Raw genomic sequence first — 71421 nt, forward strand, 5'->3', positions numbered from 1 at the left:
TTTCCAGTTTTAAACTCAGAAAAGAACATTTCAGTTAAATCTAGGGGCAATTGTCCTTTTTGTCACTTGTACGCATAGTTCCATTCTCAAGACCACTTTCCAAATTCAAGTGTGGTAAATTTACGTTTCGATTTAACACAGTTAAAGTGTCATTTTTCTGCATTAACATCTCGTTTCTTCTCTGGTCAAAATCTCTTTTAGCCGTTTCAAGAATGCTCTTGAGATGCTTCTTATGTTCACTCGATAGTATCGTACTCTCGCTTTGTTTGCTCTTTGAACTTTTTGTGATCTTGTTGCTTCTCCCAGTCCCATTTCGAACAAGCACTTTTCAGTCCTGTTTGAGACTCTGAAGTTTCATAATTCGTTCTGATCCTTCAACGTTTTTTGCACAATTTCTGAACTATCTCAGTCCAGTTCTCTGTAGAGTTTGATTGGTCTTTGGCAAACTGTTCACTTGCCTTTCTTCCAACTGCTACCCCTTGTGTCACATCACCGACAGGTATTTTAAAATCAGAGTCTCTGGTCTTTGACTTTGCTGACTTTGCAATGTCAGCACTTTGAATTGATAATTCGTACTTTCCAATGAAGCAAATTTCAGTTACTTTATTGTCCATTACTGTATTGACTTTGATACACCTGTAATGTTACCTATATCGGTTCTTTGCTCAACTTGATCACTGTTCAACAGTGAGTTTTTATTCACAGGAACAAATTTGAATTGCGACACTCCATACCGTTCATCTTCGCCTTCATTTTCCCCAGTTTGCTTTGTGTGGTGAATGTATAATGCTTAATTCACACTATATATCATTATGTCCTTGTGGGCTCTGTCTGTGAGCCGTTGCGCGGCTCTGCCCACAGGGGGAGATGAGGAGCTTGTACAGGGCTCCACCCGTGGTTCTGCCCATGGCTCCGCCCATGGCCCCTCCCACTACCGGAAGTATAAAGTGCTGCGGTCTTGTGAGTCTACCCTCAGTTCTTCTGGTCGCAGGCAGGCTCAGTTGTAAGTCTATTAAAGCCACAGTTTACTTCCTCTCGTATCTCGAGTGAATTGATGGTCACATCAATTTAATAGACTTATAAAAACACACCATAGAATCAGCCCTCAAACCTGATCGACTAGAACTCGACCCGCAGGCTGCAGAAGTGAAGGAAATCTTTTTACACTGGCTTCGGTGCTTCAAGGCCTATCTGGCTGCGTCGACTACCTCTGCTACTACTGAAGAGCAGAAACTCAGTCTCCTGCACGCACAGGTGAGCCATCGCATCTCTACGCAACTCGATAGTACCGACTCATACACCGAGGCCCTCGCTATACTCGACCGACTATACATGCGGCCTGTAAATGAAGTCTACGCGCGGCATATTTTTACTACCCGCCTCCAGCGCCCCACAGAGTCGCTAGGGGACTACCTGCGCGACCTAAAAGCTCTTGCACGGGAATGTAACTTTCAGGCTGTAACTGCCTCCCAGCATATGGAACTCGCTCTCCGTGATGTGTATGTTGCAGGGGTCCGGTCTAACTACGTGCGCCAGTGTCTCCTCAAAAAAGAGGCCCAGAACTTGGAGGACACTGTAACGCTAGCAACCTCACTGGAGGTCGCATTTCAAAGTTTGAACTCGTTCCCCGCAGACCACACGACCCCATCGTGGACCATCCGACCAGAGACTGCCCCAGGCCTGCGCCGCGCGGCCATCCACCCACTATGGAGCGCCAGCGTGCCATTTTTGCTGTCAGCCCCAACACCCACGGCAGCACTGTCCGGCCCGCAACGCGACCTGCAGCAGCTGCGGTCGAAAAGGACATTTTGCTAAGGTATGCCGGTCTAAATCTAAACCCTCTAACTCTCCCGCTATCCAGAGCAATCGCTCCCCCAACTCGCAGGCCCGTGCGATCCACAGGGGCGGCCATCTTGGACACCATCTTCTTCATCGTCCACCACATGCGATCAACGGGGGCCGCCATCTTGGCCATCACCCGATGCTCATCTCGACGACTACAACCTCAGCGGACAGTCATCACGGGGCCACTGTTCATCAAGCCACCGACTACCCGCAACTCAACGCAGTCACTTTGGACCAGTCGCGGCCAAAGCACCTCAGAAGCTCCATGATGTCCGTTCAGGTCAATGGATACAAGACACCGTGCCTCTTCGACTCCGGGAGCACCGAGAGCTTTGTGCATCCAGACCTGGTAAGACGCTGTTCGCTCCCTATCTTCCCTGCACGGCAAACTATCTCCCTTGCCTCGGGTTCGCACTCGGTCCAAATACAAGGACGCACCGTTGCGACATTAACAATACAGGGTGCCAGCTACTCTAATTTCCAGCTGTACGTACTCCCAGACCTCTGCGCCCCCCTCCTATTTGGGCTCGATTTTCAATGCAATCTTAGAAGCCTCACACTCAGCTTCGGTGGACCCCCTACCCCCTCTCACTATATGCAGCTTAGCGACTCTAAAAATCGACCCCTCTCCACTAATCTCACTGGTAACTGCAAACCCGTAGCCACTCACAGCAGGCGGTATAGCCTGAAGGACAGGGTATTTATTAGAGCCGAAGTCCAGCGGCTCCTACGTGAGGGAGTCATAGAGGCCAGTAACAGCCCCTGGAGAGCTCAGGTGGTGGTCGTCAAGACCGGGGAAAAGTTCCGGACGGTGGTTGATTACAGCCAGACCATTAACCGATTCACGCACCTCGATGCATACCCCCTCCCCCGAATTGCAGACATGGTCAACCAGATTGCCCAGTACCGCATATTCTCCACGGTGCATCTGAAGTCTACATACCACCAGCTCCCAATCTGCCCGGAGGACCACCACTACACGACGTTCGAGGCAGATGGCTGCCTCTTCCATTTCCTCCGGGTTCCCTTAGGCATCATGAATGGGGTCTCGGTGTTCCAATGAGCAATGGACCGAATGGTGGACCAGTACGGACTGCGGGCCACGTTTCCGTATCTGGATAAAGTCACCATCTGCGGCCATGACCAGCAGGACCACGACGCCAACCTCCACCGATTTCTCCAAACCGCCCTGAAACTCAATCTCACATACAATAAGGAGAAATGCGTTTTCCGCACAACCAGACTAGCCATCCTCGGCTATGTCGTGGAAAACGGAGTCCTGGGGCCTGACCCGGACCGTATGCTTACAACTCCCTCTCCCTCATTGTCCCAGGGGCCTTGTAGCCACCAAAGTTGGCCATTCCCTCAATACAAAATGGAGGAACGCAAAGCTTGCAGGTTAAAATGGACAAAGTTTGCAGCACAAGCAGGCTGCACCAAGCCAATGTGTATTCTGTCTGCTAAGAGAGCAGACAGCACCGAAACGAACATTCCGCATACTAATGAGGCAATCTCCGGGATAGTTAACATAGTAATGGAACGATCCCAGGGACAATGGACACAAATAGGGAAGAGATTGCAACAGTGTATGAGAAACCAGACACCCCGGCACCAGCGGGGTTCGAAAACAAAGCACCTGAAGGCCCGCCCAGTAGCCGAGGGACAGCCTCAGTATTGGGGGGATTCAAACAAATCGATTGGGAAGAGACCCAATCGATTCCCAGCAGGTAGAGGTTCCGCCCAAAAGGGCGTGAAGTCCTGGGACCTATAAAAGACAGGGTCCCACACTTAGTTTGTTCTTCTTGACCAGCCCTCCTCTCTGGACCAGCCTCTCGACCAGCCTTTTACCGAAGAAGACTTTGACCGAGAGAGAGGAGAAGTTTGGGACAGCAGTCGCCAGCAAGTATGTGTCTCACAACGGTCGCTACCAGAGATAGACACTCCTGACCCCTTTTTAACCCGTACCAACCTGAAGTCTGCGGACCAGAGCAGAGAAAGAGGCCTTGTCCCCTGATCCGGCAGTTCCCTTTAAGATAAGTATTGGTTTATTTAGTGGTAGGAATAGTTTAGTCCTCTTAGCGTGTGCATGAGTAGATTAATATTGTATTATAATAAACTCATTTGTTTGAACTTACTAATTGGTGTATGGTTTTATTGCTTTGAACTTGACCTTGAAACTTGTGGCGGTATCTTGAACGATACCTGATGACTCCAGAGCTAAGTAACGAAACAGAGCCAAATTGAGTGTTAAACACACTCACCCAGAACGAGCAACACCCTCAAGAGGTGCCTTGGATTTTTCTTCTATTACACCCAGTGGGTCCCCCAGTATGCGAACAAAGCCCGCCCACTATTTAAGACCACACTACCCACTGTCAGCCGAGGCCCGCCAGGCCTTCAACTGCATCAAGGAGGACATCGCCAAAGCCGCCATGCAGGCGGTGGATGAATCTGTCCCCTTTCAGGTGGAGAGCGACGCCTCAGAGGTCGCTCTCGCTGCCAATCTGAACCAGGCAGGGAGACCAGTAGCCTTCTTCTCCCGAATCCTCTCCGCTTCGGAACTTTGACACTCCTCAGTCGAGAAAGAAGCTCAAGCCATTGTGGGAGCCGTACGGCACTGGAGGCACTACCTTGCATGATTTACCCTCATCACCGACCAGAGATCGGTTGCCTTCATGTTCGACAACTCGCAACGGGGCAAAATAAAAAACGATAAAATCTTGAGGTGGAGGATCGAACTCTCCACCTATAATTATGACATCATATATCGGCCGGGGAAGCTCAACGAGCCCCTAGATGCCCTGTCCCGCGGCACATGTGCCAGCATGCAAGATGACCGATTACAGGCTATCCACAATGACCTCTGCCACCCGGGGGTCACCCGGCTCGCCCACTACATCAAAGCCCGAAATCTGCCTTTCTCCACCGACGAGGTAAAAGCCATCACCAGGGATTGCCCGATCTGTGCAGAGTGCAAACCGCACTTCTTTAGACCAGACAAGGCCCACCTGGTAAAGGCACCCCGGCCCTTTGAACGCCTGAGCATCGATTTCAAAGGGCCCCTCCCCTCGATCAACCGAAATGTGTACTTCCTCAACGTCATAGACGAATTCTCCTGTTTTCCGTTTGCTATCCCATGCCCCGATATGACCTCCCACACAGTCATCAGAGTCCTGCACAGTGTCTTCACCCTGTTTGGCTTCCCCAGCTACGTACACAGCGACAGGGGTTCGTCCTTCATGAGCGACGAGCTGCGTCAGTACCTGCTCGACAAGGGCATCGCCTCGAGCAGGACTACCAGCTATAACCCCTGGGGGAACGGGCAGGTGGAGAGGGAGAACGCGACGGACCAGGAACCTCCCGACCTCCCACTGGCAGGAGGTCCTCCCCGATGCGCTCCATGCAATTAGGTCCCTCCTGTGCACGGCCACTAATCAGACCCCTCACGAGCGATTATTTGTCTTCCCTAGGGGCACTACCACGGGGGCTTCGCTCCCATCTTGGTTGAGGACACCGGGCCCGGTTCTCCGGAAGCACGTCCGGACACATAGAACGGACCCACTAGTGGAGAGGGTGCTACTGCTACACTCAAACCCACACTACGCCTTTATAGAACACCCCGACGGCCGTCAGGACACCGTTTCCCTCCAGGACCTGGCGCCTGCAGGATCCACCACCACCGCCGAGGTACCCCTCACACTACACCCCACCCGACCCCCCACACCCTGCGCCCCCACACCTACAGGTTTCCTGCGCCCCCCCTTCGCCCATCGCACCGGTCAGGAACGAAGCTCTGAACGAACCACCCCCGGAGTCCACCCTCAGATCCACACCGCCCGTCAGCACACAGCCATCCGAAGTGGCTGCAACCCCAGTGCTCCGCCGATCCCAGCGGACGACTTGGTCACCGGACCGGCTCAATCTTTAGACCCGTCACCCCCGCCGGACTTGATTTTTTTTACAGGGGGTGAATGTGGTGAATGTATAATGCTTAATTCACACTATATATCATTGTGTCCTTGTGAGCTCTGTCTGTGAGCCGTTGTGCGGCTCTGCCCACAGGGGGAGATGAGGAGCTTGTACAGGGCTCCACCCTTGGCTCTGCCCATGGCCCCTCCCACTACCGGAAGTATAAAGTGCTGCGGTCTTGTGAGTCTGCCCTCAGTTCTTCTGGTCGCAGGCAGGCTCAGTTGTAAATCGATTAAAGCCACAGTTTACTTCCTCTCGTGTCTCGAGTGAATTGATGGTCACATCAATTTGAAGTTCACAAATCTCATTGTTCTTCTCATGACCAAGTTCTAACAGTTTGTTAATTTTGCTTTTTAATTCTGCATTATTCTGATTTACAAGAACCCCCCCTTCTTGTTCAAGGTGCTTCCCTGGGGTGGAGGAATCCCTGAATCCCTTCCCGGACTCTGAGCAGGTGAACGACCTCTACCTGGCGTGAACCCGCTGGTGCGCCAGCAGTTGGGACATCTGAGTGAATCTCTTCCCGCACTCAGAGCAGATGAATGGCCTCTCGCCGGTGTGAATTCGCTGGTGTGTCAGCAGGTTGAATGACTTAGTGAATCCCTTCCCGCACGTGACGCAGATGAACCGCCTCTCGCCGGTGTGAACTCGCTGGTGCATCCGCAGATCCTGTGACTGCTTGAATCCTTTCCCACGCTCCGAGCAGGTGAACGACCTCTCCCCATGATGAACTGGCTGGTGAGTCTGCAGGCTGGATGCGTCACTGAATGGCTTCCCACACTGAGAGCAGTTGAATGGCTTCTCCCCAGTGTGAATTTGCCGGTGCGTCCGCAGGTCTTGAGACTGCTTGAATCCCTTCCCACACTTGGGGCAGATGAACGGCCTCTCCCCGGTGTGAATTTGCATGTACGTCAACCGATTGTAAGGCTGAGCGAATCCCTTCCCACACCCGGGGCAGATAAATGGCCTCTCGCCGGTGTGAACTCGCTAGTGTGCCAAGAGATGCAATGACTGCATGAATCCCTTCCCGCACTCAGGGCAGGTGAACGGCCTCTCCCCAGTGTGAAGTCGCTGGTGTGTCTGTAAGCTGGATGCGTCGCTGAAACCCCTCCCACACTTGGAGCAGGTGAACGGTCTCTCCCCGATGTGTAGTCGCTGATGGTGTTTCCGCAGGATGGATGGATTGCTAAATCCCTTCCCACACTCGGAGCAGACATATGGCTTTCCCCGGTGTGAACCAGCTGGTGAGTCTGCCGGTTGGCTGTACAAGTGAATCCCTTCCCACACATGGGACAGATGAATGGTCGTTCCCCGGTGTGAGTGCGGTGGTGTCCTCAGCTGGCATGGGTAACTGAATCCCTTCCCGCAATCAGAGCATGTGTGTGGCTTCTCCCCGGTGTGGGTTCGCCAATGCCTCTGCAAGGTAGATGAATCAATGAATGCCCTCCCACACTCGGAGCAGGTGAACGGCCTCTCCCCAGTGTGAGTACGGTGATGAATTTCCAGTTTGGACGGGTAATTGAATTCCTTCCCACAGTCTCCACATTTCCACGGTTTCTCCATGTTTGGTGTCTCTCCAGGTTTAACAGTTGCAGTCTCGTCCACACGCAGAACACTGGTACGGTCTCTCCCCACTGTGAATGGAGCGAGGTGTTGCCAGGCTGTGTAACTGGTTAAAGTTCTTTCCACAGTCAGTGTTCTGGAACACTCTCACTCGGGCGGATGTGTGTCTCGGTGCTTTTCCAGTCACACTAATTTTTGAAATCTTTTCCCAGACAAAACTGACAAACATTTCACCCTCCACATTCAGAGGCTGAAGATTTTCATGTCCTGATGAATTGAGTGACTCTGTCAAAATCTTGGCCTGACCTTCGATTTGAGATTCCCGTCTGCAAATGCTGCCTTTCCGATCATCTGAGTTTACATAGATCATCAATGTAAGTGTAGGATAGATCACAGACTACTTTCCATGCAATATTCCACCAATCCTTCCCGTTTTCGGGAACAAAACCCTTCCCTCAAATTTGAGACTCGTCCTCCGATGGCCCGTACCCTCCTCCTCATTGAGGTCCCGCCTCATACTCTCAGGACCCTACACAACTCTGACCTCCTTGCTGGGTGGTCTTTCTTCCCCCTCAGTGGAAGCCTGCACTACCCCAACGACACTCCATCTATTCTTTACTCTCCTACTCTGCCAATACCTGAGACACTGAATGGTCTGCCCATTCTCTACCATCACCACGCCTTGGCTCAGACATCTACATGTTACAACAATAATGACATCCCCCCTCTTTAACCCTCCATTTCACAGACACAAAAATTTTATTGTTCAGTTCAATTCGCAAATAATTCATTTCCCCCACAAATTCTACAAATAATTTATCTTTTTTGTTGGAAATGTTATTAATGAAATGTTGCCCACATCCCCACCAACAAGGTCATAGATTTTTACATAGAATTTACAGTGCAGAAGGAGGCCATTTGGCCCATCGAGTCTGCACCGGCTCTTGGAAAGAGCACCCCACCCAAGGTTAACACCTCCACCCTATCTCCATAACCCAGTAACCCCACCCAACACGAAGGGCAATTTTGGACACTAAGGGCAATTTACCATGGTCAATCCACCTTACTTGCACATCTTTGGACTGTGGGAGGAAACCGGAGCACCCGGAGGAAACCCACGCACACAAGGGGAGGATGTGCAGACTCCGCACAGTGACCCAAGCCGGAATCGAACCTGGGACCCTGGAGCTGTGAAGCGATTGTGCTATCCACAATGCTACCGTGCTGCCCCCATGTCATGTGGCTCAGTAAAGGAGGTTGGGGGAGGGGTCAGGGAGAGGGTCTGAGTGCGAGGTTTGGGTTCAAGCCCCCGCCTCTAGGCCTGAAGCTCCAGGTCCGATTCCCGCTTCGGGACCGGGCGACCGCGGAGGGTACGTTCATCGCCATGGAGAAGGACAGTAATAGAGCTTCACAGCACAAAAGGAGGCTCTTCGGCCCAGTGTCTGCACCGGCCATCAAGCACCTGTCTAATCTGTTCTAATTCCATTTGCCAGCACTTGGTCTGCAACCTTGGAATGCTGTGGCGTTCCAACTGTTCATCTAAATGTTTCAAGGGGAAACCGCCTGCCCACGAATCCTTCCCTTACGCCGGACGGACAGCGAAGTGTGGTGAGGTTCCTGCGCAGTTCGCCATGCCGGGCAAGGCGCTGGCAGACCGCCGGACCTTGATCGTGGACTGAACCAACAGATGTCCATGGTCGCCGCTGCCCTCTAAGGGGCAGTGGTACCTGTCAGGGGGTTTGCTCCCACCCCGGGGAGCCCATTGCATCTCCTCTGGAACATGAGCTTCACCACACACACAAAACTGGCATAAAATCCATCATATTTCTACCTCTCCTCAGCTCTGAGGAGGGGGCACATTAAACTCCAAACTTTAACTCTTGTTTCACTTTGCACAGTGCTGGGAGGGACATGCAGAGTTTTCTTTCTGGGAATCTCTGTTTATCCAACCTGTTTTGGAGAGTCTCACTGGAAAAGGGGGCGGGAACTCGTCTCTCTGCGATTGATTGGAGGACCGTCCGGTCCCCCCGGCCAAACCCCGATGGTTATTGGTCGGACTCCCCGTCAATCACCCCCGCGGGGGTTTGCCGTCATCCTCCAATCACTTTGCGTCATCCTATCACTTTGCCAGCCCGCTACCTGGGAGGCGGGGCCGTGCATCCCTCCGCTCTCTGTGATTGGTCCAACGAGCCGTCAATCAACACCTCCCATTTGTGAGGGGCTCCTCGGCGGAGAGAAAGTGAGAGGACAATCAGTTTCGGCCACCGTTTCCACGGCAACCGACCGCCATTTTAGGACAGAAAAACGGGCTTGGTGGATCAGGGCGCATGCGCGGGCGTCGCCATTTTGTGGCGGAGCAATAAGTGGGCGGGGTTCCTGTTCCCAACTTCGGTCCCAGTGCCCGGGAGGGACAATCATTGACTCCAATTGAGTTCATTCACACTCTGCGGAAAACATACACAGGGCCTGTTTTCTCAACATTCCCTGTTTCCTGAGGAAAAGTCCTGAGATTACCATCTGACATTTGTGCACCACGTTTGAATGCCCAATCAACACATGGCACCCAGAAACATGAGAAGGTCATTCAGCCCCTCGTCTTCGATCAATTGTGTGGCGGCTGACCTCTGCAGCATGAAAAAGCACCTTACTTAGGCACACTGCCACCTCCTATCCTTGTAACCCCACCTAACCTGCACATCCTTCAGCACTTTAGGGTGCAGAGGAGATTTATTAGGATGCTGCCTGGATTGGAGGGCATGTCTTGTTAAGAAAGGTTGAGGGAGCTAGGGTTATTCTCACTGGAGCGAAGAAGGAAGAGAGGTGACATGATAGAGGTGTACAAGGTAATGAGAGGCATGGGTAGAGTGGATAGCCAGAGACTTTTCCCCAGGGTGGAAATGGCTGTCACGAGGGGTCATAATTTTAAGGTGATTGGAGGAAGGTGTAGGGGAGATATCAGAGGTAGGTTCTTTACACAGAGAGTGGTGGGTGTGTGGAATGCACTGCCAGCAGAGGTGGTGGAGTCAGAGTCATTAAGGACATTTAAGTGACTCTTAGGCACATGGACAGCAGTAAATTGAAGGGGTGTAGGTTAGGTTGATCTTAGATTAGGATAAATGGTCGGCACAACATTGTGCTGTACTGGTCTATGTTCTAAGGGGCAACTTGGCATGGCCAATCCACCTAACGTGCACTTCTTTGGATGCGGGAGGAAACTGGAGTACCCTGAGGAAACCTACAAGGGCCAGGGAGAATGTGCAAACACCACACAATTACCCATGTCCCTGGCTCTGTAAGGCAGCAGTGCTAACCACCGTGCCACCTATGATGGAAGGAAGACCATTGATAAAGGAGCTGAAGACGCTTGGACTTGTGACAGTAGCCTGAGGAACTCCTGCATCGATGTCCCAGGACTGAGATGACTCCAACAATCACAATACTTTGTGCTGGGTGAGTTGTTTTAAGTGTCACGGCTGGATGTGGCAGGACTACAGAGCATAGATCTGTTCCATTGGTTGTAGTATCACTTAGCTCTGTCTATTACTTTCTGCTTATGTTGTTTGCCATACAAGTAGTCTTGTGTTGTAGCTTCACCAGGTTGACACCTTATTTTTCTGCATACTTGGTTCTGCTCAAGGCATGCTCTCCTGCACTCTTGATTGAACCAGGGTTGATCCCCTGGCTTGGTGGTAATGATACAGTGGGACAGCATGGTAGCACAGTGGCTAGGACTGTTGCCTCATAGCGTCAGCGTCCCAGGTTCGATTCTCGCTTGGGTCACTGTCTGTGCGGAGTCTGCACATTCTCCCCTGCGTGGGTTTCTTCTGGGTGATCCCACAAATCCCGAAAGACGTGCTTGTTAGGTGAATTGGACGTTCTGAATTTTCCCTCTGCCTATCCGAACAGGCGCCAGAATGTGGCGACAAGGGGATTTTCACAGCAACTTCATTGCAGTGTTAATGTACATAGATACACAGAAGATAGGAGCAGGAGGAGACCCTTTGGCCCTTCGAGCCTGCTCCTCCATGCATCACGATCATGGCTGATCATCCAACTCAATAGCCCAATCCTGCTTTCTCCCCCATTTGATCCCATTCTCCCCAAGTGCTATATCCAGCCGTCTCTTGAATAGATTCAAAGTTTTAGCACCAACTACTTCCTATGGGAATGAATTCCACAGGCTCACAACTATTTGTGTGAAGAGGTGTCTCCTTATCTCTGTCCGAAATGTTTCACCCTGAATCATCAGGCTGTGACCCCTGGTTCTGGACACATCTATCATTGGTAATATCTTCCCTGCATCTACCCTGTCTATTCGTGTTAGAAATTTATATGTCTCGATGAGACACCCCCTCATTCTTCTGAACTCCAGCGAGAACAATCTAGTCAATCTCTCCTCCATATAACAATCCCGCCATCCCTGGAATCAGTCTGGTAAACCTTCGCTGCACTCCCTCGAGAGCAAGAACATCCTTCCTCAGAGAAGGAGACCAAAACTGCACACAATACTCCAAGGCCTCACCAAGGCACTGTACTATTGCAGCAACACATCCCTGCTTCTATACTCGAAACCTCTTGCAATGAAGACCAACATACCATTAGCCTTCTTTACCACCTGCTGCACCTGCATGCTTACCTTCAGCGAATAGTGCACAAGGACACCCAGGTTCCGCTGCACACGCCCCTCTCCCAATTTACAACCATTCAGGTAGTAATCTGTCCTCCTGTTTTTGCTTCCAAAATGATTAACCTCACAGTTATCCAAATTATACTGCATCTGCCATTGGTTTGCCCACTCGCCCAACCGGTCCAGATCTTAGCCTACTGGTGATAATAATGATTATTATTATGCCAGGCCAAGAGGTTGCAGAATTGCGGTTGACTATAATTCTGCTGTTGCTGATGGCCCACAGCGCCTGAGGGTTAAAGATGGGGATATCATTGTTGTTGTAACGTGTAGATGTCTAATCCAAAGCATGGTGGTAGAGAATGAGACCCTTCAGAGTAGGACTGTTTCCAGATCTGTTCTGAATCTATCCCATTTAGCTCGGTGGTAGTGCCACACAACATGATGGAAGATATCTTCAGTGTGAAGACGGGACTTTGTCTCCACAAGGAATATGTGCTGGTCACTCCTAATGATACTGTCATGGACAGATGCATTTGCAGCAAGCAGGTTGGTGAGTATAGAACATAGAACATACAGTGCAGAAGGAGGCCATTCGGCCCATCGAGTTTGCACCGACCCACTTAAGCCCTCACTTCCACCCTATCCCCGTAACCCAGTAACCGCCACTTAACATTTTTTGGTCACTAAGGGCAATTTAGCATGGCCAATCCACCTAACCTGCACATCTTTGGACTGTGGGAGGAAACCGGAGCACCCGGAGGAAACACACACAGACGCGGGGAGAACGTGCAGACTCTGCACAGACAGTGACCCAGCAGGGAATCGAACCTAGGACCCTGGCGCTGTGAAGCCACAGTGCTATCCACTTGTGCTACCGTGCTGCCATGAGGATGAGACCTTATAATTTTTCCCCACTTTCTCATTCACCTGCCACAGTTCCAGTTTCGCAACTGTGTCCTATTATCATATGAGGAGAGACTAAGTTGCTTAGGATTATATTAATTGGACTTTAGAAGAGTGAGAGATCTCATAAAAACTTACAAAATTCTGACAGGATTAGGCAGGGTAGATTCAGACAGAATGTTCCCGATGGTGAAGGAGTCAAGAGGGGATTTAACAGGCAACCACGTTGCTGTGGGTCTGGAGGTGAGGTGAGAGCGACTGCCCTCGACTGAAAGGCAGCATTTGACCGAGAATTGCATCAAGGAGCCCTAGCTAAACAGGAGTCAAGGGGACCAAAAAGAAAATGCTGGAAAATCTCAGAAGGTCTGGCAGCATCTGTAGGGGTAGAAAAAGAGCTAACATTTCGAGTCCAGGTGGCCCTTTGTCATCTCAACTCAAAACGTTAGCTCTTTTCTCTCCCTACAGATGCTGCCAGACCTGCTGAGATTTTCCAGCATTTTCTTTTTGGTTTCAGATTCCACTGTAAACACCGTTTGCATATCACCAACCCGGTATTGTCCAGGGCCTCCGCAATTCTCCTCCTCCCATGGGCCGAGTTCCCGACAGCGCGGTTCATTTGTGCTTTAAAAAAATCGGGAAACCGGCGTCGTGGCTGATGAAAGAGAGACAGAAAGTAGGACAGGGTGGAGCGACTGTGGGCTGCTGGGCTGGACACTGGCTGGGGTGGGGGAGGCCCTGCCAGGGGGCTGTTGGGGGAACAGGCCGAGGTGACCCCCCCGCCCCACGGGACTGGGGTGGTATCCAGCACGAGCCACCATTACCGCGGCCACTTTGCTGTGGACCCACTGACCACCCATGGTACCCCTGGCATCAGAGATGGGCGCCAGGGCAGGAGCCCCCCACGGTGTCGGCCACCAATCGGGCCAGGGGTACGGGGGTGGGGGGGACAAGCGGTGCCAACCGGTGGACCTAGTTGGGTACGGAGGGGGGTACGCACCACACTTACATGTCTAAGGACTTTTCACCCCCTGCTGACAATGGACATTGGAATTCAACCGGCAATGGTGACCTTTCTGCTAGTTAGGAAAGGTTGGAGGTGGGGGGGGGGGGGGGGGGGGGGGGGGGTACTGACCAAGGGTACGGACACCAAATCCCAATCCCACACCCCCTCACTCTCTCCCTGGCAACCCCCACCTGCAATTCTCCCCGTGAAACATACCTGCCGCACGACGAGATGGAGGCCCTGGGTTGGCAGTAACCGCGGGTCTGGTGCATGAGATGGAGGATGATGACAACCCGCTCTGTGATGCGCTCTGCTGCTCCTCCATATTGTGCGACGATGCCCGACTCCTGCTCATGGCAGCACTTTCCACCGTCCACCTGGGTGATCCCTGCATGTGTGCTGGCCATTCCATCACACGGTCCCATCGGATCCCTGGAGTGGTAGTGGAGGAGATGGTCGGGGCGGGGGTGGGGGGAGTCCAGCCCCCGCACAATGTCCCCCCCAATCCCGCACTCTCTCTCTGGCCAGTCCAGACCAGTCCACCCCTCACATCCATCAGACAGAGCACTGAGACATGTTGTAACAGTGGTAGCAGGTATTTAACATGAACAAATATGTACAGATTTGTGCCCTAGCCCCTGTAACTAAACTGTGCCCTGCACCAATGCCAACTCAATTGGTGTCTAACTTTCTTGCCTTTAGGGCCCTAAATCTATGTCCAGGTGGTTCTCCAGACGGTACAGCAGGAGTAGAGGCGGCCTGCTGTATTCCTGCCCTGCAACCTGGGTCCCCGTTGGCGAGCATCTTTTGGGGCGATCAGGCCTGGTTGGGCCCGGCTGCTGCTCGGGTGTCCCAGGTGGCGTGGTGCCGCCCCACTGGACTATCCAACCATCCACCCCCTTGGGTGTTCCTAAATCCATCTGCTGGACTGAATCAGCTGTGTGGTGCGCACCAGAAAATGTCCCAGGAGCCTCTTCACTAAAGTGCCCAACCGAGGTGAGTGGCTCTGAGATGGTGTAGGGTGTTGGAGACAGCTGTGACGGGAAATCCGTGTCATCCTCCGACTCAACTTCCGGGGTCTTCTGGGTCTTGGGCGGAGGGATGGTGTCCGAGCTGCTTTCCCCGACACTGCTCACAGGGGGGCTCCGAATGTGGCACTGGCTGGGGGCAGGGGGACGCCCGATGGACCCGCCCCATCTCCAGCAGGTCCTGAAAGACACAAGACAAGAGGCGCGATTAGACTCCGGGCTGGGGGGAGGTGAGAGTGGGCATGTGGGTGTGGGTGGTGTGGGGGTGAGGGGGTGGGATTGGTGTTGGGGGGGGGGGGTTGATACGTGTCATGGGGAATCGCAACCAACAGGGCTGTCACTTCCTCGCCCGCAGCCGACCTCCACCTCGGTGACTTCCCTTTCCTCTGGGCTGCCGACCACGTCCAGGGCCCTCTGCTCAGGGACTGCAGGTCCGGCGGTCCTCCTCCTGTGTTCTCCCACTCCCGGCCATTGAGCGTCTCCTTCTCCTGGGGGCGGGGGGGGGGGGGGGGGGGGTGTTGGGGCAAATAGAAAACAACAGCATTAGACAGTCCAATGCATGCAGCCCAGAGGGTGGGTAGGTGGTGGCCTCAGTAGCCAGGGCACCAGGCCATGGCAGCCAGTATGGGTGCCGGCATGTGGTGCAGGGTGGGGATTCGGCCGCCCTCTGGGTTGAGGGTTGTGTGGGACGGGGCTGGTGCCAAGGGCACAGTGCTGCCCACTCATCCCAGCCGCTCTCAGGAGGTTGTACAGTTTTTTACTGCTGGCCGGTCCGGACGGTGTTGCCCACTGTGCTGACAGCCTGTGCCACCTGGGCCCAGATACCGTGAACGGCGGCGGCTGGCAGCCTCCTTCCTGTATCTGGCCTCTCCTCCACCGCGTCCAAGAGGGTCTCCAGCTCGGCAGCGGTAAAACCTCGGGGCTGTTCTCCTCACTGCCATCTTGTGTGTGGGGAGTGAAGTGTGTATATGCGGCCGCAGCTTCTCCTGAGTGTCAATCGTGGAACCAGCGAAACTGGCATCTTTTCGCATCAGAATCGATTGTGTTCCACGTCGCCCCGCCGCTAGCCCCTCAACAATAGAATAGGTCCCGGTACGGCACCAGTTTTGCTGTCGTGAAAGTCCATGAATTCCGCACTTCGTCTCAGATACGGCGAATTCCGCTGGAAGTTTCGAAGTTGTGTTCACTGTTTCTTGTTCAGTATATGTGAAATCTTGCTAATCAGTTCTACTTAATTCACAAATACTAGTTATTCATACCTTATAGGTCAAGCACAACGGAGGACCCTAGTGTGAGAAATTAAAACTTCAAACCTTAAAAGTTTATTGTAAGTAGAAGGGTTTTGAACATCAAAACCCTAAACCGTACAAATGCCCTGTGCAATTGAAGCATAGGCTGATACCGAGGTAAATATTTGTGGCAGTGATGTTATTAAAAGCCTGGGTTAAGGTATATATTTGTTGCAGCAATATTATTAAACAACCTGGGTTAAAGTGTACAGACTGTGTGGCTGCTAAAGCAGTAATTAAGGAGTAGCAAAGGCGAAGTGATAATTCATTCCAACCACTTACTTGGTTACAGATAAAGGGCTAATGGAATCGTGTTTTGATTGATGGAGATTCCCTGGAGAGTAGATGATTTATGAAGGGTTGTATTTAGTCCTAGCTAAGCAGGTCATTTATCATCATAGTGGGACACAAGGGCAGCACGGTGGCCTAGTGGTTAGCACAGCTGCCTCATGGCGCCGAGGTCCCAGGTTCAATCCCGGCTCTGGGTCACTGTCCGTGTGGAGTTTGCACATTCTTCCCGTGTCTGTGTGAGTTTCACCCCACAACCCAAAAATGTGCCGAGTAGGTGGATTGGCCACACTAAATTGCCCCTTAATTGGAAAAAATAATTGGGTAATCTAAATTTTTTAAAAAATCTTCCTGGGACACAGAAGATTTAATTAATGGGAGGAGCACGGAGTGTCACCTACAGGTGAAAACATCCTTTCCATGTCCACCTTGCCAATAACTTTCAGGATCTCACATACTTCAATCAAGTCACCCCCTCACTCTTCTAAATGCCAATGGAAACAAGCCCAGTCTGTCTAAACTTTCCTCACAAAACAACCCTCTCTTTCAAGGCATCAATCCAGTAAACCTCCTCTGAACTGCCTCCAATGCATTTATGTGTGCATTGTTGTGTTCAATGCTTCCATTAATAAAGTCAAGGATTGCATAGTCTTTTATTACAGCCTCATAAAGATAGTGACCATGTATCATATATAAGGTCTCATCTAATCTTGGAGACAACAACGGCTTGACACACTGATTGTTCAAACATAACTGATTTATTTAACATATTCAGAATGTTAATCTCCAGCCCAGTTGCAGGGATCATCAATATCAGCAGAAACAGACTCCCAAGTGTCAGAATGAACATGGTTCAGTCCTGGATGTGATCAACAGCAGCAATGACAGCAGAATCCAACCCCCTGGAGGTCACTTGTGAACTCGCTGGTGTGTCAGTAGGCTCGATGACTGAGTGAATCCCTTCCCACACACGGAGCAGGGGAACGGCTTCTCCCCGGTGTGAACTCGCTGGTGCCTCAGTACGTGTTGCGACTGAGCGAATCCCTTCCCGCACACAGAACAGGTGAACGGCCTCTCCCCGGTGTGAACGCGCTGGTGTGTCAGCAGGTTGAAGGACGTTCTGAATCGCTTTGCGCAGCGAGAGCAGCTGAAAGGTCTCTCCGCGGTGTGACCACGCTGATGGACCATCAGCCCCTCAGGGCTTTGAAAGCCATCGCCACAGTCAGAGCACTGAAAAGATCTCTCGCTGGTGTGACTGCCATAGTGTTTCAACAGGCTGGATAACTGAGCGAATCCCTTCCCACACTCGGAGCAGATGAATGGCCTTTCCCCGGTGTGAAGTCGCTGGTGCGTCAGCAAATTGGAGGACTGAGTGAATCCCTTCCCACATGCGGAACAGATGAACGGTTTCTCCCCAGTGTGAACGCGCCCGTGCTTCCGGAGGGTGGCTGTCTCGGTAAATCCTTTCCCACACTCGGAGCAGGTGAATGGTCTCTCCACGGTGTGAACTCGCTGGTGGGTCCGCAGAGTGGATGAATCACAGAATCCCTTTCCGCATACAGAGCAGGCAAACGGTCTCTCCCCGGTGTGAGTCCGGTGGTGGATTTCCAGCTGGGACGGGTAGCTGAATCCCTTCCCACAGTCCCCACATTTCCACGGTTTCTCCATGGTGCGGATATCCTGGCGTCTCTCCAGGACGGCCAATCAGTTGAAACCTCGTCCACACACAGAACACGTGTAGTCTCTCCCCGCTGTGAATGGTGCGATGTTTTTTCAGGCCTGCAACGTGTTAAAGCTCTTTCCATAATCAGTGCATTGGAACACTCACTCGTGTGTGTGTGTGTGTGTCTCTGTGCTTTTCCAGTCACACTGATGTTAGAGATCTTTTCCCACATACAGAACAGACACGGATTTCTCCTCCCACAGTTAAAAAAGCGATGGTATTCAGGTCCTGATGAATCAAGTGGCTCAGTCAGTTCCTGGCTTGATCTTTGGTTTGAGTTTCCAGCTACAGTTCCTCCTCTTCTGACACCCTGCAATAGGAATTTACACAAGTGATCACTGTTGTCACGACCCCCTGCAGTGGTGCATGGTCAGTTCCAGCCTCAATTGACCCAGAGTTACAATACAGGTGAAACTAGAATTTATATTAATACCCGTGGCTTTGGCTGAAATAAAACTGACTACAGTCACCGTAAATTTAAACATAAACCTTTTCTTATTAACACTAATTACAATTAAACAGGCAAAAGATAAAACTGGCTATTTACTCTGATTCCCAACTCTTCTCCCTTTCTAACTACTCTCAATACACACACACAAACAAAGCAGAGGGAAAGGGGTGGTTCAAAAGGAAATAAAATAAAAGTATAAGGATCTTTGATTTAGTTAATTTATTTCTCAAGATTAGTTCTTTAGTTGGGCACTTTTCTTTTCCTTTGGCTTGTAATGATCTTCATTGCAGACTCACGGAGACAGCAGGCAACTGGCAACAGAGGGGGAGAAAACACACTTCTCTTTCGAAATGAAATGAAATTAAAATTGCTTATTGTCACAAGTAGGCTTCAAATTAAGTTACCGTGAAAAGCCCCTAGTTGGCACATTCCGGTGCCTGTTCGGGGAGGCTGGTACGGAAATTGAACCGTGCTGCTGGCCTGCCTTGGTCTGCTTTAAAAGCCAGTGATTTAGCCCTGTGTTAAACCAGCCCCTAGCCGAGGAGTTAGAGGCTTCTGGCAGGTTTTCTTCAACAAAAAACCCCCACCCAGCAGGAACCAATCGCTGACTGTTGTCAGGCAGAACACTGTCCTTGGCCGACTCATTGGTTGCCAGTCAACCAGTTGAGCCAACTCCCTCCGGTCAGTTGGGTACCGAGAAGCCTGACCTCTTCTGTCCCAAATACAAAGCTTGAGAACTGTGTTTCAGTCAGCACACCGTTTGAAACCTTTCAGTCCTCTGCTTCCTCCGCTCGACTAAAATCTCAATTGTCGATCCACGGACCAAAAATAATGAAGATAAAAGAAATGGGAACAAAGGAAATAAACAGGAAGGGCTATCACACATGCAAGTTCAGACAGAAGCTCAGAGCAGGCAATTTCAGTTTTCATGCAAACTTCTTTCTAGTCCGCTCCCCCAACCAACTCTTTCCCCACCTCCAATTTGGGGACATTCATCACAATCCTGCCCTTTCACTACCCCAGAACCTTTAGCTGTTTGCCCACCTTCACTTAAACATCTGGAAATATCAATGATGATATTTCCATCCATGAACCCTTGTCATGTCACTTGCAAAGCCCAAAATGTTTGCTCTGGATTACAATTCATTTTCTCCACAAATTCTAAAATAAGAAATTTCTAAATCGAGCTGCAATTTGTTAATTTGCGCATGCATATTGTCTAGATCCCATTTGCACCTCCTGAGTGTCTGGGACTCATCTAGACAAAGGAAGACAAGACACACTCTAACCTTGGGAAGAGGGAACAACAGACAGGGGGGCGGGGAATTCCAGGCACCACCCTCTCTGATTAGTTGGATGACCGCCGGGTCCTCCGGGCAGTAACCCCAATCGCCATTGGTCCAGTCTGACGTCAATCATTTGCGCGTCGACGTCGGGGCCACGTTCGCTCCCCTCCACCCATTGGAAGTGGGCCCGCCCCCTTGGCCAGGCCCTCGGTGATTGGCTGGAGGACCGTTTGCTCGTAAGTCCCAAGCCCCTATTGCTCCAAATTCCCATCAATCATTCTCACTCCCCGTCACACCGACATGTTTCACCGGACGCGGGAGGCAAGGCGGCAGGATGGGTTAGAGCGCATGCGCGCCACCGAGTTGGCCAGAGGCAAGGCGGCCAGGGTTGCCATGGGAACCAACTCACTCAGCATTCACCCTGCCAAACATTTCTCTCAATAAAATCATACTGCCAAACCCCCAATATTCATGGATTCAAAGACTTTTTATAATACCAAGGGCGGCCATTCAGTCCATTGAATCCACGCCAGTGAACAGAGATGCTCAGAGTCCCTGCACTGCAGGAGGCCATTCGGCCCATCGAGTCTGCACCGACCCTCCGAAAAAGCACCCTCAGCGCATTCCCCCGCCCATTCTCCACTACACAACCTAACCTGCACATCTCTGGATACCAAGGGGCACTTTAGCACGGCCAATCCATCTGCACATTTTTGGACTACACTACACTAATCCCACTGTCCTGCACTTTGGCCGTGTTACGAGAAGGAGATAATAGGAAATTGGGTTCAGAAATGGGATCAAAGATGTCGCAGGCAATCTAGGGGTTAAACAGACTGTGGGAAAAACTGCTAATATGGAGTCAGGTGGCGCAGTGGGTAGCACTGGGACTATGGTGCTGAGGACCCGGGTTCGAATCCAGGCCCTGGGTCACTGTCCATGTGGAGTTTGCACATTCTCCCTGTGTCTGCGTCGGTTTCACCCCCTCAACTCAAAGATGGGTTGGTGAGGTGGATTGGCGACACTAAATTGCCCCTTTTGGGAAAAAAAATAATTGGGTACTCTAAATTTTTTTTAAAAATATGGAGTCAGAGGGACCCTACTATGGGAGGGTCCCCAGCTTTCCCCGTATTTTCCCCAACATCCACACAGGGCACCCCCAGCCCAATCGCACCTGCACAAAGGATGGCAGTTGACACTTTGGCTGTTCCAACTTGGAACTCTGTACCAAGGTGCCACCCTGCCCAAAAGGCATGCACCTGGGGGCCTCCGTTCCCCTGGAAGACCCTCACGAGTGCCCTGCGGTTTGGTCCCCGCTTGTGGAGACCAATACTGAACGGCGCTTGCCCTCTGTGCCGGTCTCCAAGGCAAGGGACACCGAACCCCCTTGCTTTTCAGGCGCAGCCGAACCACTAAATCGCGCCCAGAATCTTAACAATGCAGAAGGAGGCCGCATTTGGCCCATCTGAGTTCTGGGTGCGGCCCACAAGATATTTTGTTGACCGTTACCCGTGCACAAGGTTGCCACATTCTACTGATTTCTATCAGCGTGGTTTTCCTGCTGGTGTGACTGAAGTGATGCGCATGTAAAGCAAGGCGAGTAACAGGAGATTCATGCTGATTACACACAACATTGTCTGTGGAAGCCATGCACTCCCTCTGCAATCAAAGTATAAATATTTCTGCTCTTTTCACCATTTGGAGCTAATGACAGTTATATGAATGATTCAGCATTTTCTATAACTCTTTCTGAAATATTCGGTGTGTATTAAATCTATTTAATCTTATTCATGGGGTCGTGGTCAGTGAATCAGTCCCATTTCAACCTTGCAGATGAGGGGGTGGAAGGCACTGATGTAGTCCACTTGTCAACCGAGGTTGTCCATCACCGAGGGTCCATCGAGTCAGTGGTGCGAGGGAGTTCCAGTATTCTGAACTCTGCAACAGTGAAGGAACAGCCACAGAATTCCAAGTGGGGTACGGATCACGGTTTGGTGCCGATCTCTCGTTGCGAAGGAGCCCTTCTGCTCTGTGTCAAGGAGAGATCTGAACCATGGACGAGAGCGGACTGGACACATTTTCTGATGTGTCAAGGTCAGCTCTCATGGGGAGGCTGGGGGTGGCTTTGTTGTGAGCGCGCAGAGAGACACACAAGTGCTCTTTGGGCCTTTTCATTGTGGCCCTGAAGGATTGGGTCTAGGCTGAAATTCTGTTCTGCTCTCACGATCCTCTCAACCACCGCACCCCACACACAACGAATGCCCCCGACCCCCACACCGCCTCCCCGTCACCCACCCAGATTGTCCTTTCTCAACTCCAGCCAGATGACGGTAAACAGAATCATAGAGTTTTACAGCACAGAGAGAGGCCCATTGTGTCTGCACCGGCATTAAGCATCTATCTATTCTAATTCCCATTTGCCAGCATTTGCTCTGTAACCTTGTATGCTGTTGTGTTTCATATGCCCACCCACTGCAGCAATGTTGTAATAATAATCTTTATTAGTGTCACGAGTAGGCTTACATTAACACTGCAATGAAGTTACTGTGAAAATCCCCGACTTGACACACTCCGGCACCTGTTCGGGTTGACAGAGGGAGAATTCAGAATGTCCAATTCACCAAACAAGCACGACTTTCGGGGCTTGTGGGAAGAAACCAGAGCACCCGGAGGAAACCCACGCAGATAAAAGATCTAATTTCACTTCTTGGCTGATGCTTTTGCTTTCTTTAAAACAGCAGGCTCGACATCGTTGACTCATGTTTAAAAATGGCTCCAAGTGATTGCCCTAATTCACAGGCCTGAATCAAGAGACTTTAAAATGGCTCCTCGGCCTCACCTGCCGCGAATGGCTCTCTCACTGGCTTTAAAATGGGTCTTGCCCCTCCCACGCTGCAGCCTTGAATAAGGGCCAGGCGTGGGATGGCTCTAAACTTAATCAGACGATTGCAAAGTCAGCCTCACGAAGGACAAGTTCAGCCACTTGTATTTTCCAACTGAAAAAGTCCCAGGACAAGGAATCTTCCCCTGTGTACGGCAGCAAATGTCTCTCTCTGATGTAGGAATTTCAGATATATTGTATTGTATGTATTTGGTGCAGTAAGAGTTAAAAGCCTGGGTTAGTGTGTGTATGAGTGCTGCAGTCATGGTGCAGTAAGGGTTAAAAGCCTGGGTTAGTGTGTGTATGAGTGCTGCAGTCATGGTGCAGTAAGGGTTAAAAACCTGCGTTAGTGTGTGTATGAGTGCTGCAGTCATGGTGCAGTAAGGGTTAAAAGCCTGGGTTAGTGTGTGTATGAGTGCTGCAGTCGTGGTGCAGTAAGGGTTAAAAGCCTGGGTTAGTGTGTGTATGAGTGCTGCAGTCGTGGTGCAGTAAGGGTTAAAAACCTGGGTTAGTGTGTGTATGAGTGCTGCAGTAGTGCTTTAAAAAATCCAGGTTTGCAAGGCAGCCAGGCTCTATGGAGTCAGAGGTACAATTAAAGCATCGTAAAAGTTTGGGATACTGGAGTTTTGTTTATGTTAAGAGGGTTCCCTAAGGAGTAGATAATTAGAGACATGGGTGGATTCTTCCGCCCCGCCTGCCGCATGAAGGCCACGGGCAAGAGGCGGACAATGGAGAAATCCATTGACCTTGGGCGGGATTCTGCAGTCACTGGGTGGGCGTGGCCGAAGAATCCTGCCCATTGTGTTCAGATTAGTAAGATGATGCAGTTAATGAGAGGATTCAGGACCCGAAGCAGTTCAGATATTGAGGTTTCAGTTTTTTTTTAGATTGGACATTGTTCTCAATATAGTGAGGTTAGATCCGTCTGCGGACAGACTAGCAGTTTCTTTCAAAACAGTTCAATTAAAGATTTGACTGAGGACAGACCAGAAGCTGCTGATCTCAAGGCAGTGAGTTAAGGATTTGCCTGTGAACAGGATCGGAACAATTTCAAAGGCTGGCAGTTTAAACAGTAAGTTGAGACAAACAAGGTTCTGCAAGCCGAGTCCTGAATGGTCTCTCTTTCTCAAATTGGCTTGTCCAAGATCTCTGTTTGCAACAAGTATTCCTGAGTCTGCTAACTGTATATAAAAGTGGATTATGACCTGAGAGGGATTTTATATGAGTGGAGATAAAGATAGCAGCTTGAAGTTAGTGTTTCATGTCATTGTTACACATTATTTAACTGGTAGTTGAAAGCTGTCTGTATTTATGCTACATTGATACTGTGTAAGTAGTTTGTTTTAATATATCATATCCCTATTTTTCCTGAAATCACCCCCGGTGCGATGTAGCCTTTCCTCACAGTCTTACAAAATTCAAATAAAATATTGGGGTTTCTGTCCAGTATCCCAACAAGTGTTGGGGTCTGGTCTGGGATTGGAATAACTCTCTCACACAGACTTCAAAATGGACTCTGTGCCTCACCCACCACAGGCACTCCCGGGCTCCACAATTGAGCCAAGAAATGAGTTGTTGTTCACAGAAATGAGTAGCTCAGGTTGCAAGAACAAAACGTTTAGTTTGGATATTCTCTCCTCAGAACACTGCCTCAGTGCCATTTTTAAAATAGTCAAAGTTCCCTCGATTGCAGACAAATGCCTCACTTTCTTCAGAACTGTGCCTGTCGGGTGACGGGATCAAATGTCAGACTAACATCGAACAACGGGCTGACATGTGAGGCGACAACGGCACGGTAGTACAGTGATTAGCACTGTGGCTTCACAGCGCCAGGGTCCCAGGTTCGATTCCCGGCTTGGGTCACTGTATGTGCGGAGTCTGCATGTTGAAAAAAAAAAATGAAAATCGCTTATTGTCACAAGTAGGCTTCAATGAAGTTACTGGCCTGCTTGGTCTGCTTTAAAAGCCAGCGATTTAACCCAGTGAGCTAAACCAGCCCCTGTTCTTGAGAATGTGAAGCAAGGGTTAATAGCTAGAACAAGCCAGAATGGATATGGGATATGTTAGTGGAAAATTACAAGTGTAAAAGCTTGTTATTGAAGGAGAACGAACTTGCTGAAATAAGGGAGTTGAATTACTGCCGAATTTATCTGGATGGCTTGAAACGATCTGAAGTTATTCTCGACATGTATTCATTCTTAAGTTTCTAACCGTAATCTTGTATTGATTTTCCTCTCCATTTTTTCGTTTTGGGAGGTGGTGATTAGTCATCCTCAGATATTCCTGAACAAAACTAATTGAGTGTTTTAGCCCCTTTCTGATCTTTTGGACTTCACTTAATTTGATTTTTTTTCCTCCTTGAGACATTCCGGGACAGTCATTAGCCGTAATTGTTGGCAGTTTTGTGATGTCTTTTGCTAGATTGCACAATCTGTACTGCAGTATCTTTACCCGCTTTATTGCTATGCTTAAAGGAGTTAGAGCTCAATTCCTTTAAACCAGCCTGTCTTCCAAATGGTGTGAAGGTTTAATTTATGTCATTTGTGCTTCTAACTTTATTTGTCTTATCTTTACTTCTGTGTATCTCACCATTTTTCTCTGTTCCACAAAAATCACACCCATCTTTGATCATTGTTTTTTTTAGAGTATTTTGCTCTTCAAAAACCAAAAAAAAATTTTAAACTGACTTTTTTACTCATTTGCCCTTGATACCAGATTTATTGGATGTTACCTCACCGTCTGTCCGCCTTGCCGAGTGATAATTTTGGCGATCAAAGGTTTGACTACTCGCCTTGTCCACCGGCTCAAGCGGCGTCCAGCTCAGCAAATCCTTCCAGACTTGCACTAAATGTTAGGGGTGAAAATATTCACACGAAGGCCTGAGTATCAGTAACAAAGCAGTTTATTATGTCAGAATTCTGGGAGATAAGATTTGGGAACTCCGCAGTCCCTGACAGCACCTTATCCCACTTAAGCTTAAACTCACATGGATTAATATACAGATTCAAGGCGGATAGCCTAATGACTTGGTTCTTTTCCCATATGCGCATTCCTTTTTTTTTAAGACCTTGGCTGTTTTAACTATTCCTTTCTCTGTCAATTTTATACCCAATTTTAATGCATTAGTTTTCCCCCAGTGGCCAGTTTTCTTTTCCTAAATTTTTATGCAATTCTCCTGACAATTGTCTCAGTTGCTTGGAATATTCCAGATATTGTTCACACAAGATTTGAAGCGCGCTTCCACTATCAGAGGTTGTATCTAACGTATTACCCATCTCTAACACTATTGGGCGTTGATGATCCTTGCGTTTATTGTTTATTTGTCAAAATGGTCCTGGACCACTTTATTCAATCATAAATTTAAACAGAGTTATCCTGCTCCGTTGCCCAATTCAGGCAGGCTCATCCGTGCCTGCAAGCCTATCTAACTACAAGGTTATAACGTCCTTGTTATGTTGTTACCTTAGGGTTGATCACGCACCCTTCTAAAGCCTCTTATCGCGGGGACACTTTTAGACAAAAGCAAGGATCATGATGATGCCAAAACCTCTTCTGTAGCTATAACTGTCGGGGCTACACACCCTCCCTTAAAGCACTAGTCCCTGACTATGCCTAGTGACTATAACTGTAGGGGTCACACTCCCTCCCTTAAACGGGTTCGCCGGACTGACCTGGATTTCGTAGGAGCGTCCCTGAGCACTGGCAGCGGGGCTGAATCGTGGACGGTACAGCGGAGGGGAATACCAAAGTGGCAAAAATTTTACTCACAATGGGGGCCCAATTCCTCCTTCGCTCCCGAACTCAATCAGTCGCTTATGCCACCAGTCTCAGCGGAGACTCTTTGAAATCCCACTGCTACCACCAAATGTGAATGCGTCTCTAATTCACTTGTCTCTCAGTCCGGAGGAAACAGCCTCGAACACGTTCGTACTTCAGAATACTCTTTATTGCGATCGGGGCAGCCCTCTAGGTATTCCGGAGAACCACCTCGGAGAGTGCCAAAGTTTTGCTCGAAACATCCTTTTTTTATATGTATTGTTAGGGGCTGTCCCTTACATTCACTTGAGCTTGCCCCCATTACAAAGCATAAACTTGTTTTTGCCATAGTTTCGATACATGATTTTACAGACTTTGAGGTTATCTATTGGCACATGAGTAAGTAGCAGTCTTAGCATAATTAGCAGGTGCTAGTTATAATTGCAAGCGGCTCCCACATTTCATACCCTGTCACCTGGCCATCTTCCTTGTTTCTCAAGGCTATTCAACTCCCTTATTTCAGCAAGTTCGTTCTCCTTCAATAACAAGCTTTTACACTTGTAATTTTCCACTAACATATCCCATATTCGTTCTGGCTTGTTCTAGCTATTAACCCTTGCTTCACATTCTCATTCTCCCCGTGTCAGCGTGGGTTTTCTCTCACTATTCCCGAAAAACGTGCTCTTAAGGAATTTGGACATTCTGAATTCTCCTCCCTGAATTCACCCGAACAGGCGCCGGAATGTGGCGACGAGGGGCTTTTCACAGTAACTTCATTGCAGTGTTAAGGTCAGCCTACTTGTGACAATAAAGATTAAAAAAAAAAATTTGGGAAAGAAAGACACAAAAATCCACAACAGTCTGCTTTTGAAACAATTTATTGTTGTCAAGGGAGGCTACAAAGGGAGGCTGGAATGTGGCGACTAGGGGCTTTTCACAGCAACTTAATTGAAGCCTACTCGTGACAATAAGCGATTTTCATTTTTTTCATTTCAAAGGGTTAACAAAACCAGAGTAGGTAAATAAGAGAGATGCGGATCCAGGCTTGATGTGGTTGAATGGTGGAACCCTTTTGATGGGCCTCTGCCATTCCGACTTGGTGGACGTCAAGCGGATTAGTTTCCTGCCCAATTGCAGGTGTGATCCTGCAGGGGGGACAGGACTGAAGGTCAGCTGTCAGACCGAATCACGCTCCGAACCCGACAACAGCGGTATCCAATCCCGGGAATCACTTGTGAGCTCGCTGGTGTGTCCGCAGGTTGGATGACTGGGTGAAGCCCTTCCCGCAGACTGGGCAGGTGTAGGGCCGCTCCCCGGTGTGAACCCGCTGATGCGTCAGCAGGGCGGATGAGGCGCGGAACCGCTTGGCGCAGCGGGAGCAGCCGAAGGGCCTCCCGGTGGCGTGGACCCGCCGGTGGACCTTCAGGTGTTTGGCGCTTTTAAAGCCGCCCCCACAGTCGGGGCACTGGAAAGGCCTCAGGTCGGCCTGAAAGCCTCTGTGCTCCAGCAGGCCGGAGGCAGCTCCTTTCCTCCGCACCGGGCAGGCTGGCTTCTCCCTGGTGTGACTCCGCAGATGTCTCTGCAGGTTGGAGGACTGGGCGAACCCCTTCCCGCACTCGGAGCAGGCGAACGGTCTCTCCCCGGTGTGAGTACGCCGGTGCGCCAGCAGGTTGGACGAGCACGTGAACTCCTTGCCGCAGGCGGAGCAGACGAACGGCCTCTCCCCGGTGTGAACCCGCCGGTGCCTCTGAAGGGTGGACGCCTCACTGAACCCCTTCCCACACGCGGCGCAGGTGAACGGCCTCTCCCCTGTGTGAGCGCGGCGGTGAATCTCCAGCTTGGACGGGAAACGGAATCCCTTCCCACAATCCTCACACTTCCAGAGTTTCTCCCCAGTATGACTACACTGATGGTTTTCCAGCTGGGATTGGGAACCGAACCCTTTCCCGCACTTTGAGCAGGTGAACGGCCTCTCCCCGGTGTGAGTGCGCCGGTGAATCTCCAGCTTGGACGGGTAATTGAATCCCTTCCCACAGTCCCCACAATTCCAAATTTTCTCCATGGTGCAAATATCCTTGTGTCTCTCCAGGTTTGACGATGAGTTTAACCCTCGTTCACACACAGAGCACGGGTACAGTCGCTCCCCGCTGTGAACACAATGTTTTTCAGGCTGTGTAACTGGTTAAAGCTCTTTCCACAGTCAGTTCACTGGACCACTCTCACTTGGATGCGTGTGTGTCTCAGTGCTTTTCCAGTCACACTGATGTTTGAAATTGTTTCCCACAGACAGAACAGACAAAACATTTGTCCTTCCACGTTCAAAAGCCGACCGTACCCAAGTCCTAATTAATCGAGTGATCCGCCCAGATAATGTTGCGACGTTTGCTTTGAGCTTCCCAACTGCAAATCTTCTCCTTCCTGCAAGGACAGTAAGAAAATCCATATCAGATGGTTCTAATTCCAATGTGACATTCCCCTATCCTTCCATTATTTGGTCACCAGCAAATCCCCAACCCAATTTGAGATGCTCTCCCACCCTCCTCTACCCCAACACCTCTGGGGTAAAGAATTCCACAGATTCACTACCCTTTGAGAGAAAAGAATCCTCCACATCACAGTCTGAAATGGTGCCGGCCCCCTTACTCAGAGATGATGCCCTCTGTCCTGGACTCTCACAAGAGGAAACATCCTCTCAGTATCTACCTTGTCAAGCCCCCTGAGAAACATCCTCTCAGTATCTACCTTGTCAAGCCCCCTGAGAAACATCCTCTCAGTATCTACCTTGTCAAGCCCCCTGAGAAACATCCTCTCAGTATCTACCTTGTCAAGCCCCCTGAGAAACATCCTCTCAGTATCTACCTTGTCAAGCCCCGGAGAAACAGCCTCTCAGTATCTACCTTGTCAAGCCCCCTGAGAATCATCCTCTCAATATCTACCTTGTCAAGCTCCCGGAGGATCATCCTCTCAGTATCTACCTTGTCAAGCCCCCTGAGAATCATCCTCTCAGTATCTACCTTGTCAAGCTCCCGGAGAATCATCCTCTCAGTATCTACCTTGTCAGGCTCCCGGAGAATCATTCTCTCAGTATCTACCTTGTCAAGCTCCCGGAGAATCATACAGGTCTCAACAAGGTCGCCTCTCAATCTTCTAAACTCCTCTTCATTAAGATGTCTTTCAAATTCCCTCAGGAGCTCATCCCACTCTAACCACCCCCACCCCATTCACCAGGCGAGGGTCGTCAGCTCTCGAGTGCAGATATTCCGGAGATGTCCTCTTCACTCAATGGATTGAGCCGACGGGTACAGCCCTGTGGCCGTTGTTTAACACTGCGTGCTGGTGTGCAAGGGGTGGCCTTATTTTATTTTCACTCGCCAACACTATTAATGAAAAACAGTAAAAATGCTGTGCAAAAGTGGAGGGGCTGGGGCAGAAACAAAGCCGTTTCCACTCACTTTGCGAGCGAGTTATCCAACGCTGAGTTTCAGTCACAGATCCACGCGTGCTGCCCGAGCTTCACTGCTCCTGTTATTGCACTGCCCGGTCTCCTTCGGAAACACCATCGTAGGTAAATACAATTAAGACCGGAAGACATAGGAGCAGAAGTAGGCCATTTGGCCCATCAAGTCTGCACCACTATTCAATGAGATCGTGATTGATCTGATGTGATAATCCTCAACTCCATTTCCCACCTTATCCCTATAACCCTTGATTCCCTTCCCGATTAATAATCTGCCTATCTCAGCCTTGAACATACTCAGCAACCCAGCCTCCACAGCTCTCTGTAGTATGGAATTCCACAGATTCACTGCCCCTCTGAGAGAAGAAATTCCTCCTCATCTCTGCCTTAAATGGGCGACTTCTTACTCTGAGATGATGCCCTCAAGTCCTGGACTCTCCCACAAGGGAAACAACCTCAGCATCTAACCTGTCAAACCCCATGTGAATCATATAGGTCTCAATAAGGTCGCCTCTCATTCTTCTTGAACTCCAATGAGTACAGGCCCCAACCGACTCAACCTCTCCTCATTAGAAAGTCCCTCCCTACCCGGAATCAATCTCATGAACCTTCTCAGGGATGCCTCTAACGCCAGTGTTTATTTCCTTGGGTAAGAGGACAAAAACTGTTCAGTGTTCCAGGATGTATTCGTCTAGCTCTCGTCAAGCAGCAATGCTCCTTTTACCAAGTTACCTCAGCTCGAGTGAGCTCGAGTGGTGTCTCGACAAGGAAATAAAGCTCCTTTCTAGGGCTTTTAGGACTTATCGCGATTGTTTTTCTAGCCCTTGCAGCAGGCCTTACCTCGAGTCTCGGGACTCTCGATGTGTAAAAAAAACAAGCTTTCGAGGCTGGCTTAGGTAGTTGAGCTTACATTTCCCGAGCAGTTGAACGGCGGAACAAAGAACAAAGAACAGTACAGCACAGGAACAGGTTCTTCGGCCCTCCAAGCCTGCGCCGTCCATGCTGCCCGTCTAAACTAAAACCTTCTACACTACCGGGGTCCGTATCCCTCTATTCCCATCCTATTCATGTATTTGTCCAGATGCCCCTTAAACGTCACTAACATCCCTGCTTCCACCACCTCCTCCGGCAGCGAGTTCCAGGCACCCACTACCCTCTGTGTAAAAAACTTGCCTCGTACATCTCCTCTAAACCTTGCCCCTCACACCTTAAACCTATGCCCCCTAGTAATTGACCCCTCCACCCTGGGAAAAAGTCTCTGACCATCCACTCTGTCTGTACCCCTCATAGTTTTGTAGACCTCCGTCGTTCCAGTGAGAACAAACCAAGTTTATTCAACCTCTCCTCATAGCTAATGCCCTCCATACCAGGCAACATCGTGGTAGATCTCTTCTGCACCCTTTCTTAAGCCTCCACATCCTTCTGGTAGTGTGGGGACAGGAATTGAACACTATAGTCCAAGCGTGGCCTAACTAAGGTTCTATACAGCTGCAACATGACTTGCCAATTTTTATACGCAATGCCCCGGCCAATGAAGGCAAGCATGTCAAGGCAAGCAAAGGGATTAAGTGTTCGGGCCGGAAAGTGGAGCTGAGTCCACAAAAGATCAGCCATGATCTAATTGAATAGCGGAGCAGGCTCGAGGGGCCAGATGGCCTACTCCTGCTCCTAGTTCTTATGTTCTTATGTTCTTATGTGCCTTCTTGACTACCTTCGCCACCTGTTTCCCCTTTCAGTGACCTGTGGACCTGTACACCTAGATTACTCTGTTCGACCATTCACTGTATATTCCCTACCTGTACTAGACCTTCCAAAATGCATTACCTCACATTTGTCCGGATTAAACTCCAAGAACTTATACTGCATAAGAGAGGGCTGATTGGTTGGCGAGTGGACTCTGATTGGCAGAGACCTTGCCATGGGAAAGGCAGCAACTTTAGTCCACTGGCCAAGTAATCAGCACTCTTTTCCTATGCAGTATAAATTGTTGTAGCAGATGGCTTGTGCGATCCTGATGAGCACAAGACAAGAAGCTTTGTTAGTAGCCCGCCTTTCTTCAGCAATACTCAGGTACTCTATTACCAACCTCAGAGGTCTTCCCACAAAGGTCAAGGCTCAGGTGCCGATAGCGTGGCAACCATTGTCGCACAGCTGGCGTTTATACCACCACTTTCAATAAGGACTGGCTGCCCAAGAGGTCTTCAATACGGACGAGCATCATTTGCTTGAAATATCGTTTCAAACTCCCCCCCCCCCCCCCGCCCCCGGATTTACTTTTGTTAGCCTTCTGTTCCTTCTTGGGCAGTCCCACCAGGGTTGAGGGTGACTTACTTCCATACAAAATATGAGATCTGAAGCAACTGAGAAGTCCAGTGGGCAACCTGCAGTCCCTGTCACAGGTGGAGCAGATGGTGGTTGGAGGAGCAGGCGGGTGAGGTGCCCAGGTTGCCACACGCTCCTTTTCGCTGTCCATGTTTGGCTTCAGCTTGCTCTTAGCGGTGAGTCCCTCGAGGTGTTCAACGTCTTCCCCAATACTTTTTTCTCCACATCGAGTGAACTTGGCCAGGGACCCCCAGACAATAGCGGGAATGGATGCTGCACCTTTTTATTTTACAAGGAGGCTTTAAGGGTGTCCTTGAGGCGTTTCCTCAGCCATCTCCCGTTAGTCAGCGGGAAATTGATGCAAATCTGGTCGACTCCCCGTCTTTTGGGCACATGTACTCTTCCTCACCACCCACCCCACCCTTCTCCACTAGATTCAGGGCACCACAAGAAGCCCCCCTCCCCCCCCCCCCCCCCCCCCACAACAACAACCCCATTCCTAATCATCCTGTTGCCTTTTGCTCACCCCAGAATCTTTAGGTGTCGGTCCATCATCCAGAACCATCCATTGAATCCCTACAGTGGCAGCCATTTCAACTCATCAAGTCTGCACCAACACTCAGAAAGAGCTCCCTACCGAGGCCCACTCCCGCATCCTATCCCCACAACCCCACCTAACCCGCACATCCTTGGACACTAAGGGGCAATTCGTAGCATGGCCAATCCACCTAACCTGCGCATCTTTGGACTGTGGGAGGAAAATGGAGCACCCGGAGGAAACCCACGCAGACACGGGGAGAACGTGCAGACGCCGCAGTCACCGAAAACTGGAATCGAACCTGGGTCACTGGTGCCGTGGTAACCACTGCACCACTGCGCAGTCCATCATTGCCGAAATAGAGAAATAATTTCTGATATTCCCACCAATTTCAATTACAACCAGATCAACTTGTTCCAAATAACAATTTTACTTCAGTCCACAAATTGTAAAACATAATTTATCTAATTGCACTCTAATTAAAGCAGCATTGTTCATTTCTTTAAAAAAATATATAGATAGATACCAGCCCCGCCCACTCATTCCCCAATTGCGCCTCCTCAGTGACTGGGGGACTTTGTGCACAAAGCAGACACACTTCAACCTTGGGATTGCCCAGCTGGTGGGGGGAGGGGAGGAGAACATCCAGCCCTCGCCTTCTCTGATTGACTGGAGGACCGACAGGGCCTCCGGCCAGATCCCGATGGCCATTGGTCCAGCCATCCGTCAATCATTCGCGTGCTTCTGTGACACCGAGCGGCGGGGAGGGCATTGTACTGCCCGCCCTCTCCTACCCGCTCGGTGATTGGTTGGAGGACCGCCCGGTCGCCTGAGCCGAGTTCCGATGGCCGTTGGTCAAAATGCCCGTCAATCATTCAAACCCCACCCCCCTTACGTCGCAGCTCCGGCTGCGGACAACCCAGGGTTACCATGGAAAGCGGCCGCCATCTTGTGGACCTGGAGCCTCAGAGCACATGCGCCAAATCCACCATTTTGTGGCAGGGGCAAGTGGGCGTGGCTTCCTGTTCCCAACTTTCATCCCTGTCGCCCGGGAGTGACATTGGAGTTCACTCTCTGCACAAAACACAGAGGGACACTTTTCTGATTAAAAACCAGTCTAAATATGTGCAGGTTAGGTGGATTGGCCATGCAAAAATTGCCTTAGTGCCCAAAGGGGGAAGGGTGGGTGGGTGTGTGTGTGTGTTATGGGATTGCAGTTGGGAGGGTGCTCTTTCAAGGGTTGTTGCAGACTTGATGGGCTGAATGGCCTCTCCTGCAGGGATTCTATGAATCTGTTTCTCTTTTGCATTTGCAGCAAAATTTTCTTTTTGTTTTCAGTCTTGATTTCTCGCCATTTTCTCATAGAATCACAGAAAAATTCAGCGCAGAAAAGGCCCTTCGGCCCATTGAGTCTGTACCAACACATGAAAAATACCTGACCTAGCCACCTAATTCCATTTGCCAGCACTTGGCCCATAGCGTCTCATTTTGGACTCCTCTGTGGCCACTAAAGTGGCGATCAGATAAAAGTGGATATTCAGTCGGCGAGCTAACTTTTGGAAGAATAGGTCATCTATTGCATAACCACAATATTTCATTTCATTTTCATTTCAATAACATTTACACTGATTTCAAAATGCCGCTCTCCGGGAGACTTGATGTGTTTGATGCAAGTGTGGAAATTGGATGCAATACGCAGACCGTATGTGATACTTTTTCAGTGCTGATACTATATGCGGTGATGAGCAACAGACAGTCATTCTTTTGACTGCCTGTGGAGCCCCCACCGCTGTGTGATAAAAAGCATCATGTACCCTGCAGCTCTGGACACCCAAGACATTCGAGGAGCTGGTAGAACTAGTAGTGAACCATTCTGACTCCAAGCCATCGGTCAGCGTGCAACGGTACCATTTCAACATGGCTGGGAGGTCTCCAGGGGAATCTGTTACTGAGTTCTTAAACCATTTGAGGAAACAAGCTGAATTTTGAGATTATGGCCCTTCCCTTCACGAGATGCGAGATGTTTGTGGTGTGAACAATATGGCGACCCAACAAAAGTAGGTTGAGCTATTGTAAGACCTTAAGAAGGCATCGAAATTTTGCTTTCAACAGAACGTGCAGAACAGGGATTACAGGAATTCCAAGGGATGGAAGTGAACAGTGTGGGATGTTCCCCCTTCTGGTGTATTGCACCCCACGGAATGGGAACCCCTGGGCCCCTGTCCTGGGGCAAACACTGCCGAGGTCAGGTCCATGGGTCTAGGACTTAGAAGGCCAGGCAGGATATGTCTCCCGAATCCAGAGAAAGAGACCCTGGATAATGCATGGTGTGCGGCCGGAGCATCCGCAGGGAGCGAAAGCCACAAGGTACCCAACGAAACCGCCTCCCCACCTGAGGTAGGCCCCACTGGAGCTTGCAATTTTCATCTGGAACAGCCCGTGGACGCATGCATGGAGCTGAACTGCATTGCGGCAGCCAAAGTTGCCCCCATTCGGATCAATGTTCTGGTAAACGGTCACCCTCTCGAAATGGAATTGGACACGGGAGCCACAGTCTCGGTCATCGGTAAACAAACGTTTCAAAAACTTCAGTCAGCGGTACAATGCAATGAAAATGAAAATCGCTTATTGTCACAAGTCAGCTTCAATGAAGTTACTGTGAAAAGCTCCTAGTCGCCACATTCCGGCACCTGTTCGGGGAGGAATTGAACCGTGCTGCTAGTCTGCCTTGGTCTGCTTTAAAAGCCAGCGATTTAGCCCAGTGTGCTAAACCAGCCCCTGCTGGTCTATGGTTGAGCTTACGCGATACTGAGGCAAGATTAAATTGCTAAATCACTGGCTTTTAAAGCAGACCAAGGCAGGCCAGCAGCACGGTTCAATTCCTGTGCCAGCCTCCCCGAACAGGCGCAGGAATGTGGCGACTAGGGGCTTTTCACAGTAACTTACTTGCAGTGTTAATGTAAGCCTACTTGTGACAATAAAGAATTATTATTAACTGGAATTAGACCCTGCGTCCAGGCAATACATGACCATAAAAACCCACAGGGGCCTTTACGACTACACTAGATTGCCCTTAGGAGTGTCGTCAGCCTGTGCCATTTTTCAACAGGTCATCAAGAACATTCTGTGGGGGCTGCGACGCGTGGCGGTTTATTTGGATGACGTATTGATCACGGGTACGATGGAGCGATAACATCTGAGCAACTTGGATGAGGTGCTCCTTTGCTTTCAGAGCTCCTTTCTGGAGCTCGTGAATCCTTATGGAAAACTCATTTCTGGACTTGCAAGCTTGCTAGCCCCCGGAATGTCCTGATAAAAAAAACAAGCTTGGGTGTGGAGTGCGCCACAGGAAGAGGCATTTGTTCAAGTGAAAAGACAGTTGACTTCATTCGGCCTGTTAACACAAAATCACTAGTAGTCACTTGCAATGCCTCATCGCATGGCATTGGTGCCATGCTGTCACACCGCATGGACAATGGTAGGGAACGGCCAATTGCATTCGCCTCCAGATCACTGCCCGCAGCAGAGAGAAACTACATGATGAACCATCAATTGGACGCGAGACACGATGAAGATCCAAACGGTGGCTTTAATCAGCTAGTTGTTAGCCCGATGGTCGACTGCAGAGAAAGGCCGACCGCTGGGAAACCTGGGTACTTATACCCCACCTCGGAGGCAGGGTCTACTTGCCTCTCGACCAATTGGTGAGCAGTCACATGACTAGTCTCAGCAAATCAGACGAGAGGCACATGACCAGCCAGAGCCAATGGGAAACCAATGCTCTGCACCAATGGCAGTGCTCCCACTCATATCATCACACTACACACAAATCGAAAAACAAGGATTGGCCGTAGTTTTCGTAGTCAAAAAGCTCCATCAGAACGTTTATGGACATCGTGTTACGATACTGACAGACCACAATCCATTGCTCAGATTTTTCAAGAAGGAAAGGGCTATCCCATCTATTTCATCAGCCCCGATCCAGAGATGGGCCCTCTTATTGGCGGTGTATGAATATACGTTCGAGCACCGACTGGACACACAGATTGCAAACGCAGATGCATTGAGTAGACCTCTGCTGCCGACACAACCCCCCAACCTCCCCAAGGGGGGAAATTAATACTCTCCAATTCCGTAGAGACGAAACAAGTCTCTAATCTCTTTGTTCACCAGGTTTTATTCAAACAGGGGAGTTTTACCCACACAAGATGATGTACAAGCTCTCTGATCAACTACAATACATAATTCTTATGCTGCTCGACAGATAACAGTTGATTTGCATTTCCCATCACAAATACCCAATCAATACCCATCCACATTGATAGTGATTATACCATCATGTTTACATTATAGCTGCAACCTTCAACACCAAGTTGCAATGGATCTTGTATCTTTATCAAGATCCGACTCAGATGAGGAGGAATTTCTTCAATCAGAGGGTGGTGAATCTGTGGAACTCTTTGCCGCAGAAGGCTGTGGAGGCCAACTGAGCGTCTTTAATACAGAGATAGATATGTTCTTGAATAATAGGGGAATCAGGGATTATGGGGAGAAGGCAGGAGAATGGGGATGAGAAACCTGGATCAGTTCGCACATGGGGCGGCACTGTAGTTTGCACTGCAGTTTCACAGTGCCAGAGTCCGAGTTGAATCCCGGCCTTGGGTAACTGTCTCTGTGGAGTTCCCCACCTGCCTGCATGTGTTTCCTCCAGGTGCTCTAGTTTCCTCCCACAATCCAAAGATGTGTAGGTTTGGTGGATTCACCGTAATCAATTGCCCTTTAAGTGTCCAAAGATGTGCAGGTTTGGTGAATTGGCCAGAATCAATTGCCCCTTAAATGTCCAAAGATGTGCAGGTTAGATGGATTGCCCATGCTAGAATTGCCCCTCAGTGTCCAAAGATGTGCACGTTACATCAGGTTAGAGGACTGGGCGAGGGAAAAGAATAGGGCGGGGGAGTGAGCCGAGGGAGGGCGCTCCTTCGGAGAGTCGGTGCAGACTCGATGGTCCGAATGGCCTCCTCCTGTACTGTGGGGAATCCTATGGATTCTATAAATTGCTCATTAGGAGGACCCTCGTCCACCCCAATTCTGCCATCATCTCGGTACTTTCTCTTCATTGTGTCTTTCTCCAGACTCACGACATTCCACTACACCTCACGCCCAACTCCCCCGCTGTCCACTGGGCTGGGCACCTCCTCTGATCAGTTTCTGCCCTTTGCGCGGGACTAATGGCGGACCGGACTACCCAGAAGGCTCTGGGACTGGGAAAGTGCCCTATCCCTGGCAGGGGATTTGAGACAGAAATTCAGGGAGCTAGGGTGGAAGCTGAGAGCTGAGAGCTAGAACAAACAGAGTTTTTATCTCTGGGTTGTTAGCCGTGCCACGTGTTAGCAAAGTGAGAAATAAGGAGAGAGAGGAGATGAACACGTGGCTACAGGGATGGTGCAGGAGGGAGGGTTTTGGTTTCCTGGATAATTGGGGCTCATTCTGGGGTAGGTGGGATGGACCAGCACTTGTTGCCCATCCCTAATTGCCCCTTCAACTTGCGATTTCATCGGGCATTCAAGTGGCAACCACACTGCTTTGAGGGTCAGACCAGAGGAAGGACGGCAGATTTCCTTCCTTGGAGGGGATAATAGTGAACCAGATGGGTTTTTACGACAATTGACAATTCTGAATATTCGTCTCGCAGAGATGAGGGACGATGCTACCAATGTAGGAGCTTCAACATGGGAGCCTGAACCAAGTCATCGAGATCAATCACAGTATGTAATGAAGGAAAAAAGCAGCAGCTTGTCTTTTATCTTCAGCAATTTTGTTCTTCATCCACATCAGTAGAGGTACAAATTCGTTATGGATCCCCCTCAACGGTTCCAGCTGTGTCCATTTGTACTGATTTGGAGGTTGAGCCAGTGATCCGCACTTGTCTTTAACAATTGCAATTGGCTGAACATGATGGAACCATCAATTCACTAGACACGTGCTTTAAGATATGAACAGTGGTTTTAATCTACTTACAACAGAGCCAGCCTGTTCCGCGTTGAACTCTCGATGAACTGAACGACTGGCTCTGAGCATTGGTATTTATACAGCAGTCCAGGGGGAAGAGTCGTGGGCGGAGCCAAGGGTGGAGCCCTGTACAAACTCCTAAGCATTCCCAGCGCTACTCCCCCTAGTGGTCAGGCAACGCAACTGCGCTTACAAATGCATGGTCTCATGTACACACAATACAGTGTGAATTACAGAGTTACATTCACCACAGAACAAAGGCCTTACCAAAAGATGCACTTGCTCTGGCAGAGACACAAGTGACTTTGCGATTCCAAACCTGTTCCATAAATATTACTTAGTTAAGTGCACAAGGATTTTAAACTTACGCAGAAAATGGTGGTTTATTCAAAAACCTGGACCAGAATTTTACGTTGCTGGGGCGAGTGGGTGCCCAACCCAGAATCATGTGAAATCTTGCGAGAATGCATCGGGGCCGCACCCTGACGTCGTTGTGCACTCGCATGATATTTCAGTAGCGCCCGCCCACAATTGAGCAGACATTATAGCCCGTTAAGGGGCCAATTACAGTTTTAAGCAGCCTGTCTGTGATTCGGTTGGCGGGTGGGTTGATTGGCCAGGCAGCCTTTACATTTTAGCTTCAATCTCGACACAGGGCCCGGATGAACCTTCAGGGGCTGAAAGAAAATTAAACAAATGTGTCTGCGGACTGTGTTGAATCTGCTACCTCCACATTTGTGGCGAAGTTTTAACATTGATGTTTATTTTTCATGGGTCAGCAGCTCCTGGCGACAGTTCATCAGCTGCAGTTTGACCCACCCCCCCGCCCTGACGAAGCACATAAAAAATGTCCAGCCTTCCCACCCTCCCTGTTCCCAGCGCCCACTTTCTTCCCGATCTCCTCCTGGCGGCACTCAGCCTTTCCCAGAGCACAGTTCAAGCTGGTTGTCCATTGATTGGTCAGCCAGCGTAGAACCACGTTCCGTGACCTGATCGCAGCCGGAAGGGCATTTCGCACCCACTTTCAAGCCCGCCCAGTCCGTGCGCCCAATGGGAAGAAAAATTCAGGCCCTAAAGGGGGCCGATGCTGCACAGACGAAGCCAGGCAGTCCTGACGATCGAGCAGGTCACGGGTCGGAAACTCAGTCCAAACCCAACGCAGGACCCTGCAGCAGGTCTGGTTCTGTTTGACGGTGGTCAGGAGGAGGAATGGGATTGGTAGCTGGGGAGCAACCTTTGTGACATATAATGGCTTGGTTCTTCCCAATATTAACTTGGAGGAAACCGCTGCTCATCCAATGCTGGATACCGGAGAAGGACCTGACAAACCAGCGGTGAAGGTCAGACAGATGAGGAGAATATGCTCTCTCTCGGAGGGTCTTGAGTCTCTTCATCAAAGGGCGGTGGAAGCAGTCTTTGAATATTTTGAAGGCAGAGCTGGATAGATTCTTGATAAGCAAGGGACGAAAGGTTATCGGGGGGTCGGCGGGAATGTGGAGTTGAGGTGACAATCTGATCAGTCGGGAACTTATTTAATGGTGCAACAGGCCCGAGGGGCCAAGCGGCCTACTCCTCCTCCTAATTCACGTGTTTGTGTGCACATTCGTACTTTGGTGAGGCATAGCTGGTTCTTGCCAGCAGACTCAAAATGAATAATCCACCTCTTTCATGACTGGAAGTCTAAACGAATGTCCAATTTAGTGGTGGGCTGCCTAGGCTGGTGAGTGGGCTGCTCGAGAGGCCCTCCTTCATCTCAGTGGGCCGTAAGATTGAAGTGGGGCTTATTCACTGATTACAACCCCATGAATAAGATTAAATACAGTTAATAAACACCAAATATAAACACCGAATGAGTTCTAGAAAATCATGAATCATTCATATATTTAATAGAACTATCACCAATTTTGTAGAGTAAAAACAAAACAATAATTACACATGGATACAGAGGGAAAGCACAGATCGCACAGGCAATGTTGTGTGTAATCAGCACGCGCTGCACTTCACCTGCCCTTGCTTTACATTGTGTATCGTTTCAGTCACACCGTTTCCTCCCAGTGCTCCGGTTTCATACCCCAGTCCAAAGATGTGCAGGTTAGGCGGATTGGCCATGCTAAATTGCCCTAAGTTTTCCACAAAGGTTAGGTGGGGTTATGGAGATAGGGTGTGGACTTAAGTAGGGTTCTCTTTCTTTCCCAGGGCCGGTGCATACTCGATGGGCCGAATGGCCTCCTTCTGCACTGTAAATCCTATGAAATTCTATGATAAGGAAAAAAATACACAGAAGGAATGTGGTACCCCCCGCACGCGAGCAACAGTCAACACAATGTCTCATGGGCCGCACTCAGAACCCAGGTGGGCTGCAGGTTCCCTCTCTCTGGTCTAAATCGATGGTCTAATGACCAAAAGACCACAAGACATAGGGGCAGAATTAGGCCATTCGGCCCATCGAGTCTGCTCCGCCATTCAATCATGGCTGATATGTTTCTCATCTCCATTCTCCTGCCTTCTCCCCATAACCCCTGATCCCCTTATAAATCAAGAAACTATCTACCTCTGTCTTAAAGACACAGTGATTTGGCCTCCACAGCCTTCTGCGGCAAAGAGTTCCACAGATTCACCACCCTCCGGCTGAAGAAATTCCTCCTCATCTCTGTTTTAAAGGATCGTCCCTTCAGTCTGAGATGGTGTCCTCTGGTTCTAGTTTTCCCAGAAATGGAAACATCCTCTCCACGTCCACTCTATCCAGGCCTCGCAGTATCCTGTAAGTTTCAAAAGGATCCCCCCATATCCTTCTAAACTCCAACGAGTACGGACCCAGAGTCCTGAACCGCGCATCATATGACAAGCTCTTCATTCCAGGGATCATTCTTGTGAACCTCTTATGACACGTCAACTGGAGTGAGGGGGCACTTAATGGTGGTCATAGGCTCATGCTTGTCTCCTGTGGTTCAAACAGCTACATTCAGTTGCATGTTGATATACTCCACGATCCACCAAACCTGCCTGGTATGGATCACAACCTGAACCCTAACTTTGTGTAAGATTCTGAAGGGTATCCAACTTTTTGCATTTGGTAAAACTGCAAAAGAGCATTACTGCACCTCAGGAGTGATACCACTGACCAGTAGATAGTTCATACATTAAAACACATTAGCAACAAAGAAATAGCTTTAGAATTGATGGTCATAACTTGTTAACTTGCTTCCTGGAACGTCCTCTGTGTTCCAATTTAACAAACCCATCTTTTTCAAATGCCACATTTGTATAAAGTTAGTAACCCAGGGGCGGGATTCTGCCGTACCCGGTGGGGTGGGGGGTCCAGGTGGGGCGGAGTGGTGTGAACCACTCCGGCGTCGGGCCGTCCCAAAGGTGCGGAATCCTTCGCACCTTTAGGGGCTAGGCCCGCCCCGGAGTGGTTGGCGCCCTGCCGGCTGGCGGGGAAGGCCTTTGGCGCCACGCCAACCGGGGCCGAAGGGACTCCGCCGGCCGGCGTGAGTCCGCACATGTGCGGGAGCATCAGCGGCTGCTGACGTCATCCCCGCGCATGCGCAGGGGGGGGGGGGCGTCATCTACGCATCGGCCATGGCGGAGACTGATGGGCGGCGCGTAGGAAAAGAGTGCCCCCACGGCACAGGCCTGCCCGCAGATCGGTGGGTCCCAATCGTGGGCCAGGCCACCGTGGAGGCACCCCTTGGGGCTAGATTGCCCCGCGCCCCCCCAGGACCCTGGAGCCCACCCGCACCGCCCGCCGGTAAGGGACCAAGTCCAATTTACGTCGGTGGGACCAGGATAAAACCAGCGGGACTTCAGCCCATCGCGGGCTGGGCAATCGCCGGGGGGGCCGTTGCTAGCGGCCGCCGACTGGCGCGGCGCAATTCCCGCCCCCGCCGAATCTCCAGTGCCAGAAAATTCGGTGGGGGCGGGATTCATGCCGCTCCCCGGCGATTCTCCGACCCGGCGGGGGGTCGGAGAATTCCGTCCCAGGTTTTACTTGCTTATCTTGGTGCAGAGTCCTTGGAGAGAGAAACCATTTCTTAAGGACAAAGCCGAAAACCATCTGCTCAGCTTAGAGCCCTGGAAGCAACTCCTTTGTCCAAACCCCTTTCATTAGCTACAACAGCTGCACTCAAAGCACTCAGCATTCTTTTGTGTCTTGTTACAAGATTTGCCTTGATTTGTTTTGCCAGATTCCAACTGTTACACTACATTAGCTCTCGATCTGCAAACAGGTAAAATGGCTTTTAATATCTATTAGTGAAACACTTCCCCTGCAATAATCACTGATTGCCTCGCTTTCAACCACAGCTGTAGCAGACACACTGTAAGCATTTTAACCAAGGTTTTAATAATATTACTGCAAAAAGATAACAATTTCTTAGATTCATTGCATGCCACAATGGGATCACAGAAGTCTCTGATAATTTACGTTCCACTTCTATCAGCAGTGCAAACTGAAGATCTGAAAAACTAAGAACAAAGTTGTTCCCCGCCCTCAACCCTTTTGAAAATTGCTCTTAATGGAAAGGAGATTCTGCACCTGTCCAAGTCCAGTGTGGCTATGTTCCACTTGTTGGGGCAGCACAGTAGCATGGTGGTTAGCATAAATGCTTCACAGCTCCAGGGTCCCAGGTTCGATTCCCGGCTGGGTCACTGTCTGTGCGGAGTCTGCACGTCCTCCCCGTGTGTGCGTGGGTTTCCTCCGGGTGCTCCGGTTTCCTCCCACAGTCCAAAGATGTGCGGGTTAGGTGGATTGGCCATGCTAAATTGCCCGTAGTGTCCTAAAAAAAAAAAGGTTAATGGGGGGGGGGGGGGGGGGGGGGTTTACTCGTATAGGGTGGATACGTTGACTTGAGTAGGGTGATTATTGCTCGGCACAACATCGAGGGCCGAAGGGCCTGTTCTGTGCTGTACTGTTCTATGTTCTATATTCTAATTTACATTGGCAGTGAGGACTCACCAGAGCACATGGTCTATCTGTCTGGCGGGAGACCGAAATATGCTCAATACCCGTAGCCGCACTTAACGTGCACATCTTTCGACTGCGGGAGGAAATCAGAGCACCCGGAGGAAACCCACACAGACACGGGGAGAACATGCAAACTCCACACAGTCACCCAAGGCCGGAATTAAACCCGGGTCTCTGACACTGTGAGGCAGCAGTGCTAACCACTGTGCCGCCGTTGTCATAATATCCATGTATATCATGAGATGCAGACAGGCAGTGATTGACACACAGGATAACCAATGAACACACACGACACAGAACAACCAATCACCAGACAGGACACCACCACTGTAAAGCCCACATGGCATTAAGGCTCTCCCCCTCTCACAGGACCAGGCCAGGGAGATAGTCACAGTTCACAGGCCAATTAACATCATCACCATGTGATAGAGAGCTAGTCTGGTCAAGCCAGTAAGAGGTTATCAGTTACGTTAATAGAGTGTCAACCCACAGCAAATTATGTACAGCAATCAACAGGTTCAATAAAACAGTGTTGGACCATCTCCTGTGTCGGAAGCCTGTTTCTCGTTTTACTGCATCCAGTTGCAGTCGATGTTAGACCAACACAGATAACACATCAGCCGTGTCGTCCATCAATTATTCTGATTGATCTCTTATTGTCTTTTGTGCCTTATTATCTTTTGTCCCTTTCCATCCAGATTGTATTTTTGTGTGGCTGATAGCTGTTACAATTGAGTTATCCTGAAATAGTACCGCTGCTCCCAATCCACAGTTTTCACTCTCTTGGTCTTTTCTCTCAGTATGTTATATACAGGAACTGCCCAAGGCTCCTTCACAAACCTGCAGACTTGATGTACCATCAATTGAACGCGAGACGAGTTGCTGAACAAAAGTATGGCTTTAATATACTAGATGATGAGCCCTGCGGTCGATTACAGTAGAAGGACGACCGCCGGCAGTACTGGGTATTTATACCCCGCCCTAGGGGCGGGGTTAACTCAGCCTCTCGACCAATCGGGGAGCCGTCACATGACTGGTCTCAACCAACCGGTCGAGAGGCACATGACCGACCAGGGCCAATGGTCAGCCGGTCTTCTGCACCAATGGCAGGCAGCTATGCTAATCATACCACCACAAGATGGTAGCATGGTAGCATGGTGGTTAGCATAAATGCTTCACAGCTCCAGGGTCCCAGGTTCGATTCCCGGCTGGGTCACTGTCTGTGCGGAGTCTGCACGTCCTCCCCGTGTGTGCGTGGGTTTCCTCCGGGTGCTCCGGTTTCCTCCCACAGTCCAAAGATGTGCGGGTTAGGTGGATTGGCCATGCTAAATTGCCCTTAGTGTCCTAAAAAATAAGGTTAATGGGGCGGGGGGTTGTTGGGTTACGGGTATAGGGTGGATACGTGGGTTTGAGTAGGGTGATCATTGCTCGGCACAACATCGAGGGCCGAAGGGCCTGTTCTGTGCTGTACTGTTCCATAAGACTCTATCAACTAATGCACAGAAGCAGCAGGCCCCAAACTCTGGTTTATGTATAAATCTCTCCAATCCCTGACTCCCTGGGCTGGATTCTCTGTTTCTGAGGCTATGTGTTGACGCCGGCGTGGGAACAGTGACGTTTTACGACAGAAAAAAATGGCGCAACAGCTGCACCGATTCAGCTACTTTAAATGGGCCAGCGTCGTCGGCACGTGGAACACAATCAATTCTATGGAATACGTGCCGGATTCGCCGGGTCCATGATTTGCGCACACGAGGCTCACTTAAACGGCCCTTGCCCCGCCGCACACACACCGTCCCAGCCAGCAAGATGGCTGCAAGGAGAGCAGCACCACGGTGCAGGGACGCTGAGTTGGTCACATCCTGGACGCCGTGGATGCCCCTGTTCCCCGGCCCGGGAGGAAGGCTGCCAGGCGCGGCCATTCGCCGTGCCTGGGCAGAGGTGGAAGAGGCGGGAAAGGCAGTCAACGCTGCTCGGGGTTGGCATGCATTGCCGGACGAAACTGTGCGAACTTCTCAGCATGGCCAGGGTGAGTAGGCAGCACCGTGCCCCTGGTACTAACCCCGCCAACCCCCCCCCCCCCATAACCCGGCCCCTCCCCCTCCCTGGGGGATGCCGCACCCCCCACCCTGCCCCACCTGCCAGCACCCATGCCATGGCCATTCCCCCCCGCCTTTGAGGCCACCATCCACCCAACCCCTGGGCTGCATGCGACAGATCGTCTTAACGGTGTCGTTGTTTGTGTTTGCCCCCGCCCCCAGGAGAAGGCTGGGAACCGCTGGGAATGGGAGAAGACCGGAGGGGGCCCACCAGACCTGCGGCCCCTCACCAGGCCCGAGCAGAGGGCTCTGAACATGGCTGGTGGCCCAGAGGAAAGGGATGTCGCCGGCTGGAATGCGGTCTCGGGCGAGCAAATGAGAGCCTGCTGAGTTGCGGTTGCCCATGACACATGTGTGGGCATCCCCCCCCCCCCACCTCACACCCCCACCCTCTCGCCCCACAACCCGCTCACCCACTTGCCCCTTGATGCACCATCAATTGGACTTGCGTCGTACTGAAGTTCCAAACAACAGGCTTTAATACGCTAGATGTGAGCCCGGCAGTGGTCAAACAGAGAAAGGCCGACTGCCAGTCAGCACGAGCTCTTATACCCCGCCTTGTAGGCGGAGCTACCAACCTTTCATCCAATCGGCGGGGAGTCACATGACCAGCCACAACCAATTGGCAGAGAGGCACATGACTTGCCTGGGCCAATGGGCAGCGAGGCTGCTGTACCAATGGCAGCTTGGTTCTCCGGTAATATGATCTCTCTAGCCATACTACCACACCCCTCATCCCCTTACCCCCTCAACTCCACCCACTCCCCCCCCTTCCCCCCCCCACCTTAACCCCCCGCCACCCCCCCCCCCACCCACCCCGGCCCGCTGCCTAATCACACATGTCGTCTTGCGTCTTACAGGGCCTGCCGCAGATTCTGCCAGTTCCAGAGCCGGTGCCCCCAGATGGCCAAACATTGATGGGGGAGAAGGAGCAGCCTGTACACCCACCCTCTTCCCGAGACTCAGGAGACTCCGGATTTCGGGTCGGAAGTGGACACTGACTTTCCGTCACAGCTGTCTCCAACATTCTCCGCCATCACCTCAGTTGGACACATTAGTGAGGAGGCTCCTGGGCTACTATCCGGCGCGCCCCACACATGGCATCTGGCACAGCAGGTGGAGGCAGGAGCAGCCGAGGGGCCGGATGGTCGGAGGGCAGGCCGGCCCCAGGAACCAGCTGCCGTCCAGACGGGTCCCGGGCTCCTGGAACATCCAGTCCCAGCCACAGTGGATTTGCAGTCAGAAAGCCAAGGACTACAGGAGGGGATGACGGCGAGCATCCAGCACCTGCAGGCACAGGTGGAGGTGTCCAACCGCGTGCAGGAGCAGGGTGTGGTGCTGGCCATATGTGCCACCCAGGCGACACTGCACGGGTGGCGTCTGCGGTGGAGGCATTTGTGGCGACAGTTTTGGCTATTGATCAGCGTGTCCGAGGCCTGGGGCATTCTGTGCCAGTGCTGGCCGAGGCTCAGGACAGGGCTGCCCTCTCACAGGCAGCCATGTACCAGAGCCACTAGTACATTGCAGCGATGCTCCTCAGCATGGTCCACTCACAACAGGCCATGGCTGGGAACGTCGGTGGCATTGCCCAGGCGCTGGCCAGAGTTGTGCAGACACAGTGGGAGGTGGTCCAGTCACTGGCTGATGTGTCACAGTCACAACGTGATGTGGTGCAGTCCCAGACGGAGATGGTGCTGCGCTCTATGGCCGCGAGCATGCAGACCCTGGTCAAGACCAGAGCTTTCGGAGCGCAGCTGGTGAGTGGGATTGCAAACTGCACCGCAATCTGCCGGCTCAAAGTGGAGAGGATCTCCAAGAAGATCGCGCGAATAGACACTGACATTAAGTTTCTACAAAGATGCAAGAAAGCAGACAAGATCCCACTCACCTGAGGAAGGAGCAGTGCTCCGAAAGCTAGTGATTCGAAACAAACCTGTTGGACTTTAAACCTGTTGTAAGACTTCTTACTTGAAATTCGATGCCACGGTCTTTCCAGGCGCCGAGTGGGGAGCTGTCTGTGATCTCTCAGATCTCTGTGTACAGGTGCATCCGCGCCATAACAGATGCCCTGTAAGTCCAGGTGGCACAATACATTGCCTTTCGCATGGACATACGTTGCGCGGCTCTGCCCATAGGGGAGATGAGGAGCTTGTACAGGGCTCCACCCTTGGCTCTGCCCATGGCTCCACCCAGGCAGGCTCAGTTGTAAGACTATTAAAACCACAGTTTACTTCCAATCGTGTTCCGAGTGAATTGATGGTCACATCAATTTAATAGTCTTACAACTGAGCCTGCCTGCGACCAGAAGAACTGAGAACAGGCTCACGGCTGCAGCACTTTATACTTCCGGTAGTGGGAGGGGCCATGGGCGGCGCCGTGGGCGGAGCCAAGGATGGAACCCTGTACAAGCTCCTCATCTCCCCCTATGGGCAGAGCCGCGCAACGGCTCACAGACAGAGCCCACAAGGACATGAACTATGCAATACAATACAGTGTGAATTACAATACAGTATGAATTCAAGCTCCGTGTTCCCACCATCACCTGGCGTTACCAGTCCTGGGGGCCCGCTCCTGCCTCAGCCAAGGTCTGCATGATCGCAGCCATGGAGCACAGGGACTGTGCCACATTCCTCTGGGACTGGGCCGCATCGCTCAGAGACTGTGCCAGGTCCCTTTGTGCCTGGCTCAGGCCAGCCAGTACCAGGCCGAAGCTCTTGATGCTCGTTGCAACTGGCCCAAGCTCTGGAGCTCTGCTGCATTGTCCATGTGGCGGCCCTGGTACTTGGCTGCCTGTGGCGTGGCCACTCTGTGCTGTGCCTCAGCCACGACCTGCACACTGCGCACCAGGCCTTCGACTATTCTGACCCATGACCAAAACCTTCACACCCAAGATCTCCACCGTGGACGCCATCCCTTCAGCGTTGACCTGGATGGCACGCGCGGTCGACACCTGTAACTGCAGCTGCTGGATGGTTGCCGACAATCCCTCATGTCGTCTTTGCCTCTGTGCCTACATCTCCAACAACGATGGGACTGCTTTTTCCAGAGGCCCCAAACCCACCTGGATGGCAGCTAGTCTCTGGGTGTTGCAGAGTTGCAGCTGGGAGCGCGGGACATCAGCAGGTGCAGCCTCGTCGCCAGGCGAGTTACGGGCAAGGACCCCAGATGGACCCGCCTTGTGACTAGGTGATCCTGCAAGACAAAAGACAAAACGCATGGTTAGATTGTGGGTAGGTGTGGCGTGGGGGGGAAAGGGTGACATGCGTGCCATACGCACGTGGTGATTCATTGGGGGGGGCTCACTGGCATCACTGATGCTGAATCCGCCTCTTCCAGTGCCCGCTCTCCAACCACACCAACCAGGTCCATCGCCCTCTGCTCTGTGACGGTGAGGGGCCATAGGTCTGGCGCCCCCCCCCCCCCCCCCCCCCCCCCCCCCCCCACCCACTGTATTCTCCTGCTCCTTACGGTTGTGGACCACCTTCTCCTGGGGGGGGGGGGGGGAGACAGATAATGCACAGTGTGAGACACTCGGACGTAGGGGGGATCCGTGGTGCCAATGTGTGTGCAGGGCACCCGGCCATGGCCGGTGGTATGGGTGTTGGCATGTGGTGCGGGGTGTCATGCGAGCGGCCTGCTGGTGGGTGGGATTCGGTCACCCTCTGGGAGGAGGGGCTATGGGTGCGTGGGATGGGGGTTGGTGCCAGGGCACAGTGGTGGTGGTGACACACCCCGGCCGGCCTGGGAGGGGGGGGGGGTTGCCCATCCTCACACAGCACTGCCTAACAGTCCGTCTGGTGGGAACCGCATGGGGCGGGGCAGGGGATATGTTCACTGTATAGGGCAGTGGTAGTGCCAGTGTGGCGACTCACTCTGGCCGCCCTGAGGAGGTCATGCAGCTTCTTCCTGCACTGATGCCCGGCCCTGGTATTGGGGTCCAAGGCGCTCACAGCTTCTGCCATCTGAGCCCAAACCCAATTGGCATCGGTGGGTGGCAGCCTCCTTTCCACCCTGTGAAGGGCACGGTAGCACAGTGGTTAGCACAGTTGCTTCACGGCTCCAGGGTCCCAGGTTCAATTCCCGGCTTGGGTCACTGTCTGTGCAGAGTCTGCATGTTCTCCCCGTGGATTTCCCCCGGGTGCTCCGGTTTCCTCCCACAGTCCAAAGATGTGCAGGTTCGGTGGGTTAGCCATGATAAATTGCCTTCAGTGTCCAGGAAGGTTGGGTGGGGTTACGGGGATAGGGTGGAGGCGTGGGGCTTAGGTAGGGTGCTCTTTACAAGGGCCGGTGCAGACTCGATGGGCTGAATGGCATCCTTCTGCACTGTGAATTCTGTGATTTAATAATAATAATCGCTTATTGTCACAAGTAAGCTTCAATGACGTTACTGTGAAAAGCCCCTAGTCGCCGCATTCCGGCACCTGTTCAGGGGAGGCCAGTATGGGAATTGAACCCGCGCTGCTGGCCTTGTTCTGCATTACAAGCCAGCTGTTTAGCCCACTGTGCTAAACCAGATTATGATCTGCGGAATAGGGTGTCCCACCTCTCCTCCATGGCATTTAGCAGTGTCTCCAGCTCTGCATCGGCCACCCTCGGTCCCGCTCTTCAGCGGGGCATCATCGTGGCTGGAATGAGAGTGTGTGGGGAGTGGCGTGCTTGTATCTGGCCGCAGCTTGTCAGGCTCTCATGTGCCAATCCCGATCCTGGCGAATCAGATGCCGGCGTGAGTTGGAATCGTACTAGTTCCACGTGGCGCAGCAGGTGCTGGCCCCCATTGGGATGTCCTGAATTTCTCCGGTTCCTGCGCCCCCATCATAGCCATAAAACACCCGCAATTCAGTCCCGGCGTCAGCACTTAGTCTCTGAAATGGAGAAGCCCGACCAAGAAAATTGAAATGTTTTCATTGCAATAAAGTTGGACACATGAGGTCGCAGTGTTGGTGGCTTAAGAAAAGTACTGGGAAGACAGACTTGTTACAACACGACAAGGCAGTGGGGTTTATTAAAGTGAGATGTGTTGCCTTTCCCCCCTGCTATAAATATGATAATCAATAACGTTCCCCTTCTTTCTTTAGATATCGATATTATAATGCTCAGAGTCGCCAGGTATCAAATGATGCCACCAGAAGGTTCAACCGGATAGCGATCAAAGAGCCAAACACCAGATAGTTAGTTCAAGATCAAGGGTACTTTATTTACACAGATTAATCAGACAACATAAGCACTACTAGTTAAACTAAACCTAACAAGTATAACAACCTGTACTTAACTTCAGGCACCCGGCTTAGGTCAGAGGAACAGTGGTCTTTGTTCGAATCTGGATCGGCTGGGTCTGGAGAAGTAACTGCTGCTCAGCTGGGCTCATCCGTCTGGTCGCGGGCGTTGAACTTGAACTTGCTTCTGGTGGTGCTGCGATTGGAGATGGACCATGCCGGAGCGCCAGGTCCAAGAGAGACCGAACACACGACAGTGTCTCTCTTTATCCTTGGGGAGTTTTAAATAAAAATGTTTTAAAATAAATTTTGATTATCCAATTATTTTTTCCAATTAAGGGGCAATTTAGCGTGGCCAATCCACCCACTCTGCACATTTTTGGGTTGTGGGGCCGAAACCCATGCAGACACGGGGAGAATGTGCAAACTCCACACGGACAGTGACCCAGAGCCGGGATCGAACCTGGGACCTCAGCGCCGTGAGGCGGTTGTGCTAACCACTAGGCCACCGTGCTGCCCTCTCCTTGGGGAGTTTTGTGCTCTTTTGGACGGCCCTTCGGTTTGGATCTCATTAATTGAGTAGCCCCGATCACTGTATTCGATCTGAGCCAATAAAGGGGCGGGTGCCTTGATTGCCGGGTGTGTCCTAAGCGGTCATTGACCCTGCTGTTTACGCTTCCTGTGTAAACGGAGTGGCACCAAAATGTCTGGACTCGGTTGCCTGAGTATCAATCCTTTGTCTTACGGAGATGGGCCATCAAAATGCTAATTGGTTGGGGGTTCCGATACCGTCTGGATTCTCTGCTCATGAATATACATTCAGGCTCTGTGCCTGCCTGAATCTTACATTGGCCATATTTCCCATTAGGCTTTGCAAACGTCCATGTTTCCTGCTGTAAGTGGCCATCCCAGATGGCTACAGAAGAAAAACTATTTTCCCAGTGGAAGAAGTGCAACAGAGTGTACAGCCTGTTTTGAGGTTGGTGGATCAGCAGATACCAGAATTTTCAAAGTTTTTATTTGTGAGGGTAAGGCTTACTCGTGCGTACAAGGTGGAGTAGGTCAGGAGATAAGGATCTTAAGGGACACTCGAGCAAGTCAATATTTAATGGTGAGAGATAAGAAGATATGTAGTTTGAAATGAGAATTGCCAGAAAAGGCAATATGTGAATTAGTGATGAAAGGTGTAGTGTGTCCGCAGATTCAGTTATCAGAAACAATCTTTGATCAGATGGTTGATGAAGAACATGAGCAGGTAGTGGATGAAAAGGATATTTTTGTTCAGAAAACTGGTAAAATTGCAGGATAAAGATTCAGAGCTAAAGCAGTTGTATCAGAAAACATACACCGAAATAGAATTGGAGTGTTATTGCATTAGAAATAATGTATTAATGAGAAAGTGGAGACCTTTACATATTCAAGCAGATGAGAAAGGAGCAGAGGTTCATCAACTGTATTTAAGTTGGGCGGTTCCTAAACCCGAGACACTACACTTGTAGTGTCCCTCACCCTTCTACCTCCTCTAACCTAAGGGGTAGAGTGAATAACAGGTAAGCTCTTTCCTTCTTTTTCTTGTTTTATCTAAAGGGGATGGCAGGGAAGGCAGCGCAATGTTCCTCCTGCAGAATGTTTGAGGTGAGGAACGCCGTCAGTGTCCCTGCTGATTTCAGCTGTGGGAAGTGCACCCATCTCCAGCTCCTCAGAAACCGCGTTAGGGAACTGGAGCTGGAGCTGGATGAACTTCGGATCATTCGGGAGGCAGAGGTGGTCATAGATATTGGCTTCAGGGATGTGGTTACTCCGAAGAATCAAGATAGATGGGTGATGGTGAGAGGGGCTGGGAAGATGCAGTCAGTGCAGGGATCCTCTGTGGTTGTTCCCCTCAGTAACAAGTATACTGTTTTGGATACTGTTGAGGGGGACGATCTACAGGGGTAAGCCACGGTGAACGGATCTCCAGCACTGAGTCCGTCCCTGTGGCTCAGAAGGGAAGCAGGGAGAGCAGGAGAGCAATAGTTATTGGGGACTCGATAGTTAGAGGGACAGATAGACGGTTCTGTGGCAACGAAAGAGACTCACGGATGGTATGTTGCCTCCCGGGTGCAAGGGTCCGTGACGTCTCGGACTGTGTTTTCAGAATCCTTAAGGGGGAGGGGGAACAGTCACAAGTCGTGGTACACATCGGTACCAGCAACATAGGTAAGAGAAGGGACGTGGATTTAAAACAGGAATTTAAGGAGCTAAGGTGGAAGCTGAGAGCCAGGACAAACCATGTTGTCATCTCTGGTTTGTTGCTGGTGCCACGTGTTAGCGAGTTGAGGAATAGGGAGAGAGTGCAGATAAACACGTGGCTGCACGGATGGTGTAGGAGGGAGGGTTTCAGTTATGTGGATAATTGGAGCACATTCTGGGGAAGGTGGGACTTGCACAGACAGAAAGGTTTGCACCTGAACCAGAGGGGCATCAATATCCTGGGAGGGAAATTTCCTACGGCTCTTCGGGGGGGGGGGGGGGGGGGGGGGGTTTTAAACTAATTTGTCAGGGGGATGGGAAAACGAGCTGTAGTCCAGAGGCCAGTGTTGAGAGTAGTGAGGTACTGAGGAGGGTATCAAGGTTGCAGGAGTGTACCGGCAGACAGAAAGGTGGGTTGACGTGTGTCTACTTCAATGCAAGGAACATCCGGAATAAGGTAGGTCAGTGTTCTTCAAACTTTTTTTCCGGGGACCCATTTTTACCAACCGGCCGACCTTCGCAACTCACACTGGCTGACCTGAGCAACCCACCATTTTCTCTTACCTTGTTTGCTGCTGATAAAAATGGAGGAAATGGTTTTGGGTCCCTTTGGCCCTCGTACACGCTCCTCCAATGGAACCTGTTGGATGAAGGTGAAGCCTTCCGGTGTCGGAAAGTATGGAGTCTCCATCTGTCCAAAGTTCTGACTTTTTTTCCTGTAAAATTTTATCAAATAAACCACCCCAAACTTGTAAAAAAAATAAAATGAATAAAATAAATGAATAAAATGAATAAAAACCCCCTGAACTTGTAAAACAAAAAGCTGCAACTGTTTAAAAAAATAGCGGCTGCACTGCGCATCAGCGCTCAATCATCGGCGCGCATGCACATAGTTTTGAGCATGTGCGCCGATGATCGTGCGTGCATGCGCAATGCGGGTGAATTTTTTTAATGTCGCTTGCAGCCAGCATTATTAAAAGCCGGCTGGTGCACGGGGATTTGCGCGATCGGGAGCACCGCGAAGGATGGCCCCGCGACCCTCCCGACATCCACCCGCGACCCACCAATGGGTCGCGCCCCCGAGTTTGAAGAACACTGAGGTAGGTGAACTTGGAGTGTGGATTGGTTCTTGGGACTACGATGTTGTGGCATTACGGAGACATGGTTAGAACAGGGTCAGGAATGGTTGTTGGAAGTTCCGAGGCATAGATGTTTCAGTAAGAGTAGGGAAGGTGGTAAAAGAGGTGGAGGAGTAGCATTGTTAATCAAGGATAGTTTAACAGCTGCAGAAAGGCAGTTCAAAGGGGATCTGCCTACTGAGGTAATATGGGCCGAAGTTAGAAATAGGAAAGGAGTGGTCACGTTGTTAGGAGTTTTCTATAGGCCCCCAAATAGTAATAGAGATGTGGAGGAAGAAATTGAAAAACAGATTATGGATAGGTGCGGAGGTCTCAGGGTAGTTGTCATGGGTGACGTTAACTTTCCAAATATTGATTGGAACCTCTATAGGTCAATTCGGGTGGGGCAGGTTTTGTACAGTGTGTGCAGGAGGGTTTCCTCACACAATATGTGGATAGGCCGACAAGAGGCGGAGCCACATTGGATTTGGTACTGGGTAATGAACCGGGCCAAGTGTTAGATTTGTTTGTGGGCAAGCACTTTGGAGATAGTGATCACAATTCGGTGTCTTTCACTATTGCAATGGAGAGGGATAGGGCCATACGGCAGGGCAAGGTTTATAATTGGGGGAGGGGTAATTATGATGCGATTAGGCAAGCATTAGGGAACATAAGATGGGAACAGAAACTGTCAGGGAAAGGCACAAATGAAAAGTGGACTTTGTTCAAGGAACAAATACTGCATGTCCTTGATAGGTATGTCCCTGTCAGGCAGGGAGGAAATGGCCGTGTGAGGGAACCATAGTTCACAAAAGAGGTTGAATGTCTTGTCAAAAGGAAAAAGAAAGTGTATGTAAGGTTGAGAAAAAGGTTCAGTTGGGTCGCTTGAGGGTTACAAGATAGCAAGGAATGAGCTGAAAAAAAGGGTTTAGGAGAGCTGGGAGGGGGCATGAGAAGTCCTTGGCGGGTTGGATCAAAGAAAACCCCAAGGCTTTTTACTCTTATGTGAGAAATAAAAGAATGACCAAGGTGAGGTTAGGGCCTGTCAAGGATAGTAGTGGGAACTTGTGCATGCAGTCAGAAGAAATAGGAGAGGCGTTGAATGAATACTTTTCTTCAGTGTTCACCAAGGAGAGCGGCCATGTTTTTGAGGATGAGAGTGTGATACAGGCGGGTAGGCTGGAGGAGGTAGATGTTCTGAGGAAAGATGTATTAGCAATTTTCAAAAACCTTAGGGTCGACAAACCCCCTGGGCCAGATGGGATATATCCAAGGATTCTTTAGGAGGCAAGGGATGAGATTGCAGAACCTTTGGCTTTGATCTTTGGGTCCTCAATGTCCACGGGAATAGTGCCAGAGGACTGGAGAGTGGCGAATGTTGTTCCTCTGTTCAAGAAAGGGAATAGGAATGACCCTGGTAATTGTAGGCCGGTTAGTCTTACTTCGGTGGTCAGTAAGTTAGTGGAAAAGGTCTTGAAGGATAGGATTTATGACCATTTGGAAAGATGCAGTTTAATTCGGGATAGTCAACATGGATTCATGAAGGGTAAGTCTTGCCTCACAAATTTGATTGAATTCTTTGAGGAGGTAAGTAAGTGTATCGATGAAGGTAGAACACTTGATGTTGTATACATGGATTTTAGTAAGGCGTTTGATAAGGTTCCCCATGGTCGGCTTATGAAGAAAGTAAGGAGTGTGGGATAGAGGGAAATTTGGCCAATTGTAAGTAACTGACTATCACATAGAAGACAGAGGGTGGTGGTGGATGGAAAATTTTCAGACTGGAGACCAGTTACCAGCGGTGTACCACAGGGATCAGTATTGGGTCCTCTGCTGTTTGTGATTTTTATCAATGACTTGGAGGAGGGGGCTGAAGGGTGGGTTGCAAGCTGTTGTAGGCTGCAAAGAGACATTGATAGGATGAGAGCTGGGCCAAAAAAATGGCAGATGGAGTTTAACCCTGATCAGTGCAAGGTGATTCATTTTGGTCGAAAAAATTTGAATGCGGATTACAGGGTCAATGGCAGGGTTCTGAGGAATGTGGAGGAACAGAGAGATCTTCGGGTTCATGTCCACAGATCTCCGAAGGTTGCCACTCAAGTGGATAGAGCCATGAAGAAGGCCTTTAGTGTGTTAGCAGGGGTTATGCTGCAACAGCATTATTAACAGGGGGCTTGTGTTTAAGAGCCGCGGGGTTATGCTGTAACTATACGTGACCCTGGTGAGACCACATTTGGAGTATTGTGTGCAGTTCTGGTGACCTCATTAGAGGAAGGATGTGGAAGCATTGGAAAGGGTGCAAAGGAGATTTACCAGGATGCTGCCTGGTTTGCAGGATAGGTCTTATGAGGAAAGGTTGAGGGAGCTAGGGCTTTTCTCTTTGGAGCGGAGGAGGATGAGAGGTGACTTAATAGAGGTTTATAAGATGATGAGGGGGATAGATAGAGTGGACGTTCAGAGACTATTTCCTCGGGTGGATGTAGTTGTTAAAGGGGGCATAACTATAAGATTCAGGGTGGGAGATATAGGAGGGATGTCCGAGGTAGGTTCTTTGCTCAGAATGGTTGGGGTGTGGAATGGACTGCCTGCTGTGATAGCGGAGTCGGACACTTTAGGAGCTTTCAAACGGTTATTGGATAGGCACATGGAGCACACCAGAATGACAGGGAGTGGGATAGCTTGATCTTGGTTTCGGACAATGCACGGCATAACATTGAAGGCCGAAGGGCCTGTTCTGTGCTGTACAGTTCTATGTTCTATGTTCTTAAGTGGTATTACTGGTGGGTTCTAGAAAGGAGATGATTCGGGAAGCACATGGGGCGGAATTCTCCGCTCCCGGGAAAAATCGGGAGGGCGGTCGTGAACTCGGCCGAGTTTCATGACGGCCTCAGAGGCCGCTCCTCGCCTCCTATTCTCCCCTCCCGGTGGGGCTAGAAGCGGTGCTCCGTAACTCTCGGCCGCGGGGGCATCGCGCCGAGAATGATGCGGCCGGCGTGCCTAATGACGTCAGCCGCGCATGCGCAGGTTGGCTGGCACCAACCCGGCATGCACGGCTGATGTCATGACGCTGACAGCTCAAACCTGCGCATGCGCGGTGGCCATCTTCCCCCTGAGCCGTGCCGCAAGACGTGGCGGCTTGATCTTGCGGGGAGGCGGAGGGGAAATAGTGCGTCCGATTGATGCGCCGGCCCAACGATCGGTGGGCACCGATCGCGGGCCTGTCCCCTCCCGAGCACAGTCGTGGTGCTCATTCCCCACTAGGCCCCCTACAAGCCCCAAACGGGCATCTCCACACCCGTTTCACGACGGCAGCGACCAGGTGTGTTTGCCGCCGTCGTGAAACGGTCGCGAACGGCAGGCCGCTCGTGAAAAACGGCGAGTGCCGATTTTTCCGAGCGGGGGATGGGAGAATCGCGGGGGGCGCGAGGGGGCCGTGAAATTTGTCGGGGGGCCCTCCCGCGATTCACCCACTCGGCGTGGGGAGCGGAGAATTGCGCCCCTTACAGGAGGGTATCGTTTCGGAGTATGAAACACCCAAGCAAAAATACAAAACATTTTATTCGCCTGGATTGCATAAGGATGTAATTTTCCCGTACATGTCACAGTGGCACAGTGGTTAGCACTGCTGCATCACAGCGCCAGGGACCCAAGTTCAATTCAGGCCTTGGGTGATTATCTGTGTGGAGTTTGCTCATTCTCTTGTGTATTTTCTCCAGGTGCCCGGTTTCCTCCCACAGTCGAAAGATGTAAAGGTTATTGAGATTGGTCATGCTGAATTGCCTCTTAATTGGAAATTAAAATATATATCTATATAGAAGCAGGACAGTCAGTTTTCCATTTAACCAAAACTAGCACAGGCTGATTATGGAATGCACCCCCATGGCATTTTTAACCTCTGTACTTTATTCTAAGCCTGATATATTCTGTAAAGTATGGGACCACTATCTCAAACACATAGGCTCGAATTTAACTGGTATTTGTTGATTACAATGGATGGGTCCACTAGATGACATTCCATTAAGAAATGTTACATCTAAGAGGATTGTGGAGGAGTTAAACAAAGTTTTTCCTGGATATGGAATACCAAAAGAAATCCATTCAGATCAGGGATCCAACTTTATGCTGAGGTTATTCAGGGAAGTTATAGATAGCTTTGGAATAAGGCAATTGAACCCAACTGTGTCTCATCCAGAATCACAAGGAGCGTTACAAAGATGCTCTCAACCTTGAAAGACCCACTGTCGGGATTCTCCGTGGCGCCGGCAGTGCGCCCACACCCGGGGATTTCATAGAATTTAATCATAGAATTTACAGTGCAGAAGGAGGCCATCCGGCCCATCGAGTCTGCACCGGCTCTTGGAAAGAGCACCCTACCCAAGCCCACAGCCCCACCCTATTCCCATCACCCAGTGACTCCATCCAACAATAAGGGCAATTTTGGACACTAAGGGAAATTTAGCGTGGCCAATCAACCTAACCTGCCCATCTTTGAGTTGTGAGGGCGAAACCCACACAAACACGGGGAAAATGTGCAAACTCCACACGGACAGTGACCCAGAGCCGGGATTGAACCTGGGACCTCGGCGCCATGAGGCAGCAGGGCTAACCCACTGCACCACCGTGCTGCCCACTTCATATGCATTTTAAGTGGTGTTTAATGGGAACTAGTATGTTAAGAAACTAAATGCAATCTGTTATTGCTAGGGGTTAAAGTTTAAATATTGTTTTCTTTGCTTCTTTTTCATAAAGTTTGTTTCTAAAATAACCAAGTCCTATTTCTTATGGTATCACTCCTGGAACGAATTGATCTTTCTGCACTGCCTGAAAAAATTAAAAAGCTTGGGGCTCTGGTCCAGTATCTAAGTCATAGCTGAGAGCTCACCAGGCATCCGTAAGAATATAACATACAAAAGGGACATAGCACAGATCCCCGTGGTACACCGCCGGGCACTGGCCTCCAGTTACTCAAACAGCCTTCTAACATCTCTCTTTGTACCCTAGTACTAAGACAGTTTTGGATCCATCTCAATAACTTTCCTTGAATTCCGTGTGCTTCAACCTTCTCAATTAGTCGCCCATGTGGGACTTTGTCAAAGGCTTTGCTAAAATCCATATACATGATATCAACTGCACTTCTTTCATCCAAACACTTGGTCACTTCATTAAAAAATTCTATCAAATATATTCGACATGACCTCCCTCTGACAAAGCCATGCTGACTATCCCTAATCAACCCATGCCTTTCCAAATGGAAATTAATTCTCTCCTTCAGAATTTTCTCCAATAGTTTCCCGACCACTGACGTGAGACTCACCAGTCTGTAATTCCCCTAATGGTGGAAGACCATTCTCCAATCCTCACACTTCCCCTGTGGCCAGAGAAGAATTAAAAACTTGTGTCGGAGCCCATGCAATTTCCTGCCTCGCCTCCCACAGCAGCCTGGGATGTAATTCATCCAGGTCTGGGGATTTGTCTATTTTTAAGCACGTGTGGTGAATGTAATATAGATGTATATATGTTAATTCACACTGTCTTTGTAAGCGCAGCAGCGCTATCCTACCACTAGGGGGAGTAGCGCTGGGAGCACTCAGGAACTTGTACTGGGCTCCACCCTTGGCTCCGCCCACGACTCCTCCCCGTGTCCAGAGTCAGCCTGGGTCACTACGAGTTCATTGCCAGGTAACAGGCTGGCTCTGAAGTAAGTCGATTAAAGCCTAGATTAACATCAGAAACACGTGTCTGGTGAATTGATGGTTCCATCAATTTAATCGACTTAAGAACAGTAAAGATCGATTATGGAATCGGCCCTCAAGCCTGGACACCTGGAGCTCAACCCGCAGGATGCAGAAGCTAAAGAAATCTTCTCCCACTGGATCCGGTGCTTCAAGGCCTACCTGGCCGAAGCGAGCACAGCCGAAACTACAGAGGATCAGAAGCTAAGTCTACTGCACGTGAGGGTGAGCCACAGAATCTCGACGCAACTAAACTCGGCCAGTTCATATACTGCGGCACTAGCAGTTCTTGAAAAAATGTATGTAAGGCCCATTAATGAAGTTTACGCTTGCCATGTGCGGTAGCATGGTGGTTAGCATAAATGCTTCATAGCTCCAGGGTCCCAGGTTCGATTCCCGGCTGGGTCACTGTCTGTGCGGAGTCTGCACGTCCTCCTCGTGTGTACGTGGGTTTCCTCCGGTTGCTCCGGTTTCCTCCCACAGTCCAAAGATGTGTGGGTTAGGTGGATTGGCCATGCTAAATTGCCCGTAGTGTCCTAAAAAGTAAGGTTAAGGGGGGGGGTTGTTGGGTTACGGGTATAGGGTGGATACGTGGGTTTGAGTAGGGTGATCATTGCTCGGCACAACATCGAGGGCCGAAGGGCCTGTTCTGTGCTGTGCTGTACTGTTCTATGTTCTATGTGTTCACGACTCGCCGTCAGCGGCCTACGGAATCATTCGCCGAATTCCTAAGAGAACTTAATAATTTGTCCAATGACTGTAATTACCAAGCGGTTACCGCGGCTGAACACAGGGAATTGGCGGTACGCGATGTTTTTGTGGCGGGCCTCAGGTCTAACTATTTGCGCCAACGACTGCTGGAAAAGGGGGCCCAGGACTTAGAAACGACTGTGGAAGCTGCTACCACGATGGAGGTCTCCTTCCGCAGTCTTAACTCGTTCCCCGTGGACCCCGCGACCCAATCTGTGCCCCCGACCAGCGACTCCCCCAAGCCTGTGCTACGCGGCCGCCCAGCCACTATGCTGCTCCAGCCAGCCACTATGCGGCTCCAGCATGCCATTTCTGCAGCCAGAACCAGCACCCGCGGCAGCACTGCCCGGCCCGCAATGCGACCTGCAGCAGCTGCGGGCGAAAAGGGCATTACGCAAGAGTGTGCCTCGCAAAAAGGGCCCCAGCTTCCAACTCACCAGCGACTCGCAGTAATCGCTCCCCTCACTCGCAGCCTCGCGAGGCCCAAAACGCTGCGGCCTGTGCCCCGACTCCGCACACCCCCCCACCCCCCCCCAGCCATGTGCGACCCATGGGGGCTGCCATCTTGGAAAACCTCCACCACGCGGCCGGCCACGTGCGACTCATGGGGGCCGCCATCTTCCTCGCCGCCCGCCACGTACGACCCATGGGGGCCGCCATCTTGGACGCCATCTTCCTCGCCGTCCGCCACGTGCGATCCACGGGCCCGATCGGCATCTCTGTGCTCGGACAACTCAGCAGAGGAATTTGAATTAGACTATGAACTCAGAGGGCAGTCATCACCGGGCCACTCCAGCACAGCTGATCGAGCCGCCGACTACCTGCAACTCAGCACGGTCACCCTGGACCAATCACGACCAAAGAATCTACAAAACTCGATGGCAGAGGTCCATATCAATGGGTACAAAACGCCATGCCTCTTCGACTCCGGGAGCACAGAGAGCTCATACATCCAGACCTGGTAAGACGCTGTTCGCTTCCGGTTTTCCCCGTGCAGCAAACTATCGCGCTCGCTTCAGGCTCCCACTCGGTCCAGATCCAGGGGCGCACCGCCGCGACACTCACAATCCGAGGCGCTAGTTACTCTAAATTCAAACTCTACGTGCTGCCCGAACTCTGCGCGCCGCTCTTATTAGGCCTAGACTTCCAATGCAACCTCAAGAGCCTCACCCTCAACTTTGGAGGGCCCCTGCCCCCACTCACAATCTGCAGCCTCGCTACGCTGCAAATCCCTCCCCCTCCTCTCTTTGCCAATCTCACTAAGGACTGTAAACCCGTAGCCACTCGTAGCAGGCGGTACAGCCTGCAGGATAGGGTATTTGTCAGAGCAGAGGTCCGAAGGCTACTCAGTGAGGGGGTTATAGAGGCCAGTAATAGTCCCTGGAGAGCTCAGGTGGTGGTCGTTAAGACCGGGGAAAAATTCCGTATGGTGATCGACTACAGTCAGACTATAAATAGATTTACGCTCCTCAACGCGTATCCCCTCCCCAGGATTGCAGATATGGTAAACCAGATCACCCAGTACCGGCTCTTTTCCACGGTGGATCTGAAGTCTGCATACCACCAGCTCCTAATCCGCCCGGAGGACCGCCACTACACGGCATTCGAGGCCGATGGCCGCCTCTTCCATTTCCTCCGGGTCCTTTCAGCGTCACTAATGGGGTCTCGGTGTTCCAACAAGCAATGGACCGAATGGTGGACCAGTACGGGCTGCGGGCCACGTTTCCGTACTTGGACAATGTCACCATCTGCGGCTATGACCAGCAGGACCACGACACCAACCTCCACCGTTTTCTCCAGATGGCACAGAAACTGAACCTCATGTACAACAAGGAGAAATGCGTTTTCCGCACGACCAGACTAGCCATCCTCGGCTATGTCGTGGAAAACGGAGTCCTGGGCCCCGACCCGGACCGTATGCGCCCCTTCTTAGACTCCCTCCCCCTCATTGTCCCAAGGCCCTCAAACGGTGCTTGGGATTTTTTTCCTACTACGCCCAGTGGGTCCCTCAATATGTGCACAAAGCCCGCCCACTCTTTAGGACCACATGATTTCCCCTGTCAGCCGAGGCACGTCAGACCTTCGACGGCATCAAGGAGGACATCGCCAAAGCAGCCATGCAGGCGGTGGATGAATCCACCCCATTCCAGGTAGAGAGCGACGCCTCAGAGGTAGCTCTTGCAGCCACGTTAAATCAGGCAGGGAGACCCGTTGCATTTTTCTCCCGTACCCTCTCCGCTTCAGAATTCCGACACTCTTCAGTCGAGAAAGAAGCACAAGCCATTGTGGAGGCTATCCGTCACTGGATGCACTACCTCGCAAATAGGAGGTTCACCCTCAACATCGACCAAAGATCGGTTGCCTTCATGTTCGACAACTCGCAAAGGGGCAAAATAAAAAACAATAAAATTCTGAGGTGGAGGATCGAACTCTCCACCTACAATTACGATATCAAATATCGATCAGGAAGCTCAACGGGCCTCCAGATGCCCTATCCCGCGGGACATGCGCCAGCGCGCAGATCGACCGATTAAAAAGCATCCACAATGACCTCTGCCACCCGGGGGTCACCCGGCTCGCCCACTACATCAGAGCCCGAAACCTGCCTTTCTCCAACGAGGAGGTAAAAGCGGTCACCAGGGACTGCCCGATCTGTGCGGAGTGCAAACCGCACTTCTATAGACCATACAGGACCCACCTGGTCAAGGCTTGTAGGCCCTTTGAACACCTCGCGATCGATTTCATAGGGCCACTCCCCTCAACTAACAAGAACGTTTACTTCTTAAAAGTCGTAGTTCTCCTGTTTTCCATTCGCTATCCCGTGCCCCGACATGACCTCCCACACAGTCATTAGGGCCCTGCATAGCATCTTCACCCTGTTTGATTTCCCCAGCTACGTATACAGCGACCGGGGTTCGTTCTTCATGATTGACGAGCTGCATCAGTACCTGCTCGAAAAGGGCATCGCCTCGAGCAGGACTACCAGCTATAACCCCAGGGGGAACGGGCAGGTGGAAAGGGAGAACGCGACGGTCTGGAAGACCGTCCTACTGACCCTCCGGTCTAGAAAGCCTCACGAGAGGCTCTTCATTTTTTCCAGGGGCACTACCACGGGGGTCTCACTTCCAGCATGGCTGAGGACGCCGGCCCCCGTACTCCTGAGAAAACATGTCAGGGCCGACCCCCTTGTTGAGAAGAAGGTGCGCCTGCTCCACTCCAACCCCCAGTACGCATTCGTCGAGTTCCCTGACGGCCGTCAGGTCACTGTATCCCTCCGGGATCTGGCACCCGCCGGATCCAGCGCCCCCTCTACCCCCACAGAAGGATCTCTCACCCTACACCCCATGCTGCTGGCCCCTTGCGTTCCCGAGCCCACAAGCTCGTTCCACCAGTTCCGCGCCTCCACGCCGGCCAGCCCCCAGCGCCCCCAGTCTCCGGTCGAACCAGGAGAGTATGAAGCTCGGATACAACCCTCCCTGGAGTCCCCCATCGTACCCCAGCACACTACACCCATCCAGCCACCGCAAGAGGCTGCAACCCCGGTGCTCCGCAGATCTCAGTGGACAATCCGACCGCCGGACAGACTGACTTTATAGACTAGACCACCACCCCCGCCGGACTTAATTTTTTTGAAGGGAGTGAATGTGGTGAATGTAATATAGATGTATATATATTAATTCACACTGTCTTTGTAAGCGCAGTAGCGCTATCCTACCACTAGGGGGAGTAGCGCTGGGAGCACTCAGGAACTTGTACTGGGCTCCACCCTTGGCTCCGCCCACGACTCCTCCCCCTAGTGCAGCTGTATAAATGCCCGTGTCCAGAGTCAGCCTGGGTCACTACGAGTTCATCGACAGGTAACAGGCTGGCTCTGAAGAAAGTCGATTAAAGCCTAGATTCACATCGGAAACACGTGTCTGGTGAATTGATGGTTCCATCAGCACGTCAAAGCATTCAATACGTCCTCATTTCCCATATCAAAATGCTCAAGGTTCTCACAGGCCCATTTCCTGTATTCTGTACTTAGGTCCTCCTTCCCCTCAGTGAAGACCGATGAGAAGTATTCATTTGACACCCTAGCAATGTCCTGCGGCTTCACACACACACTGGCCGCTTGGTCTGTAATGGACCTGACTCTTTTCCTGGTTAACCCCTTCCCCTTAATGTATTGGATTGGATTTGTTTATTGTCACGTGTACCAAGGTACAGTGAAAAGTATTTTTCTGCGAGCAGTTCAACAGATCATTAAGTTGCTGTGACCATCAATTCACACGACACGTGGTTGGAAGTGAACAGTGGTTTTAATAGTCTTTCAACAGAACCTGCCTGCGACGAGATGAACTGGCAAGCAGGCTCACGACTGCCAAGCTTTATACTTCCGGTTAGTGGGAGGAGCCATGGGCGGAGCCAAGGGTAGAGCCCAGTACAAACTCCTCATCTCCCCCTATGGGCAGAGCCGCGCAACTGCTCGTATACCGAGCTTACATAGACACAGTACATCATATATAATAACAGTGTGAATTACACGGACTGTGATTCACCACATAAGTACATGACAAGAAAAGGAAATAAAAGAAAACACATAATAGGGCAACACAAGGTACACAATGTAACTACATAACACCAGCATCGGGTGAAGCATACAGGGGTGTAGTGTTAACGAGGTCAGTCCATAAGAGAGTCGTTTAGGAGTCTGGTAACAGGGGGTAAAGAAGCTGTTTTTGAGTCTGTGTGTGCGTGTTCTCAGACTTCTGTATCTCCTGCCCGATGGAAGAAGTTGGAAGAGTGAGTAAGCTGGGTGGGAGGGGTCTTTGATTATGCTGCCTGCTTTCCCCAGGCAGCGGGAGGTGTAGATGGAGTCAATGGATGGGAGGCAGGTTCGTGTGATGGACTGGGCTGTGTTCACGACTCTTTGAAGTTCCTTGCGGTCCTGGGCCGAGCAGTTGCAATACCATGCTGTGATGCAGCCAGATAGGATGCTTTCTATGGTGCATCTGTAAAAGTTGGTAAGAGTTAATGTGGGCATGCCAAATTTCCTCAGTTCCCTGAGGAAGTATACTGTTGTGTTTTCTTGGTGGTAGTGTCGATGTGAGTGGACAAGGACAGATTTTTGGTGATGTGTACCCCTAGGAATTTGAAACTGCTAACCATCTATTTATAGAATATCTTAGGGTTCACTCTCCTTTTTCATACGCCCATTTTTGCTCTTCTAATTTCTTTCTTAAGTTGTCTTTCGGTGTGTGTGTGTGTGTATACAAGAGTGTGAGGTATTTATGTTTAAGTAGTGAGGCGTGTGTGTATAAGAGAGTGAGGTGTGTGTGTAAATAAGAGGGTGAGGTGTGTGTGCATAGAGATTGAGGTATATGTCTAAGAGAGTGAGGTGTTTGTCTAAGAGAGTGGGGTGTATGTGTGAGAAAATGAGGTTTGTGTGTGAGTGAGGTTTGTGTGCATGAGAGTGAGATGTGTATATGAGAGAGAGGTGTTTGTGTGAGAGAATGATGTCTGTGTGTGTGAGAGAGAGATGTGTGTGTGAGAGAGGTGTTTGTGTGAGAGAGTGAGGTTTGTGTGTGCGTGTGGGAGAGAGTATGAGGCGTGTGTATTGTAAGGACCCTTCCTGTTGATTCCTTATTTCCCATTTATTTTACTTTGTGATTATCATTTTTGATCCATGGATATTTAATAGACATAAACCTGTAAGTCGAGCAGAGAAAGTGAGGGACGCAAAAGTTGCAAAGTGGTACACAGTGCTATTAGAGATTTAGCTTTTGAACAGAAGAACTCAGACTTTCTGGCACCTGAGAATTCAGAGGCATTCGGTTCGACTGTATGACTGGAGGCCAATGGATTGACCAAAGACTGTATTCTGCCTGGCGACAGACAGTGATTGGGTCCTACCAGGTGAGATGTTTTCAATGAACGCAGAGAGAGAAAAGGTCTGGGATGCTGAGAAAATAATCTGTGAGTTGCTCTCTCTCTCTTTCTCCAATAATGCTCCCTGAATGTTGTTTCTTGAATCTGCAGACAGGTCTTAAGATCCTGATGAATCTATAGTGAAAACCATTAGAGACTGAAATTAAAGACCTCATCCAACTGGTGGCTTAGACTGAAGAGAAGTGTACTAGAATCCATCCATCGGAAACGGAGAAACTATTTTGCATTTTTGTCCTTTCCACCCCTCTGTCCTCTCTGTGTTTGTCTGTCTTCTGTTTGTGTTTGTGTGGGTATAGATGGGGCTGGTAAGTTAAAGAGGGGGAGTTAGGAACTAAATAATAGTTAACCAGTTGTATTTGCTGCTAATTTAATTCTAGTTATCGTTATTAATAAAAGCTAATCGTGTTTAGATTTACAAACCCGGTGACTGTAATTATTGGGCAGTCAACGACCAAAGACTTCAGGTTTTTTCAAAAGAATAAATTGTTAATTTCAATTGTGTTGTGACTCTGGGTCAAGTGGGGCTGGAATTGACCGCGTAGGGGGTTGTAACCTAATTTGGGAGCTGGGTTCTGTGATCTTTGGAACGGTAGACAATGATGTTTGGGGTACAGTATAAATTAAACAGGCAGTAGGTTTGTAATAGTATAATAGGATGGCTCCTGAAGCTGCTAAGGCTTTTCTTCAGGTGGATGACCTGTCGTTGGTTTATTTACAAGGGCTTCGAAAAGCCAAGTTAATTGAATTGGCAAGTGAATTACAAATAGAGGCTGAGCTGGGAAGGTGGAGGTAGTTGAAGCGATCGTGCAGCATTTAAATTTGAAAGAGATACCAGAAATACAGCCTGGGTCATGGCAAAAATTGGTGAAATTAACTAAGGTCCTGTTCCAAGTGAATCAATTAGAAATATTGCAAGAAGAAAGAGAATTGTAAATGCAGGAAAAAGAAAGGGGTTTTCAAATGGAAATTGAAATGAGGACGTTGGAATTATAGAAAGAGAGAAAAAAGCAAAGAGCTGTGCTGAATTTGAAAGGGTCAAGCAGAACAATTTTAATAGATGGGTTTGAGCGTTGGGAGTTGAAACTACCTCTGAGGCTCTGAGACAGGTCATTCTCTTCGAAGTGTTTAAGAACCCATGATAAGAACCCTTGTTGAAGACAAAAGGGTTATGAACACTGGACAAGTACGTGGGTGTTGCATCCTGATTTGCATTGGCACAATTAATAACACTATACCTCAAGGAATCATTTTTATACTGCTTTTTTCCTGGTTTCAGCTTCTTCTTAATGGTTTGTTCATCAGAGGCCCTGGAGCTCACATCAGCACAGCTTTGTCCTGCTGTGGACTCGCCTGGAAAGCTCTCCTCAACAGATTCCATTGTGAGATCCTGGCCTGTTTGTGTCTCAGACCCTCTCTTCCTAATTATGTGCTGACGATTATGAACTGATTGATAAATTTAAACCTTTGTTCCGTCACCCCTATAATTGTGAAAAGGATAGGAAGTCGGAGAGTGAGTGGAAGGCAGGCAGCCAAGGGAAGGAATGGATAGCTGGGAATGCTCCGAGATTTCCGAGGATGGAAAGTACTGAGGGTGAAGGTGAGACTCGAAGGCCTAGGTTTTACCATTGTAATAAAGTGGGACATGTATTTTCAGCATGTTGGAAGTTGCGAGGAAGGCCCATGGGATTTGTTGGGATTTGAAGGAGGATTTGGAAAAGGGGAGAATACTACAGGTCAGACTATAGCTCTAGATTTGTGTTATTAAAACTTTTTTTCCCCGGGACCCACTTTTATTAACCAGCCGTCCTTCAGGACCCACGCCAGCTGACCTTCGTGACCCACACCGGCCAACCTTCGCGACCCACCATTTCTTGCTTACCTTTAATGCAACAGATGAGCTTGCTTGGTCCTCACAATCTCATTTGCTTTGTCATTCAATGTTATATTTCTGGTAAGGCCTTCAGCTGATGATTTAAGTTCTCGCTGCATCCTTTGCAAAAAAATCAAGAGGTTTGTTCTTGAACTCGCCATGCTTAGTCTTCAAATGCCTTTGAAATTTTGAGGGTTTTATTTGACAGTACTTCCCTGCATATAACACACGTGGACTTTGCATCCTGATTTGAATTGCCACAATTAATAAAACCGTACCTCAAGAAATCATTTTTATACTGCTTTGTTCCAGGTTTCAGTTTCTTTTTAATGGGTTGACCATCAGAGGCCCTGGAGCTCACATCAGCGCAGCTTTGTTCTCCTGTGAAGCTCTCTTCGGCAGATTCTGTTGTGAGATCCTGGCCTGTTTGTGTCTCTGTCCCTCTCTTCCTTATTATGTGTTTAGGAGGAACTTCTTCACCCAAAGGGTTGTGAATCTATGGAATTTCTTGCCCAGTGAAGCAGTTGAGGCTCCTTCATTACATGTTTTTAAGGTAAAGATAGATAGTTTTTTGAAGAATAAAGGGATTAAGGGTTATGGTGTTCGGGCCGGAAAGTGGAGCTGAGTCCACAAAAGATCAGCCATGATCTAATTGAATGGCGGAGCAGGCTCGAGGGGCCAGATGGCCTACTCCTGCTCCTAGTTCTTATGTTCTTATGTGTGGAGTCTGCACGTTCTCCCTGTGTCTGTGTGAGTTTCCTCCGGGTGCTCCGGTTTCCTCCAACAAGTCCCCGAAAGACGTGCTTTTTGGGTGAATTGGACATTCTGAATACTCCCTCTGTGTACCCGAGACGCCGGAATGTGGCAACTAGGGGCTTTTCACAGTAACTTCATCGCAGTGTGAATGTAAGCCTACTTGTGACAATAATAAAGATTATTATTGTTATTCCAAAATGGTCCAGCTTCAGTTCGTCACACAATCCTGCTGCTTGCTTGCTGGCAACTACAAAATGAAGGAATCTCTCCTCCGTGACTTCGTGCCCAAAGCACAGATGTTCAGGGCGCGTGATGTCAGCGTGACCTGCTCTCTGCCGCTGCTTCTGGTGGGAAGACTCCCGTGTTTTATAAAAGAAGCTTTGTCCTGGAACAGCATGCTGATGTCAGAATGCTGATGCCTGCGCCTGAGGGGACACGCATGATACAGGGAGCGGGCATCACGGCCAGCATTTTAAAAAGCCGTTCGCGGCTGTTGGGCACTTCCCCCGTGATTGGGAATGCTGCAACCGATTGTTCCATGACCGATTGTGCCTCCCATCACCCGCTCACGACCCACCCGTGGGTTACAACCCTGAGTTTGAAAAACACTGCTCTAGATAGAACTAGGATCCCAGAGGTCAAAACTACTGTGGCAGCAGGTGTGATGAATGAGGTTAATGAGAGATATGCAGGGTTTCTGTCCAAGGGGAAGATTTTCATGAACTGATGCTATCAAATTCATTTTAAGGGACAGAGGTGCGACCCAAACTCTCTTACTGGAGAGAGATTTTGTTTTCCCTCCAGAGATTTTAATGAAAACTAAAGTACTAGAGAAGGGGATAGAACAATTGGAGTGTGATTTGTTGTCAGGTCCGGCAGTTATCAGAGTGGTTAAGAAGTTACCAGTGGACGGAGTAGATTTGCATTTGGGGAATAATTTGGCAGGAGTGATGTTTGTAGCTTCACCCATGATTACAGCGAGTCCGAGGGAAGATAAGGAGGCAGAACAGGTATATGAATAATTTCCAGATATTTTTCTGTCCTCTGTGGTGACCAAAGCAATGGCTAAACAAAAATCACAACCAGGGACTAAGGTCACACCACAATCAGGAATAGCCTAAACTAACCTTGATAATGAGGATAATTACATAGAAATACACATGGAACGTAGAAGCAGGCGGAGGCCATTTGGCCCTTCAAGCCTGCTCCGCCATTCATCACGATCATGGCTGATCATCAAGTTTAATACCTTGATCCCACCTTCCCCCCCATACCCCTTGATCCTTTTAGCCCCAAGAGCTGTACCTAATTCTTTCTTGAAATTACACAACATTTTGGCCTCAACTACTTTCTGTAGTGGTGAATTCCCCAGATTCATCACTCTCAGAGTGAAGAAATTTCTCCTCACCTCAGTCTAAGGTTTACCCCTTATCATAAAATTTACAGTGCTATTTGTCCCATTGAGTCTGAAAACAGCACCCCACCCAAGCCCACACCTCCACCCCACCCCCGCAACCCCACCCAACCCTTTTTGGACACTAAGGGCAATTTATCATGGCCAATCCACCCAACCTGCACATCTTTGCACTGTGGGAGGAAACCGGAGCACCCGGAGGAAACCCATGCAGACACGGGGAGAACGTACAGACTCCGCACAGACAGTGACCCAGCGGGGAATCGAACCTGGGACCCTGGCGCTTAGAAGCCACAGTGCTAGCCACTTGTGCTACCGTGCTGCCCAAAGTTGTTCAAAGTTACTGAAGTTGTTCAAAGATTTTCATGTGGAGAGCAGTAACATGGAATAAGAAGATCT

The 71421-nt window shown here is 50.3% G+C and overlaps 2 protein-coding genes across 12 annotated transcripts; both read right to left on the reverse strand.

Annotated features, from left to right (window-relative positions):
• Positions 1 to 17257: 17257 nt before the first annotated feature.
• Positions 17258 to 20076, reverse strand: LOC119952209 (gastrula zinc finger protein XlCGF8.2DB-like). Of its 3 annotated transcripts, none has more exons than XM_038775844.1 (2): positions 19982 to 20076; positions 17258 to 18551 (listed from the first exon to the last, which is right to left on the reverse strand). In XM_038775844.1, the coding sequence occupies exon 2, from the start codon at positions 18184 to 18186 to the stop codon at positions 17428 to 17430; it is 759 nt and encodes a 252-aa protein (XP_038631772.1). In that variant the 5' UTR covers positions 18187 to 18551; positions 19982 to 20076; the 3' UTR covers positions 17258 to 17427. The 3 variants fall into 3 exon arrangements, with proteins under 3 accessions (XP_038631772.1, XP_038631773.1, XP_038631771.1); XM_038775845.1 differs by having other exon boundaries at positions 19929 to 19985; XM_038775843.1 differs by lacking the exon at positions 19982 to 20076 and adding an exon at positions 19737 to 19969.
• A 7407-nt stretch (positions 20077 to 27483) lies between these two features.
• LOC119952203 (zinc finger protein 239-like) lies at positions 27484 to 33630 on the reverse strand. Of its 9 annotated transcripts, XM_038775832.1 has the most exons (3): positions 30913 to 31115; positions 30068 to 30160; positions 27484 to 29033 (listed from the first exon to the last, which is right to left on the reverse strand). In XM_038775832.1, the coding sequence occupies exon 3, from the start codon at positions 28675 to 28677 to the stop codon at positions 27844 to 27846; it is 834 nt and encodes a 277-aa protein (XP_038631760.1). In that variant the 5' UTR covers positions 28678 to 29033; positions 30068 to 30160; positions 30913 to 31115; the 3' UTR covers positions 27484 to 27843. The 9 variants fall into 9 exon arrangements, with proteins under 9 accessions (XP_038631760.1, XP_038631756.1, XP_038631757.1 ...); XM_038775828.1 differs by lacking the exons at positions 30068 to 30160; positions 30913 to 31115 and adding an exon at positions 33459 to 33630; XM_038775829.1 differs by lacking the exons at positions 30068 to 30160; positions 30913 to 31115 and adding an exon at positions 33234 to 33630.
• Positions 33631 to 71421: the final 37791 nt, after the last annotated feature.

Source organism: Scyliorhinus canicula, chromosome 17, assembly GCF_902713615.1.
Source record: "Scyliorhinus canicula chromosome 17, sScyCan1.1, whole genome shotgun sequence".
In the NCBI taxonomy this organism is placed as follows: Eukaryota; Metazoa; Chordata; class Chondrichthyes; order Carcharhiniformes; family Scyliorhinidae; genus Scyliorhinus; species Scyliorhinus canicula.

Bases quoted from the DNA above. Each gene is read 5' to 3' on its own strand.
- LOC119952203 (XM_038775828.1), bottom strand. From the start codon at position 28,677: ATGGAGAAAATTTGGAATTGTGGGGACTGTGGGAAGGGATTCAATTAC.
- LOC119952209 (XM_038775844.1), bottom strand. From the start codon at position 18,186: ATGGAGAAACCGTGGAAATGTGGGGACTGTGGGAAGGGATTCAGCTAC.